The sequence below is a fragment of the Protopterus annectens genome, chromosome 6.part0 (assembly GCF_019279795.1).
Source record: "Protopterus annectens isolate FY-2018-M chromosome 6.part0, PAN1.0, whole genome shotgun sequence".
Classification (NCBI taxonomy): Eukaryota; Metazoa; Chordata; order Ceratodontiformes; family Protopteridae; genus Protopterus; species Protopterus annectens.
The window spans coordinates 73,994,041-74,066,129 of record NC_056737.1 but is presented as its reverse complement, the minus strand read 5'-3'; positions in this window follow the sequence as shown (position 1 = coordinate 74,066,129).

Sequence of the window (72,089 nt, the reverse complement as noted above, 5' to 3'; positions counted from 1 at the left end):
CTGAAGTTTCTTCTATTTTTTCCAGCCTTTTGTTAGGCCAAACTTCCTCTCTTTAGCCCAAAAACTCACACTCCTAACGGAGCATCTTTCAAAATCTTCTGGATATTTGGCACTGAAATTGAATTAGTCTACCATACCAAACTACTAAAAGTCATAATAGATGATAATCTTAAATTTGGCCTTTACATCCAAAGCAATATCAAGAAAACCCCAAAAAACTAGGCATGCTTTACAGAAACAATAATTTTCTGAGCACACCCATAAAAATTATTGTAGTCTAAATTTACCTTCTGCTCTCCCTACTCTATGAAGCACCAATTCTAACCGATTTATAATCCTCCATAAAAAAACAAACTTGAAAGCTGCTACCACAAAATTGGCAAGTTTGCGACTAATTCATAGGATCATAGGAAGTTACAAGGCTAATGGTTCTTACAAATCTAGCCAAGTTCTACCCTTATTTCTACGATCAGCACCTATTGCCCCTGGCCAAGAGTGACACAGGTGTGATCCCCGGGGTGAATTTATGGTTACCCATCCAATCGTCCAGATTGTGTTTGAAGAGGGCCAATGAGATGCTGTGTTTGGCATTAAGTGGGAATCTGTTCTAAAGGTGTGGTAACCTCTGGGAGACAAATCTGTCCCTCTAGCAGGTTCTATTAATGCCACATACCAGGTTAAGGTCTTTGAAGTGAGTAACCCCTCTACCGTTTGACTTGCAGATATGCAGCATTTCCAATAAAGCAGGGTCAGAAAGTGCCTTATATGCAAGGCAGAGATCGCCTCTGTGTAGTCTGTATGAAACAGAATAAAGTGACAGTGATTTCAGATGATATACATAGGATAGATGCTGAAGACCTTGAATTTTCCTTGTGAGGAACTTTTGTCACCTCTCCAATTGCTGCAGGTGCTTGGAAAGTACATACCAAAAGGGGCGTTGTATTCAATTATTGGCCTGATGAGGGAAGAGTACAGGGAGGTTATAGCTTCTTTTTTTTCTGGAGGCAATGCCCTTATGAGATGAGCAATATAGAATGCTCTTCTTACCACTGTGGAGACATGGTGATCAAAAGTAAGGTGGCTGTCAAGCTGTGGGGCCAGGTGTCTCACTACTGAGTGCATATTTAGGGTGTTGCTATCAATGTGGTAGTTAGTAGGAACACCACTCTTACTGAAAAGGATAATAATACATTTTTTGCATTGAGTTTAAGGCCACGACTTTGGCAGCAATCATTTGTTTGTGTAAGATCCTCTTGTAGGATGTTGACATAATTTGGAGATTCTATGACCGGTCTGGGTTTGCAGTCATCAGCAAAGTTTCTAAGCCACAGACCTTTAGTTTTTGCTTGTACTTCAGAGAAATAGATTCCCAACAGCAGAGGTCCCAGGACTGATCCCTGTGGAACACCACTGGTTACATGTCTGCTGTTGAAAGTGGATTCCCCTGGTTTGACTATATGTGTTCTATCAATGAGACAGTTAGTGACCCATCTAATGATACAAGGGTTGATACCTAGCTGGGTAAGGTTGTCAATGATGCCTGAGTGGGGTATAGTGTCTAAAGCCTTGGCTAAGTCTAGGTAGGCTGTATGTACAGATTTCCCCTCGTCCAGGGCCTTGGTGACTGTCTCGAAGTCCACTAGGTTTAAGAGGCACAATCTCCCTTTGACAAATCCAAACTGAGTAGGGTCAAGTGTTTGGAGATAACCTATATCTTTGTTGATAAGGTTCATGATGATTTGCTCTGTGGCCTTGCAGATAAGGCTAGTCAGGTTAATAGGTCTATAGTCCCCAGCATCAGTGGAAGCACCATCTTTGTGCAAGGGAATAACTGTGGTCATTTTCCATTCATCCAGGATGAAGCCAGTGCTTCGACTATGATTGAAAAGAGTACCCAATGGTGTTGCTAATTCTTGTTGGAGCCCATGTAGAAAGCAGCCGGAGATGTTATCAGATCCCATAGATGCTGTGTTTTTGGCCTTAGAGAGGGCATTTATGACCTGCTCTTTAGAGATACAAGGTAGGGGACAGGTGATAGGGATATCATGAGGTATGTGTGGCGCGGACAGGGAAGTGAAGTTTTCACAGAGCCTGTCGGCCAACAGGTTAGCTATGTCCACAGGCTCAGTATATGTGGTATCATTAACTACCATTTTGGCACAAATATGGGTGATTATGGATGTAACTGAAGAATGCCTTATGGTTGTCTGTAGTTGAGAAAGCTAATTTGGATTCATAGTTTGTTTTGAAGGACTTCACAAGAAGTATTATTTGCTTGTTGTTATTTGCTTGTTTAAGATGAGGAGGGAGTGTGCCCACTTTAGGGCTTGCTCACTTTTACTCTTAGACAGCAATTTCTTCCTGTTATTGTAAAGCCTGTTAATGGCAGTTGTCTACCAGGTAGGTTCGCTCTTCCTTGAGAAGCTTGTTTTGCTCCTATCAGGTATGGCCAAGTTGAGTCTATATCATATGAGTGAATTGTACAAATTGCGAACGCTCATAATATCAAACGTACTGGGCCTCTAACTTCCTATTCCCCCCATCCCCCCGCTAAATATATATTCCAACTCCGAGATCGCACTACAGTGAGGGAAAGGGCAAATATCCCATTCTTCACTGTACTGCAATCTCAGAAAAAACACTTTGACAACCGGTATGTTAGATATTATGAGCGTTTGCAATTTGTACAATTTGCTCATATGATATAGACCTGGCCAAGTCAATGCAGTGATACAGATGTTTATATAAAGCATTGGTGTAGAACTTGCCATAGTTGCCAGTTCCATATGAGGGGGGAGGTGCTGTGAAGCTATTTATACCATCCCATAAGAGGTTATAATCTGCTTTGGAGAAGTTTTTTAGTTTAGTTGCTGCTGGGGGGGGGGGTCAGATGTGATAGTTACTTCGAATGAGACTGATTTGTGGTCAGACCTCACCAGGGAAGACCTCACAGTGGGGGTGCTACAATGGTCCCCCATACTGGTAAGCACCAGATCCAGGGTGGGGGTGTCAACCAGCTGTTCCAAGGCATAAGTCAAGGAACCTTTGGGCAAGTGATTTTGAACACAAGTAATTTACCCAGTCAATGGATGGGTAGTTAAAGTCGCCCAAACCCATGGTGTTCGGATGTATCTTGATGGACTCAAGTAGATCCAAATAGGCAGACTGGGTGTCCTGATTCATGGATGGGGTCCTGTAACTGGCAATGACTTGAAGAGGTGTCCTACCAACAGTTAATTGCACATGAAGTATCTCTAAGGAATCATACTTTTTAATCAATCTGGAGGTGTTTTTTATCTTTAATGAATACTGATACACTGTCTGCTTTATTTTTTACACCTTCAGCTTGTGGTCTGAATGTGTGGAAAGAGGTATAACCCGGTATGGCTGGGGTGCTCTCCACAGTCTTAAACCAGGTCTCCGTGACTGCACAAATGTCTGCATCTTCCAAGGTGAGGACTGTTTCCACTGAGTGCAGTTTCAGTTAAGACTCCTAGCGTTTAGCAGCATAACCTTGGGGTTGTTTTTAGATAGAGTTTTTACATCAGGAATTTTGTCCTTGAGACACTGCCTAAACAAGGCACTATGGGGTGGAAAGAGCCTTAGCCAGTAGCTGAAATCCTAGGGGTGACAGATGAAGACTATCTCTGGCAAAACATCAAGGTCTGTCGATTGTGTCATCCCAGTCTGACAGATACTGGAGCTCCTTAGAATGACACCAGAAATTAAGCCAATTATTGAAATCAATCATTTTATGTTTGTAATGAGGTATCATCATAGGTGAAGGTAAAATGGTGCTTAAGGTTGGGGACATACCTGCCTGAGACACATAATCCAAGACCTCAGTCATGTCTCTTTTCATATAGTCCAGAGAGGTATATCTTATGTTGTTCACACCAACATGGACTATGATGAAATCATAACAGTACCTATTGTTGAGAGACTTGAGTGCATGTGTGATATGGTGGATCCTAGCACCTGACAGACAAATGACCACAGCCTAGTGAGAGAGATGTCTGTGTGTCTCACGATGGAATCACCTATGACTAATATCTTTAATTTTGTGTTTTGCCTTAAGGGCTTGACAGGTGAGACACTGGTGTGTGAGCTATTATGTATATTGTGTTCTGCAGAGGAAGTATGTGTAGTGTGCTTGTGTTTGTGTTTGGGAGGTCTCTGGTGTTTAGGTATGTTTCTGGTGAGGACTTCCACATATGTACAGTGGATATAAAAAGTGTACACATCCCTGTTAAAATGCCAGGTTTTTGTGATATAAAAAAATGAGACCACAATAAATCATTTCAAAACTTTTTCCACCTTTAATATGACCTATAACCTGTACAATTCAATTGAAAAACAAATCTGTAAGGGGAAAAATATAAAAAATAATAAATGTACAATAATTTGATTGCATAAGTGTGCACACCCTTAAACTAATACTTTGCTGAAACACCTTTTGCTTCCACTGTAGGTATGTGTGATGTGTGTTTGGGTGGAGTAGAAGGTGAGGTGTGCATGCTGACAACCCACTCATTGTCATATGTACTGACTGGTGTGTGAGAGAGTGTAGATTCAAGGTTCTTAATATAGTTGCATCTCTGACATGTTGAGTTTGTGTGGATTAGGAGTAGAGGGTTGTTGGTGAACATGAGGCAGTTGCTACACTGCCTCAGGATGCCCATGTCGACCAAGCTGGCTGGAGAAACTGTGTGAAATTGTCCATCCATAGTTTTAGGTAAATTTATATGGTCGGGAAAAGAGGTCACACTTAGGAATGGCTAATGGGTGGGAGATGTGTTGGTACCTCTAAGGCTAGGCTTAGTGTTCCACCTGACAGTAGAGCAGGGCCATGAAAATCTTCTGGAGGATCACAAGCAAAGTGCTAAGGAAAAATTTGACAAGCAAAACATTTGTATCTTTAACCACCAATAGTAACATGATGGCACTCAATAAACAAATTACTATCTTCAGGGAACCCCTCTTTACCAAGCTCCTTCCCTAACAAACCTTCTAGTGAAACTGCAACTCTGCTTGACAGCTTTATAATCTAAACAATAGAAAACCTTACTAAACTAGAAACTTTCGATATTAAGACTCCACCTCCTACCTCAAATATTCCCTCATTTTCCTTAGCACCCATAGCAACTTGCTTCATCAGATCACTTCTTAAACTCAAACCCTGTTCCCCATCAGCTGACAAACTCCCTCCATTATTTCTCAAATATGTAGCCAGATCCGTAGCATACCCTGTATCTATACTTATCAATAGATCCATCCAAGAAAATACGGTACCAGATATCTGGAAAAAATTCCTTATAAAAAACAAGTAATCTCTATGGCATCCCCGAAATCTCAAAACAACCCATTAAAGTGTAGTGGGTCCAAAAACAAGACAGTGTAAGAAACTTCTCTGTGTGAAAGATTTTCAGTCCATATATTTCTAGTTAATCACTGTATATTAATCAGATCAGACAATAGTAGTAGAAGTAGCGAACTTAAACCCGTCTTAAGTCAAAACAAAACAAAAAATATAATAGAAAATATATAATTGTACAGCATTACTAAGTATTCGAAAGTATTCCAAGCAAGGCAGGCAGTCTGTTTCCAGTCGAAAATCCTTTATTAAGTACACAGACAAGTGATCCAAGTAAAACAAAAATAGAGTAATAATTTCCTCACAAGCTTTCTAAATATATATATATACTTTTTATCAGGCATGAGAGTGGTTTATTGTGCTGTGAAACAAAGTGTTATTGGTACACATGTTAAATTCACATCCGTTCCTCCATCAGTGTGACATTCGAGCTGGTCCTGCCCTACTTATTAGCTGACATAATAATATATAACCCTTATGTACTTTAAATAAAATTTATAATGATGTGGTACCTCTTATTTAACCAGATTATTAAGTCTGTGATTTTATCCAAGACAATATATTACATGACTGGAAATATATCAACCTTAGTTCATTTGGCAATCAAAATATATATATAAATATATACATATACATTTTGCATGTAAAAATCAATTTCTATTTTCATAACCTATTGTTAACAAAGATCACTTTCGTCCTTCCAGACTTCTTCAGGTCTATGTACAAGAACCCTAAAAACAATCTATAAAAAATCTATAAAAATATATATAATTGTATAATTAGTTAGTATTGTTAGTACACATCATTTTGAATAAAGTGGAAAAAAGAACCAGAAAAAAATAAAAATAAGAAAAAATGTATATATGATGATGGAAGAAAAATATACACTTACATTTCAACTGATTTAAAATGGCATTTAAAACCAATTTGTAGAATAAAATAAAATAAAATACAATTATTCATGTAAACAATGTGGCAACTTTCTAAGTTCCAGTGCACTTTTATTGAACAGTAGTAGTTTAGTCCAGGCTTCCTAAAAGAGTTCATCTTTAATTGCCACATGAGTTCATGTTTCTCGAGAATATTCGGGATGTCTCCTTCAAGATCACCCATGTCTATGCGATCCAGTATCTGGAACTTAAAACCTGTGTGTCTTTTATGAAGAGAAAGGTGTTTGGCTAGTGCATTATTTTTACATCTAGAGCGAATTTCTGACAGATGACATGAAATCCTATGCTTGAGTTTATTTATAGTCTTGCCCACATATAATGCATCACATTCATTACACTGTGCCCTGTAAATTACTTTTGTAGTGTTACAGTCACCCCCTGCACTGGTTTTAATGATCTTCTTTAAATAAGGGCAATAAAAACTATCACCTTGCTGTATAAATATGCAAAATGTACAATTAGTTTCACATCTTTTAGTGCTTTTCTCATATGGTCTAGGTTTAAATTCAACAAAACTTCTAATGTTCCTGGCCTTCCTATAAACAAATGATGGGGCTTCACCTAAGATGTTAATCAGAAAAGGGTTTCCTGTGACAATGTCCCAGTTTTCTTCAATACTATTTTTGTTACTGTGATAATCCAAAGTGTATGTCAGGCTGCAGCTATTTTTGCATTTGTTATTCTCTGTGGAGTTACTTAACATTTTTCTACTGGGGAGGTTGAGTGAAGGTGCTTCAGTCCTTTTCAGTTCTATAATGGGTTCAGGATGTTTTTTAACATCTGACTTTCATAGCCTTTCACTAGAAAACCTCCCCAGTAGAAAAATGTGCCAATCCTGGCTGAACTTACTCACTTTACTTCACTCACCCTCTTCAACCTAAATAACACTTTACAGCCCTCTCCAGTCTCCTACTCCACTCCATTCTTTTGTTTGTCCAACTGACTTACATTATCCACTTCATCTCTGCAGACCTTTCTTCTACCTCTTTCTCTTTCCTCCCTACTCACCTAAGCTATACTCTTCATATAATCTCCTTCTCTCCATCCTTCTTTCTCCTTTCCTTCTATAACCAAATTGTGAATGCCCTCTCATACTAAGACATATTTCAGTTCTTTCTTATTGTGTCTAATCATATAATCTGTTATAGCTCTTTAAAATATCTAATTATAATTGTATCAAGTCTCATTTATCACACACTACTCTGTGTAACAAGTAATATAACTATTGGGTTTTTCCTCACATGTTTTCTCCAACTCATGTTGTTATTTTTCATTGCACTTTACTACGAAACATATGTTCGATGTTTTATTCTCATTACATGATTTGTAGTGAAGCATAACATTTTGTGATTTAAAATATCTGTACTTAAGTTTTGAAAGATTGTGATTGTGGAGCTTTTCTCCCCAGGTCTCTGCTGAAAATGGGCACTTTCTGGCCCAGTCGGACTTTCCCAGTAAACAAATGTCAAATAAATAACTAACTAAATAAATACAATAGCTGGATTGGAATGGATTTTTATTATGGGGAATAATATGTAAATTCTGTCCAAATTTCTACTACTGAATTCATATATTTCAAATGAAATCTTTTAATAAATTTCTTCAGAAATGTGCCCTCTTTTTATCTTTCCCTTCTAGGTCCCCTTGATATATCCTTATTATTGTAACTCAAGTTCCATTTCCCACCTATAAGTAATATTCCCCACTGAAAGCCGATTATTTCTCCCAAAATTTTCATTGTTTCACTTACAGTTACTTTTTAGGGTCCTAAATCTTAGTTGCATAAAATGGGGAATATGTTTTACAGTCCATCCACAAGTTTAAGTTAATAAAATTCCAATCTTTTCAGCCACTTTTCTGCAAAGCCATATTTCACAAATTATGATTGATGCTTTACAGTTTCCCATTTGTTCGCTGATTTCATTGTTGCTGGTTTTCTTCCTGATCATCTCAATATCCCATCACCAGATTCTGATTCAAGTTCAAGCTAATCCTAATTCTTCTAGTCAGCTCCTGTGCTTTTTTTCTGTCTCTCAAGCATTATTATCAAAAGAATTAGAAGCATTCTTCTCTTGCTGGCTTGTTTTTTGTTGGATAAACAGATTTATTTCCTCTTTAGCCTGTTCTGCATCCAAAAATGTCTTTGATCTTCTTAACAGTGTGAATCTCACATCTGTCCCTCGATATTCCGTGATTGTTGGGATAAATTTGATTCTGTTCTGCCTGATGTAGAGTGAATAATCATTTTCCATAAACATTCTTCTGTTTCCAGTTTTTAATACTTTTTTTTCTGCTACAGTTTTGTCAGGATCAACTCTTTCTGCTGGTAGGTTTGCATTTTTATTAATATAGATCTTGGCTGCTTTCTCATGGCCAGGTTTGGAGATACACTTGATGTGCTCTTTTAATTAACAAATTCTGCAGTGGAACACCAGTCAAGTTGTTTATTTGTGCTGTCAGAAAATTAATGCAGTCTGTTCCATCCAGTTTCTCTGGAACAATAGAAAATCTCAGGTTTTCCTTGTGTCCTCTGTCTTCTAACTGTAGTATTTTTGAAACATCTTTTCTTGAGAAACCTCATATCTAGCCAATCTTTTCTTCATCTCAGCCACTGATTTTTTTGCTGTTTTATCAGTTTATCTGAAGAGTTTCTTCTATTTTTTCCAGTATTTTGTTATTTCAGTTGATATAATCCTATAATGTTTCATTTATTTTATTCACATTTGAGTACATTTGATTTATTTTTTCTTTAAATTACTGGAAGCCATCGCTTGTACGAAAGCTGAAGCTTAAACTGCTTTTTGCTGAACAGCTGCAGGATTCTTCCCAGACAATTTTTTCTCTTCAACCTTTCTGGTTGATTTTCTTTCAGGGTCTCTAAATTTCTTCTTTGCTGGCATTCAGCCAGTATATTTTCTAGACAGTAACTGAATTTTACTCAAACTGACAACTTCACTGGCTCACTTTTCTGTTTTCACCCTGATGGAGCTAAAATTAAGTTGTTGATCAGTGTGTAGCCATTTTGGAAGTTACAATATATGGATTTTTCTCACTCACTTAGGTCCAAACTGAGATTTGCAGACCATCTTCAATAGCTTTGGGCAAACTATATGGTTTGATAAATATGGGATGAGAAGAAGATACAGAAGGCATATGAGCCTGTTATTATGGAAGATTTTAGGGTTTTTCTGTTCACTTGTGTGCACGGAAGAAGACCTAATGGTGTTGTCATCTCGATTGCTTAAGGGGAAGCTGCTTGGACTAGATGATTTACTTTTGGGACTATATTTATGAAGGGGAGGGGCAGATGTCATCTATTTTTTTTTTTGGACGATTTAAGTAAAGTGTTAAGGACTTTGGTGATAACCCCACTTGTAAAGAAGCTGTTATTTCTGTAATTTATAAATAGGTTCATAGGTAGGTACTAGGTTATCTGCCCGAGGGCATTTATAAGCCTAACCAGAGTGTGTTGGCTTTCACCGCCCCATTGATTAATTAACTGATCCTCTGTCAAGCAGAGCCAATGAAGTGATCCCAGGGGTGTATTTTCTGTTACCCATCCACTCATCAAGGTTTCTCTTGAAGAGTGTTAGTGAGGGGCTCTGCCTAATGTAGTTTGGAATTTTGATCCAAAGCATGGGGAATCTCTGTGACAGGAATCTATCCCCTCCAGCATGTTCTATTTATTGTTGTGGTGAAGTTTAGTGCACTAGAGCGCGTGGCTTGCAGTGACTTGGATTTCTTTAGGTGGAGCATGTCCATCAATTCTGAGTTGGACATGGCTTTGTAAGTCAGGCAGAGATCACCTCTGAGTAAGCGATATGCCACTAAGTACAGCTGGAGTTTTTTCAGTTGGGCTGCATAGGACATATGTTTGAGGCCAGTAGTCCTCTTAGTGAGGTACTTTTGTGGTCTCTCCAGCTGCTGAAAGTGTCTTGTGAGGTACATCCCAAATAGGGTATTGTACTCTACGATGGGTCTGATGAGTGACGAGTAAAAGGGCACTATAACCTCTTTATTTCTAGATGCGAACCCTTTAGTAATTAGATGGGCTACATAGAAGGATTTCCTAACTACTTTGGCAATATGATTGTCAAAGGAGAGATTACTATCTACCTGGGTCCCCAGATCTCTTATTACCTCTTCTGTATTAAGGGGTCTGCCACCTATGTGGTAATTCATGGGTGTTTTTTTTCCAAATGGGATGGCTATGCATTTTTTGGCATTTAGCTTGAGGCCATGACTTTGACACCAGGTGTCCGTCTCAGTAAGGCCCTTTTGGAGGATGTCCGTGTCAGCTGGAGAGTCAATTATGGCTCCCTGTTTGCAGTCATCGGTGAACTTGGTTAGCCATAGTCCTCCTATGTTTGCCTGTACTTCTGAAAAGTATATGCCGAACAGTAGGGGTCCCAGGACCGAGCCTTGCGGGACACCACTTGTGACTGATTTAGAGTCGGACCTGGAGCCCGCCATTCTTACCATGTGAGTTCTGTCTGTAAGCCAGTTGGCAACCCATCTCATGACGTAGGGGTTTATGTTCAGGCTGGTGAGTTTTTCTGTAATACCCGAGTGGGGAATGGTGTCGAAAGACTTGGTGAGGTCAAGGTAGGCTATGTGAACAACCTCTCCCTTGTCTATGGCCTTGGTGACTGCGTCGAAGAAGTTAACCAGGTTTAGTAGGCATGATCTGCTCTTAACAAAGCCAAAATGGGTCGGGTCTCGGGTCAAGTGTTTGGAGGTTCCCAATGTCTTTGTTAATGAGTTCCATGATGATGCGCTCCATAGACTTGCATACCAGGCTAGTCAGGCTTATGGGGTGATAGTTACCAGGGTCAGATGTGGCCCCTCCTTTGTGGAGTGGAATAACCGTTGCTGTGCGCCATTCTATGGGCACGTAGCCTGTGGAGAGGCTGAGGTTGAACAGCGTGTTTAGGTGGGGGGTTAGTTCATTCTGTAGTTTGTGTAAGATGCAGCCTGGGACACCATCTGGCCCCATTGATGCTGTGTTTTTGGCTTTTGAAAGGGCTATTTTTACCTGTGCGTCTGTGATTTCTGGGACACTACACTTTCCTGGTATTGTTGTGGGCCCTTTTGGGGGTGAGAGGGGGATGACGTTTGCACTGAATCTATCTGCCAGGATATTGGCAATATTACTAGGTTCAGTATATTTTGTGCTATTTTGCACTAGTTCAGTGCATATCTGCGAATTGCCACTTAGATTCTTAACATAGCTAAAGAAGGCTTTGTGGTTATCATTTGAATCCTTGGCTATTTTTCCTTTCGAAGTTAGCCTTGGATGATTTTATGATTGAACTTAGTTTCTTACAGATACTGATCAGGGATGTCTTTCCTTCTTGGGATTTGCTTTTTTCTGAACTAGTTTCCTCCTTCTATTGTATAGCCTGTTTATGGCAGGGGTCCACCAGACTGGTTTCCTTCTCTTAGAGAAGTGAGTCTTGGTTTTGCTAGGGATGGCACAATCCATGCATCCTTGTAGGTGCTCATAGAGTGCATTTGTAAAGATTTCTGCATCTTGGGCAGCATTATCCTTTAGCATGGGGGCTATGAAACTTACCGCCTCTGTCTTAAGTAAGGTGAAGTTTGCTTTAGAAAAGTTTTTTTACTGTGGTTTCCTTAGTTGGGGGTGGTGGTGGGGTGTAGACATCTAGAGTGATTAGTTTATGATCTGATCTAACCAGTGACCGGTTGACCTCCGGTGTGGATGACCAGGTCCAATATGTTTTCACCTTTGGTAGGGGAGTTTACCAGCTGATCCAAGGCTTTTGAGTTAATGAATTCCAGGAAGCGCTGTGCCTTGGAGTTTGTACTCGAGTAGTTTCCCAGTTAATGGTAGGGTAATTGAAATCGCCCAATATCAGGGTGTTTGGTAGGACCTTCATGTTTTCCAGTGTCTCCAGAAAGGTGGAGTGGTGGTCCTGGGTCATGGAGGGTGATCTGTAGCAGACCACAATTTGCATTGCAGATTTGCCTGATTTTAGTTGCACATGGATGATCTCAGAGGTATCATGCTGCGCCACTAACCTGGAGGTGTAGGTATCCTTGATGAATATGGATACACCCCCTCCTTTTGTGTTTCGGTCCATGTTCTGTGGCCGAAATGTGTGGTACGAGTTGTAGCCTGGTAGTGCTGGGATGCTCTCTGGAGCATTGAACCAGGTTTTAGTTACTGCACAGATGTCATTCTCCATAATGAGGAGTGCTTCGAGCGCGTGCATTTTGAGATTTAAACTCCTGGTGTTGAGTAGCATAACCCTCAGTTTTTTGTTAATTGTGCTGTTTACGGAGGTGGGTTTGACTTTTGAGCCTTGCCTAAAAAAAGGCACTATGGGGGCAGCAAAAGCCTTGGCCAGTATTGGAAAGCCTAGGGGTGACAGGTGCACGCCATCTCTTGCGAAGCAACGCGGCTTGTCGAGCATGTCGTCCCAGGCTGACAGACACTGGATCCCCTTTGAATAACACCAGAAGCTTAGCCAATTGTTGAAATTGATCATTTTTTTTCTTTATACTGAGGTATGATTCTTGGTGAGGGCAGGATGCTACTCAGGGTCAGGGTCATACCAGCCTGGGCTACATGATCAGAGAGCTCTTCCATGTCTCTTTTCATGTAATCCAGGGAGGTATGTCTCAGGTCATTCACACCAACATGAACAATGACAGAGTCATATTTGTACTTGTTCTGGAGTGACCTGAGTGCTTGTGTTATGTGGCGGATTCTGGCTCCCGATAGGCAGCTAACAGTAACCTTCTGCTTGTCCAGCCTAGTGAGTGGGACATCAGTGTGCCTGACTATAGAGTCACCTATTACTAGTGTGTTAGGTATGTTATTTCGCCTTAAGGGCTGTGATTGTGTGGCACACTGATTTTGTGTTTTATGTGTTGTCTGGTTTGTGACGGGAGGTGCAGGTTGTTTGGGTGTCTGCTTTGGAGGTCTCTGATTCTTTTGCAGGTTTTTATTTAGAGCCTCCGAGTATGAGTTTGTGTATTTATGTGTATTTTTTGCCAATGCTGGTTTAGTAGGTCTTTGTGTGGCTGGAGTTGTGGTGCAAATGTTAACCTAACCCACTTGACTGTCTGTCCCAGTCTTGGGTGGAGACAGCTTAGCCTCCAGTTTGGCTGTATAATTGCATCTCTCACATATGTTAGTGTTTTGTGGTAGGAGAGGGTTGTCTCTGTACATGAGGCATTTGTAACATTGCCTCAGGATACCCAGATTCACCAGCTGGACAGGAGAGTACACCTGAAATTGCCCTTTGGTCATGCCTGAATAGTAGGGTGAGCTGCTTAGTCGCTTGGTTGGTGAGGGGTGAATAAAGAGCCTTGCCCGGCTGGGCAATCAAGTGCCGGGGTATATTAGTGCTTGCTATTAGGTCTGAGCAAGTGCTGGGCTGAAGGATGCTTTTTGTAAATATAAATATTTTATATTTATATAAAATATAAATATATATATAAAAATATATAAATATTATATATAAATATATATATATATAAATATATATATATATAAATATATACATATAAATATATATAAATATATAAATATATTTATTTATATTTATATAAATATTTATAAAAAAGACAAATAATCATTTACTCAACTTCATACACACCAATTTCTGTGTTAATTCAACATTGTAACATTTTTATGCCTTTCTTGTGCCCTGGCTGGCCTCAATGTTTCTAGATTGACTCATTCTAATGAGTGCTGCTTCACTCCTGCTAGATGAACATTTCATATTTTTTCATACAAGAGACAGACACCTCTGCATCTCCTTTATCAGTAGGAAGCCTTAATGCTGAGAAGACATTTTGATAGGCTAGACTGAGAATACTTTTTCAGGGTGCTGAAGGAATTTTATTTTTATTTAAAAAGTTTATACTGAGTCACCTGCCTGAATTAAAGTAAATGCTGCTTTATCAGCTCCTTTTCATTTGTTTACAGGGACAGGACAAGGTTGTCTACTCTCCCACTGTTCTCTTCACCCTTTATTAGAGTGCCTTGCAGTGGCCCTAATGCGTGTACAAATCAAGCAGTTCTGTTGGGCAGACCATGAATTAAAACTGTCTCTTTATGCATACATTGCTGGCCTATCTTAATGATCTGGACAAGTAAATCCCAGATCTGTTGAGCAATCTGAAAAAATTTCAGGCTACAAAGTTAGAATTTTGAAAATGCAGGCAGCTGCAATTAATTTAAGCCCTTTTACTTACTCTCTGTCACAGGTATCCTCTGTTATAGGGCTATGATTCAGTTAAGTATTTTTGGGTTAATATTGCGACCTCTACTGTGAATCTAACCAAGATTTTATATGCACAAGTTTTAGAAAGTTGTAAATAAAATGATGGAGAAATGCACACTTTTTTTATTTGGACTTAGACCAGAGTGTTTCTGCAATACAAATGCTTTGTTACAGTTGTCTGTGTGTACTTTCCAGGCAATTTCACTGTTTTCTGGGGCACTTTTGTGACTAGTAAAAATATCCCATCATTGTTTCTTTGGGGTGGAGGACAAACCCAAGGGTTTTATACCAGTTAATAATGCCAAAAGACTGTGTGTATGTGTGTTGGTGTGTTGTGAGGGGCACTTGAGGGGACTTGTCAGACATTTATTTCTTAGTGGAGAACAAGTCAATTGAAGCTTTTCTGTATATGGTACATTTATGTCCTAGACCCCTTCAGGGAAGGTTCTGGGTAGAGTTGAATAGGAGTAGATGGGTCAGTCTACTTGTTTTTATTTATTTATTTATTTTGTAGAAGGGTAATAAACCTCTTACTCTAAAGTTTGAAATGATTACAAAGGCCTTTGCATGGAATTAGATCGGATACTGTATATCAGGATCATTTGCTGGAGGGAGCCACATTTATGTCCTGGGTTTGCTTTCAGGATTCATATGCTTTGGTAGGAAGAGATTGCCTGATTTATATCCGATTTCATGAATTTATTTGAAGATGAATAGGAAGGTACTAAAGGTAAATGAACTCCCAAATTACTTGGCTTTATTTGAGATTTAAGGGAGCAAGACTTGAGTATCAGAATATTAGTGATTCCATTTTATGGGTCAATAGCAGTGGCTCAGGAGATAACTAAAAGAGGGCTAGATGACAACAGGGGTAGGCTGCTTGGAAACGTAGCAGTCATCTCTAGTAGGACCTGATATATACCTGTACACACTGTTCAGTAATTTGCAGCGTGTGGTCAAAAATATTTTGCTCAAGTATTCTTGTATTCCTTTGCAGTATAAAAATCAAGTTACAGTAGGCCTCTGATGGAGATGGTAAGGGGGGGGGTGTGAATATACATGGTTAGATATTTTCTAGGTCTGTATGTTGTAGGATTTGTATAACATGCAAATGCAGAACATGAAAAGTTTGAAAGACTTCCTTAAGAGGGAGTATACATGCAAATGCTTAAAAGATGGCTAGCTAATTGACTGTGTTAAGAGAATAATCACTGCAAATTCCTACTTCCATATACAAATGCTTACTATTGATTTACAGTATATTGATTCTACCAAATGTCATATGTGCTCTTATCTAGTGTATTTACACAGATTTTTGTACATAGGCTATATTAATCTTGAACCCACGTTTCCACTCGCTCTTAGCCTGTTAATGCCTCATTTCCTCTGTATTATTGTAGAGTTCTTCATTTGTCTTTTATATTCAATGCCTCTGTGTTATGTAAACCTGTAAACATTCATTTTTTAACCTTTTGTATTATCATAATTATTCTGTTAGCCTAATAGCCTGGTGCTGTCTGAAAAGGGTTTTGTTACAGTTAGTCAACCTGGTTAACCACCAAGTTAAGTAATAACATAACATTTCTGTTTGGTTACTTATGCCAGTAATTGTCTTTTTAGGTAAACCTGAAACTGATGGAGGGTGAGGCACAAAACATGGTGTTCATAGGTTCATACTAGGCTATCTGCCCAAGGGCATTTATAAGCCTAGCCCATAGTTATGTGGCTTTCGCCACCCCTTTAGTTTGAATAAAACTATGCCTATTATTTTTCTGTGCCTCTGTCAAGCAGTGACACTGAAGTAATCCCTGGGGTATATCTGCGATCTCCCATCCATTGGTCAAGATTCCTCTTGAACAAGGCCAGCGAGGTGCTCTGTCTCACATGTACCGGGATTTTGTTCCACAGTATAGGGAGTCTCTGGGTGATGAATCTGTCCCTCCAGCACGTTCTATTAATAACCGTGTCAAGGTTTAAGTCTCCGCCCTTGTGGTTCTGAGGGATCTAGATTTTTGAGGTGAAGCATATTCATCAAATCTGGGTTTGACATGGCCTTATATGTCAGGCACAGGTCACCTCTGAGCAAGCAGTATGAGACTGAATAGAGCTGGAGTTCTTTCAGTCGGGCAGCATAAGACATATTTTTGAGACCCTTTATCCTTTTGGTGAGGAACTTTTGGGGCCTTTCCAGCTGCTGCAGGTGTCGGGTCAGATACATTCCGAATGGGGCATTGTACTCAATCATAGGTCTAATGAGTGATGAGTACAGGGGGACGATGACCTCCCTTGATCTAGATGTGAATCCCTTCATGATCAGGTGGGCAATGTAGAAGGTTTTCCTAACTACTTTAGCAACATGAGTGTCAAACGAAAGGCTACTGTCAACCTGGGTCCCCAGATCCCTGATGACTTCTTCTGTGCTCAGTGGATTGCCACCTATATGGTAGCTAGGGGTAACCTTGTTTTCCCTAAGGGTATGACTATGCATTTCTTGGCGTTTAACTTTAGGCCATGGCTCTGGCACCAGTTATCCGTTTCTGTGAGGCCCTTCTGATGGATATCTGTGTCAGATGTGTTTTCGACTATGGCGCCCAGTTTGCAGTCATCTGCAAACTTTGTCAGCCATAACCCTCCTGTGTTTGCTTGTACTTCAGAAAAGTAGATGCCGAACAAGAGTGGACCCAGGACTGACCCCTGTGGGATACCACTTGTGACAGGCTTTGAGTCTGACATGGCTCCAGCAACTCTGACCCTGTGGGTTCTGTCACTTAGCCAGTTTGCAACCCATCTTGTGATGTATGGGTTTACATTCAAGCTGATGAGTTTTTCGATGATACCTGAGTGGGGTATTGTGTCAAGGCCTTTGCCAGGTCGAGGTAGGCTGTATGGACTGCCTTTCCTCATCAATGGCCTTGGTGACTGTCTCAAAAGTCAACCAAGTTTAAAAGGCATGATCTGCCTTTGACAAAGCCAAACTGGGTTGGATCCAAAGTCTGCAAGTTCCCTATGCTTTATTTATGAGTTCCATTATGATCCTCTCCATGGCTTTGCAGATAAGGCTTGTCAAGCTAATGGGACGGTAATTTCCAGGGTCGGTGGAGGCACCGCCCTTGTGAAGTGGGACCACAGTCGCCATGCGCCACTCCTTGGGTACGTATCCTGAGGTGAGGCTAAGATTAAACAGCTGTCCTAACTGCGGGTTTAATTCCTCATTGAGTTCGTGGAGCACACAGCCGGGACACCATCCGTCCCATGGATGCTGTGTTTTTGCCTTGGAGGGGCCAGTGCCCACGTGGGCGTGGGAGATGTTTGGGGGGGCTACAACCCTCTGGTATAGATATCTCTCCTTTTGGGGGGCGAGAAGTTTGCACTGAACCTGTCAGCCAGTATGTTGGCAATGTGTGTAGGTTCAGTAATCTTCACATCATTTTGAACTAATTCTGAGCATATCTGGGAGTTTCCTCCTAGGTTTCTGACATAGCTAAAGAAGGCCTTATGATTGTCTTTTGAGTCCTTGGCGATTTTTCTCTCAAAATTTGCCTTGGATGATTTTATGAGAGCTCTTAGTTTTTTACTTATAATGATCAAAGGTGTCTTACCTTTCAAGGATTTTGCTCTATCTTGTAGTAACTTCCTCCTTTTGTTGTAGAGCTTGTTTATGGCTGGGGTCCACCAGACTGGACGCTTGCCTTTGGTACAAAGAGTCTTAGTTTTGTTTGGGATTGCCTGATCCATGCAGTCCTGTAGGTGCTGGTAGAAGGCATTTGTAAGTGATTCAGTGGTTTGAGTAATGTTTACCACTGGCTCAGGGGCCTTAAAGGAGACCACACTAGTTTTAGAAGTGTGAAGTCGGCTTTTGAGAAGTTTTCACTGTGGTCTTTTTATTTCAGGTGGGGCGGATGAGGACCTCCAGCGAGATTAGTTTATGATCTGATCTCACCAGTGAGGGGTATAGTTCGGTGTTGAACATTGTGATCCCATGTTCGTGATGATGAGATCAAGTATGTTTTCTCCTCTTGTGGGGATGGTGACTAGTTGTTCCATGGCATTTGAGTTTATGAACTCCAGGAACCTTTGGGCTAGAGTGTTTGGGCTTGAGTAGTGTTCCCAATCTATATTAGGGTAGTTGAAGTCACCTAGTATGATGGTGTTTGGAGATACATTTATCCCCTCCAATGTTTTCAGGAAGGCCATGTGAGGTTCCTGAGTTTGAGAGGGTGGCCTGTAACATGCTACAAATTGCAGAGCAGTCTTGCCTATGGTTAATTGCACCTGGATGGTCTCCGATGCATCGTGCGTTGCCTCCAATGTTTTCAGGAAGGCCATGTGAGGTTCCTGAGTTTGAGAGGGTGGCCTGTAACATGCTACAAATTGCAGAGCAGTCTTGCCTATGGTTAATTGCACCTGGATGGTCTCCGATGCATCGTGCGTTGCCACCAACCTTGAGGTGTGGGTGTCCTTTATGAATATGGACACCCCCCCTCCTTTCTTGCCGTTGTCCGGATTTTGGGGCCGGAACGCATGATATGAGGTGAAACCTGATAGTGCTGGGGTGCTCTCAGGAGCCTTGAACCAGGTTGCTGTCACAGCACAGACATCGATGTTCTCCATACTGAGAAGGGCCTCGAGTGCGTGCATCTTGAGATTGAGACTTCTGGCATTGAGCAGCATTACCCTTAGTTTTTTCCTTTTTGTGTTCTAGGGTGGTAGGTTTAGAATTTGAGCCTTGCCTAAAAAGGCACTATGGGGTGGCAAGAGCCTTTGCCAATATCCGGAAGCCTAGGGTGACAGGTGCAAGCCGTCCCTTGAAGCAGCGTGGCTTGTCCAGCATGTCATCCCAGGCAGACAGACATTGATCCCCTTTGAATGACACCAGAATTTAAGCCAATCATTAAAGCTGATCATCTTACCACTGTATTGTGGCATCATTCTAGGTGAAGGTAGGATACTGCTCAAGGTCAGGGTCATACCTGCCTGGGCTACATAATCAGAGAGCTCCTCAATGTCTCTTTTCATGTAGTCCAAGGAGGTACGTCTCAGGTCGTTGACACCAGCGTGGACAATGACTGAGTCGTACTTGTACCTGCTGTTGAGAGACCTGAGTGCTTGCGCTATGTGGCGGATTCTAGCGCCCGACAGGCAGCTTACTGTGACCTTCTCCTTACTCAGTCTGGTGAGCGGGGCGTCAGTGTGTCTGACTATGGAGTCACCTATGACAAGTATGTTTGGTGTTGTATTTGGCCTTAAGGGCAGTGACTGCTTTGCACACTGATTTTGTTGTTTATGTGTTGTTTGTGTGGTGTATTGAGTTTGCAGTTGCTTGGGTGTCTGCTTTGGAGGCCTCTGCTGTTTAGGTAAATTTTTACTCATAGCCTCCGAGTATGTCTTAGTGTGTTTATGTGTTTGATTCAGTGGTGTGGTTGAGTTATGTGAGACTGGTATTGTGGTGTGTGTAGTTGCCTTCTCCTCCTGCCTGGTCTTGCCAGTCCTGAGTTGAGAGCTCAGCCTCCAGTCTGGCTAAATAGCTGCATCTCTCACAAGTGTTAGTGTTACGTGGGAGGAGGAGAGGGTTGTCCGTGTACATGAGGCAATTGTAACATTGTCTCAGAATTCCCAGATTCACCAACTGGGCAGGAGAGGACGCCAGCATCTGACCCTTCGACATGCTAGAAAGAATTATGAGTTGGTATGAGACAGAAAAGTAGTGGGCTTAGCAGTGAGGTGGGCACTCCTGGGGTATTTTGCTAGTGAGAGATTTGTATAATATAGGAGTGCTTGACCTGCAAAGAGAATGCTTATAAGACAAGGGATATGCTTATAAGACAAGTGCTGAGCTTTTTGAGAAGAAAAAGCTATTTGGAACAAGTGCTGCACTTTTTAGTGAAGGTGTAAACTGTTTAGGTTCCTAACAGAGCAGTTCTAAGGGAAAAATTGAAGAACAGACTTTCTGGAGCCAGAAAGAGTTTAACCTTGTTTATCTCGCGCTGCCCGATGCTGCTCTAGTGGCAACTCCACGCTATCAAGGCTAAAGCACGTTAAAGCGTGCTTGATAGCAGGGCTGGAAAGAAGCAGGAATAGACCCAAAACGGACAATAAAACTACAGTTTCAAGTCAGTAACCACCTCTACGGGGGCAGGGAAGCTGCTCAATGTTATTCACTGCCACAGATCAACACAGAGACCTCCTTCAGCCCAAGCAAAATGGCCTCACAGAAACTTTCAAACAGTTCAGGAACAGCAAGCCTGTAACTGAACTTTTTAACTCTCAGAAAAGTGGGAAAAAGCAAGATTTTTTTTTTTGTTTTGTTTTTACAGAGATAGCAGAGGTTCACAAGTAATATCAAGTTATAACAGTGCAGTAAATGACCCCACACAAGAGTGCTAGGTCAAGGACAGAAAATATGCAAGTTTTAAGAAAAAACGATTTAAAATTAAGTGCAAACAGGAAATTCAGCAAACAGCTTTTGGTTGTGCTCTAAATACAGCTACTAATACAGAAATCAAGTTTAACAAGCCAGAAAATGCTCAAGCAAGGCAGCTATGCAGAAAAACTTAGCAAATAAACAGAGAAAAAATCCTTAAAATCTCAAAAGTGGCTCCCTTCTTCTCTCAGCGTTTTTTCCTCTTGGAGGGTGCTTCACCAACAGCCAACAAGCCTGAAAAGATGCCCAAACCACGAGGCAACTAGGTTTTAAGAGAGGAAGATGAAGGAGTTTTGGAAATGACCCCTAGTGGCCAATAAAACTACAGTTTCAAGTCAGTAACCACCTCTACGGGGGCAGGGAAGCTGCTCAATGTTATTCACTGCCACTGATCAACACAGAGACCCTCCTTCAGCCCAAGCAAAAATGGCCTCACAGAAACTTTCAAACAGTTCAGGAACAGCAAGCCTGTAACTGAACTTTTTTAACTCTCAGAAAAGTGGGAAAAAGCAAGATTTTTTTTGTTTTTGTTTTTTACAGAGATAGCAGAGGTTCACAAGTAATATCAAGTTATAACAGTGCAGTAAATGACCCCGCACAAGAGTGCTAGGTCAAGGACAGAAACTAAAAAGTTATCACCTGGAAATGGAAATCAGAGGAACTTCCCTAAATTTCAGAGCTGCATAAGTGTTTGCCAACATAGAATCAATTAAAGTGGCCGAAATTAACAGACAGAGCTATGTTACTAAATGGTATGTACTTAAAGGTAGAGAATAAGGGGGGGGGTGATACAGAAAGCATACAAAAAGGGGGAGGGTGATGACCTGAAAATGGACATGTAGTACACTAAGCATGGTAAATGTTACTGGGTTAATTGGGTAACCTTAGAACTGGGCAATCATTCTTTGTACTTTGGATTGGTTTGAGTTAACTTTATTGTCTCCCTCATATTCTTAGGTGCCATTGCATATGTACACATCCAGAAAATATTTATTAGACAACAAATTACTTATATGGAACCATTGAAACAGGATGTTGGTTTATTATTTAATGTACATGTTTAATTTTCTTGGCTTAAAAACTTTTTTGTTGTTGAAATTTCTAAGAAAGGATGCATTAGAAAAAGAAAAACAAAACTAATGAATACTTTAATTCAGTGGTGCCTGGTCACTTCAAAGCAAGGCAAGGGGCTGCAGGAAGGTAACTGAATGGGTGAGACTAACTGGAATAAGGTTGAGCAATATTACAGCAGGTCAGTGACCATTACCTGCGATCAACCAACAGATGAGGTTATTCACTATCATCCAACTTTGGCTAAAGTGTTTTTGAATATGGCATTTTAAAACATTCGCCACATAACATTGCTGAGTGTCTTCCAAAAGCGAGCAACATAAACAACATTATTTTGGAGAGGGGGCAAGCAAGAACCACCAAATTGCATATTATACTTACCACTAAGATCATCCACATTGGAAATGGCAAACACCTGATCTTTAAAATACCAGCTTTCAAAGTAAGCCAGTTTGGTGTTGTGTAGTTTGATATTTTAGAATATGATCATCTTTTCTCATGAAAAACGGCTAAATTAAGAGTCGCTCAAAGACGTGCCATTCCAGATAGTGCTGGGGTGCTCTCAGGAGCCTTGAACCAGGTTTCTGTCACAGCACAGACATCGATGTTCTCCATACTGAGAAGGGCCTCGGTCACGTGCATCTTGAGATTGAGACTTCTGGCATTGAGCAGCATTACCCATAGTTTTTCCTTTTTGTGTTCTAGGGTGGTAGGTTTAGAATTTGAGCCTTGCCTAAAAAGGCACTATGGGGTGGCAAGAGCCTTGCCAATATCCGGAAGCCTAGGGGTGACAGGTGCAAGCCGTCCCTTGACAGCGTGGCTTGTCCAGCATGTCATCCCAGCCAGACAGACATTGGATCCCCTTTGAATGACACCAGAATTTAAGCCAATTATTAAAGCTGATCATCTTACCACTGTATTGTGGCATCATTCTAGGTGAAGGTAGGATACTGCTCAAGGTCAGGGTCATACCTGCCTGGGCTACATAATCAGAGAGCTCCTCAATGTCTCTTTTCATGTAGTCCAAGGAGTGCGTCTCAGGTCGTTGACACCAGCGTGGACAATGACTGAGTCGTACTTGTACCTGCTGTTGAGAGACCTGAGTGCTTGCGTTATGTGGCGGATTCTAGCGCCCGACAGGCAGCTTACTGTGACCTTCTCCTTACTCAGTCTGGTGAGCGGGACGTCAGTGTGTCTGACTATGGAGTCACCTATGACAAGTATGTTTGGTGTTGTATTTGGCCTTAAGGGCAGTGACTGCTTGCACACTGATTTTGTTGTTTATGTGTTGTTTGTGTGGTGTATTGAGTTTGCAGTTGCTTGGGTGTCTGCTTTGGAGGCCTCTGCTGTTTAGGTAAATTTTTACTCATAGCCTCCGAGTATGTCTTAGTGTGTTTATGTGTTTGATTCAGTGGTGTGGTTGAGTTATGTGAGACTGGTATTGTGGTGTGTGTAGTTGCCTTCTCCTCCTGCCTGGTCTTGCCAGTCCTGAGTTGAGAGCTCAGCCTCCAGTCTGGCTAAATAGCTGCATCTCTCACAAGTTTTACTGTTACGGGAGGAGGAGAGGGTTGTCCGTGTACATGAGGCAATTGTAACATTGTCTCAAATTCCCAGATTCACCAACTGGGCAGGAGAGGACGCCAGCATCTGACCCTTGACATGCTAGAAAAGAATTATGAGTTGGTATGAGACAGAAAAGTAGTGGGCTTAGCAGGAAGTGGGCACTCCTGGGGATTTTGCTAGTGAGAGATTTGTATAATATAGGAGTGCTTGACCTGCAAAGAGAATGCTTATAAGACAAGGGATATGCTTATAAGACAAGTGCTGAGCTTTTGAGAAGAAAAAGCTATTTGGAACAAGTGCTGCACTTTTTAGTGAAGGTGTAAACTGTTTAGGTTCCTAACAGAGCAGTTCTAAGGAAAAATTGAAGAACAGACTTTCTGGAGCCAGAAAGAGTTTAACCTTGTTTAACCGGCTGCCCGATGCTGCTCTAGTGGCAACTCCACGCTATTCGCGCTAAAGCTGGTTAAAGCGTGCTTGATAGCAGGGGCTGGAAAGAAGCAGGAATACACCCAAAGCGGACAATAAAACTACAGTTTCAAGTCAGTAACCACCTCTCCGGGGGGCAGGGAAGCTGCTCAATGTTATTCACTGCCACTGATGAACACAGAGACCTCCTTCAGCCCAAGCAAAAATGGCCTCACAGAAACTTTCAAACAGTTCAGGAACAGCAAGCCTGTAACTGAACTTTTTTAACTCTCAGAAAAGTGGGTAAAAAGCAAGATTTTTTTTTTGTTTTTGTTTTTTACAGAGATAGCAGAGGTTCACAAGTAATATCAAGTTATAACAGTGCAGTAAATGACCCCACACAAGAGTGCTAGGTCAAGGACAGAAAATATGCAAGTTTTAAGAAAAAACGATTTAAAATTAAGTGCAAACAGGAAATTCAGCAAACAGCTTTTGGTTGTGCTCTAAATACAGCTACTAATACAGAAATCAAGTTTAACAAGCCAGAAAATGCTCAAGCAAGGCAGCTATGCAGAAAAACTTAGCAAATAAACAGAGAAAAAATACTTAAAATCTCAAAAGTGGCTCCCTTCTTCTCTCAGCGGTTTTTCCTCTTGGAGGGTGCTTCACCAACAGCCAACAAGCCTGAAAAGATGCCCAAACCACGAGGCAACTAGGTTTTAAGAGAGGAAGATGAAGGAGTGACCCCTAGTGGCCAATAAAACTACAGTTTCAAGTCAGTAACCACCTCTACGGGGCAGGGAAGCTGCTCAATGTTATTCACTGCCACTGATCAACACAGAGACCTCCTTCAGCCCAAGCAAAAATGGCCTCACAGAAACTTTCAAACAGTTCAGGAACAGCAAGCCTGTAACTGAACTTTTTTAACTCTCAGAAAAGTGGGAAAAAAGCAAGATTTTTTTTTTTTTGTTTTACAGAGATAGCAGAGGTTCACAAGTAATATCAAGTTATAACAGTGCAGTAAATGACCCCGCACAAGAGTGCTAGGTCAAGGACAGAAACTAAAAAGTTATCACCTGGAAATGGAAATCAGAGGAACTTCCCTAAATTTCAGAGCTGCATAAGTGTTTGCCAACATAGAATCAATTAAAGTTGCTGAAATTAACAGACAGAGCTATGTTACTAAATGGTATGTACTTAAAGGTAGAGAATAAGGGGGGGGGTGATACAGAAAGTATACAAAAAGGGGGAGGGTGATGACCTGAAAATGGACATGTAGTACACTAAGCATGGTAAATGTTACTGGGTTAATTGTGTAACCTTAGCACTGGGCAATCATTCTTTGTACTTTGGATTGGTTTGAGTTAACTTTATTGTCTCCCTCTTATTCTTAGGTGCCATTGCATATGTACACATCCAGAAAATATTTATTAGACAACAAATTACTTATATGGAACCACTGAAACAGGATGTTGGTTTATTATTTAATGTACATGTTTAATTTTCTTGGCTTAAAAACTTTTTTGTTGTTGAAATTTCTAAGAAAGGATGCATTAGAAAAAGAAAGAAACAAAACTAATGAATACTTTAATTCAGTGGTGCCTGGTCACTTCAAAGCAAGGCAAGGGGCTGCAGGAAGGTAACTGAATGGGTGAGACTAGCTGGAATAAGGTTGAGCAATATTACAGCAGGTCAGTGACCATTACCTGCGATCAACCAACAGATGAGGTTATTCACTATCATCCACTGAATGTCATAGTATTTACCCACTCATTACAGTCACTTTACTGACTTTATACAACTTAGATGTATGACTGCAATCAAGAAAGCCAGTCTCCCCTGCACCTTCTCAGTACCCAGAGCCTTTCCTCTGTTTTCCCCTCATCCTGGCCCCTCACCATCCAGACAGATGACTTCTTTCTTGTTTTTCTCACACTATCTACTATGCCCCCTACACACACACACACACACACACACACACACACACACACACACACACACACACACACACACACACACACACACACACACACACACACAAATGTGCATGCATGACACACAGACACACAAACACACAGACAGATCATCTCCAGCTCCCAGCTTAGATACTATGTGTAATAGAAAATAAAATCCTGATTTATTTTCTCCAATTTTTGGCTCCTTTAGAGCTGACTGTCAGCTACTCCCTGTGCCTTTTATTTACTGGGATTACTGAACCTTCCCAACCTTCCAAAGACTTACTTTGACCATGTTTGGGACTGCTGATGAGATTGTGCCATCTTGAGGACATGTTGTACTGCCGCTAAGGAAATGTACAATATTTCAATTTTTCTTCCCATATTCCCTGTGCAAGTGAAACAACACCCTGTTGGAGGGATGTGCAGTGAGTGTCAATGTTTCACTGCCCCTCAGTTTTGCAATGGCATGACATCAGAGGGACTGCTTCTCCCACCTACAGTTATCTGGTTTATACGTTCATAGATTCATATTAGCCTGTCGATCCAGTGGGCCATTTATAGCCTAGCCAACAATCCCACTCATTTACAAAGCCATGAATTAATACCAGACCCTGACCTAGGTTTGATCTCTTTTCATAAGGGCTAGAGGGACCATACCAGCCCATCCAGTCATCCAGGTTTCACTTAAAAAAGGTAATGGAGATACACTGCTTAACCTCTAAAGGAAGTCCATTCCATAAAAGAGTAATTTTTTTGTGAAAGATATTTATCCCACCAACATGTCCTAGTTATGTCTCTGTGGTAGTTTAGGTTTCCTGAGCTAGTGGTTAGGGTGGTATCAGTTTGTGGATAGGTAGGAGGTTACATATGACTAGATCCCTCAAGGCTCTGTATGCAAGGCAGAGATCTCCTCTCAACCATTGTCTGGAAATGAAGAAGATTAAGCGCACTTTAATTCGGTCATGGTAACTCAAGGATGAAATGCTCTTGATTATTTTGGTAAGGAAATGCTGCTGTCTCTAGGGCTGAGTCATATGCCCAGCCAAGGATATACCAAAGTGGGCATTATATATTATTATTCATCTGATAAGAGAGAAGTAGTGGGAGACAATGGCTTTTTTGGACCTGGAAGATATGTTTCTGATCATTAGTCTGGTTTTATAAAAGGATTTCCTAATAATAGTGGTCATATAGTGGTCAGAGGATAGTTCATTGTCAATAAAGGTGCCCAATCCCTAATGATCAACACATTTTTGGGTATTATGGCCTATGTGATATGAGTGCCCAGGTTTGCCAAAGGACACGATACTGCATTGTTTGGCATGTAGCTTGAGGCCATAGTCCAAGCACCACCTTTTAGCATGAGTTAGGCTGTCCTGGAAAGTACATAGGTTATCTGACAGCTGCAAGTTTGCAGTCATTGGCAAACTTTATCACCCACATGCCGTTGGTGTCCATGTTAATGTCAGAAAAGTCAATAGCAATGAGCGGTGGTCTCTGGACCGATCTCTGTGGGACAATGCTGGTAATTACTAATTTACTTGAGGGTGTGCCTGCAGCACTAACACACTAGGTTCAGTTAGTGAGCCAGTTTGTTATCCAGCAATTAACATAGGGGTTTACATTTAGTTAGATTAGCTTACCAATGCTGCCCAAGTTTGGAACAATATCAAAGGTTTTGGCCAAATCCAGTTATGCAGTGCAAACTAATTTACCTGAGTCAAATGCCTTAGTGACTTATTAAAAAAAAGAAAAAAAGAAAGAAAGAAAAATAAAAAAACGGAAGATTCAAGAGGCTGGATCTCCCTTTAATAAACCCAATTCTATTTGATTCCCAGTTTTGAAGACTGTTTGTCCTTGTTTTGAGGTCCATAATAAACCTATTGCTATACAGAGAAGGCTATTGAGGCTGATAGGTCTACAGTTGCCTGGGTCAGTCATGGGGTCCCCCTTTATAGATTGGGATGGCTATAGTAGTTCACACCTCCAGAACATATGCAGTGGAGAAGCTGAGGTTTAAATGATGTAATAAGGAGTCAATCAGGCAGTGTTTGGTACTAACAAGAAGACAGCTTGGCACATTGTCAGAGCCTGTGTGTGTGTGTGTGTGTGTGTGTGTGTGTGTGTGTGTGTGTGTGTGTGTGTGTGTGTGTGTGTGTGTGTGTGTGTGTGTGTGTGTGTGTGTGTGTGTGTGTGTGTGTGTGTGTGTGTGTGTTTAGAAATATTCTTTTTGCATAAGTGTTGCATGAACATCCAGATGGTTCAGAAAAACAGATGAATTAATTTGTAAATACTCTTATGTTAAGCATCAAGTCTGATAACCCTTAAATGAGCAAAATGCAATCCTGTGCATTATAAACAGAGTGTTAGAGAGCTTGGCATATCAATCTAAAATGTCTGCATCCATTGTAAACAATTCTAATAAGCAAGACTGTACACTTTTTGAATGACAGTTAATTCGGGAGATCTTATTCAGCCACAAAGTGGTCTTTATTCACTTATAAGACATCATTACATTATGCAGGTTAGGAGGGAAATAAATCCTGCTATTGTCAAATTACTCTGTAGAAATAGGAAGTATAGAGCTTAATCAAATTATTGTTAGAATTTTAACAAATGTAACCTTCATATAGACAAAGCTAAGAATACAGCATCCATGGGTCCAGATGACATCCCAGGCTATGTACTACATGAACTACAAAATGAACTGGCACTTCACCTAAGTGTCATGTTTAATCATAGCCTCACCTCAGGCTTCGTGCCCACTGAGTGGCACACAGCTACAGTTGTCCCGCTCCACAAGGGAGGATCCGCCTTGGATCTTGGGAACTACCATCCCATCAGTCTGACAAGCCTGATCTGCAAGGGCATGGAATGCATTATCATGAAACTTATAAACAAAGACATTGGCAACTGTCAAAAACTGGACCCCACACAGTTTGGGTTTGTGAAGGGCTGATCTTGTCTCCTGAATCTGATTGACTTCTTCGAATCAGTCTCCAGAGCTGTGGACGAGGTTAAGGTGGTCCACTCAGCCTATCTGGACCTCGCCAAGGCCTTCGACACCATCCCCCACTCTGGATTCATAGATAAACTTACTAAGCTGGGCATAAATCCCTACGTCACTCGATGGGTTGCCAACTGGCTTACTGACAGAATCCAGACTGTAAAAGTAGCCGACTCAAAATCCACCTCTAGACAAGTGACAAGTGGAGTACCTCAGGGTTCAGTCCTGGGACCACTCTTGTTTGGCATCTACTTCTCTGAAGTACAGGCCAACACTAAGGGACTCTGGCTAACAAAGTTTGCAGATGACTGCAAACTGGGAGCCATTATTGAATCCCCAAATGATGTGGATATTCTACAAAAAGGCCTTACAGAAACAGATGCCTGGTGCCAGAGCCATGGGCTCAAGCTTAATGCCAAGAAATGTATAGTTATCCCCTTTGGAAAAAAACATGTACCCATGAATTACCACATAGGTGGCAGAACGCTAAACATGTAAAGTGTGATGAGAGACTTAGGGACATAGGTGGACAGTGGTCTCTCTTTCGATAACCACATCGCCATAACAGTCAGGAAATCCTTCTATGTGGCACACCTCATCACTAAGGGCTTTTCATCTAGAAAAAATGAGGTCATTGTCCCACTGTACTCATCCCTCATTAGACCCATTATAGAGTATAATGCCCCGCTTGGTATGTACCTCACAAGACATCTGCAACAGCTGGAAAGACAACAGAAATACCTCACTAAAAGAATCACAGGCCTAAAGCATATCGTCTACTCAGAGGCAATCTCTGCTTAACATACAAGGCCATGTCAAACCCTGAGCTGTTGGACATGCTCCACTTAAAGAAATCCCAGTCCCTCAGAGCCACACACTCCAGGGATCTAAACCTTGTCATCACAATGAACAAAACATGCTGGAGGGATAGGTTCCTGACCCAGAGACTCCCCATACTCTGGAATAGACTGCCCATACATGTCAAGCAGAGCGCCTCATTGGCCCTCTTCAAAATGAACCTTGATGATTGGATGGGAGATAGGAAATTCACTCCAGGGATCATGTTAGTCGCCCTGCTAGACAGGGGCCCAGAGAAGTAAATATTGTGGGAAGAAATATCCAGGGAATTGTTATGGCTAGGCTTGCATAGGCCCTAGGGCCGATAGCCTAGTACCAACCTATGAACCTATGAACACACACACATACATATCATTCTGTCCTGAGAAATGGCTGCCAGCCTGGGAATAATTAAGCCATTTATCTTTACAGTTTACATGCATTGTAACAGTCAGCTCACTTAAGAAATAATCTTTAAAACATGCAAAAGTCTTATGCATATAAAATTGAATGTGCAGAGATTGCTGATGATGCTCCAAAACTGGAAAAAAGACATCCTTTGTGATATTAAGGTGCAAGTTTTGTTTTATACCCCTTAGAGCTGTTATGTTCTCGTCTCGTGTTAGCACATGCACATTGATCACCAGCCAGAGCATTTTTTTTTTAATTTCTGCCAATAAACCTCTGCATTAATGGCAATCAGTTTAATTTTATTAGCAGTCCCAGTGTTATCTATACAAGTGTCAAACTACAGTGGAATGCTCTTTGATGGTGCTGCATTTAGCAGTCCTTGCTGGAATAATGAATATATTCTCTGCTTGACCTATGTAAAGGTTGTGTTTGACAGATTCACTTGTTTACTATGAGCTGTCATTTTGTGTTTCCTAGCTGGAATAATTGAGAAATATTTGTCAATGGATATCATCGCTGTCTGTTGCAAGACCTGAAGGAGCTGTGCTGACTGCAAATTGCCTAGATGTGTTTTCTATAAGTAATAATTGCCCTCTAGTGCACAAAACTGCAGTTGCACTCTCTGTATTCATTTAATCATACTCATCTGTTTATAACCCATTCTGCTTTAAATATTTGAAATTAAAGCTTGTAGGTTTTGTTTTTATTAATTGTACTCAGTTCTTTCTTTACCAATGATGTTAATTTATGGCCAGGAGAAGTTAGTTGTGTAGCGCTGGATAATTTTTTTTTAATGCACTTTCAGTCAGGCTGCTACATTCTGCACAGGTAACAAGCTGAAAATTAAAGCTTTTGGCACTAATATATATTCCTTCAGTGCAGTGAATTGTCTGTCAACAATGCTGTTGAATTTCCATTGCTTCTGTATAAAAAGCTCTTTAAGCATGCACATACATTAATTCTTTATCTGAATAGACTTGCATGACTCAGAAACTGAACAGCTAATACATTTGCTTGCATCAGTCATTTACAAAACCTTACTCTGTCATTATTTCCTCCTCATTTTCTTGCAACCTTTTATTGCCAAGATGTTTCTATCTGGCTTCACATTATAGGATCATAGGTGTTTACTAGGCTAATGACCACAAGGGCCATTTTCTGATACCCTTGATAAGTGTAAGCATGAGCCTGGGAGATGAACCATTTACAGGTTACCTGTTTCCATTAGAGACATAGGTGCCAAACCAGGGATGAATTTCTGGTTTTCCATCCAATTATCCAAGTTGCTCTTGAATTGAGTTAGGGAGGAACTCTGCTTCACATGGATGGGGAGCCTGTTCCACCATCCTGTTCCAGAGACAAGGTTAGTCTCTGGGATATATAACTATCTCTCCAGCAGGTCCTATTTATATCACAGGCAAGGTTTAAGTCTTTAGAATGGATAATTCTGGTACTGTTTGTTTTGTGGATATGCAGGAGGTCCATCAGAGTGGAGTCTGATAATGTCCAGTATGCCAGGCATAGATCTCCCGTCAAAAGCCTGTAGGAGACAGAATATAGGGATAGGGCCTTGAGGTGGTCTGCATAGGACATATTACTTACGTATTCTTTTAGTGAAGAACCTCTGTGGATGTTCCAGTTGTTGGATATGCCTGGTTGGTACATACCAAAGGGAGCATTGTACTCAATGACAGGTCTGAAAAATGTCAAATACAGTGGAACAATGACTTCCTTGGATGTAGATGCCATACCTTTGTTTATGAGTTGCACATCATAGAATGATTTCCTCACCACTGTAGACACGTGATGATCAAAGGCTAGATTACTATCTATGTGTATCCCTAAGTCCCTGACTACTGGGTCAACTCTAAGGGATGTGTTGTCAATATGATAGTTACCAGGGATGGATGATTTTCCAAAGACATTGGTAACCTCCAAACTCTGGATCCCACCCAGTTTGGGTTTGTGAAAGGCAGATCATGCCTCCTGAACCTGATCGACTTCTTTGAGGCAGTCACCAAACAAAACCGTGGATGAGGGTAAGGTGGTTCACACAGCCTATCTTGACCTTGCCAAGGCTTTCGACACCATTACCCATTCTGGAATTATAGCTAAACTCACTAAACTAGGTATAAATCCCTACATCACAAGATGGTTTGCCAACTGGCTCACTGACAGAACCCACACTGTAAAAGTTCCAGACCCCAAATCTGACCTCAAAGCAGTAACAAGTGGAGTCCCTCAGGGATCAGTCCTTGGACTGCTCCTTTTTGGCATTTACTTCTCAGAAGTCAAGGCCAATGTCAGTGGTCTCTAGCTGACTAAATCTGCAGATGATTGCAAATTATGAGCTGTCATTGAATTTCACACTGACACAAATATTCTCCAGGAGGGGCTGACCCAGACAAACAACTGGTGTCAGAGTTGTGGACTAAAACTAAATGCCATGAAATACATAATAGTATCATAGGTTCATAGGTAGGTACGAGGCTATTGGCCCAAGGGCCTACGTAAGCCTAGCTAGCAAGGTACCATAGCTTACGCCACCCAAGAAAGTTATTTTTTTGTGCCACTGTCCAGCAGAGACACAGAAGTGATCCCCGGGGTGTATTTCCTATTTCCCATTCACTCCTCAAGATTTTTCTTGAAGAGTGCTAATGAAGAACTTTGCTTGACATAGATGGGTAGCTTGTTCCAGAGTATAAGAAGTTTCTGGGACAGGAAGTTAAAACTAACAAACATTATGCTTCACATATATTGCTATATATCATATAACCAAAGCAACATTACATAAATTATTCAATTCCTGTCCTTTTTTTAAACAAGAAACATTACTTATTAAACCATCACTTATGACAAAAGGAATCATACATTTATATAAATGAAAACAAACCACACCGACACAATCCTAATTGCAAGCATTTTACTTCACAAACCATACTGACATACTCCCAATTGCAAACATTATACATCACTTATAATCTACCCAATCATTTTCAGTCGAACGTTACATAGCTGATTTTAAGTCCTGCCTTCTTTTAAACCTCATTCCTACCCTGTATGTATTGTTCCCACAATTTCCATTTTTTCCTATGTAGTTTGCTCCTACCTTCTTTCTAAAGATCTCAATTCCACATTCATAACTCTTGCAGACAGTTATAAATCAAAGTTGAAAAGTATGATGATGAAGTTTGAGAAAAAAAGGAAAGAGAACAGAATTTTGGGTGCAGGTCCTTAACAACAACCATACATAATATTATTTAAAGTATTAGAAAGTATTCTAACTACTAAGCCTAAACTGGAATGGAGAGTGAAGATTTTAACAACAGGAATGACTGAAATTAAAGGCATAGAAAATAGGCAAGAAGGGCTGGAATTTGCTGGAGGAAATTAGCAAAAGAGCCAAGGTACTGGCAGCAAATGACTCTCTTGTTGCACTTTTATAGCCTAATCTTGTGTATTCCTTAAAGGCTAACCACTACCCTGACCTATTTCTTAAGAAATCTTCATGCCTTGAGGGTCCCTACATAAGAAATATGTACTCTGTTATTCGTACTTCATATATATTCTCACTGTGTAACCTATGCATGTCTTTTCCACCCTTTGCAATACCTAATTTCTCATACAAATAGTCAGTAGTAATATCATGCTTAAAGCTATTTAACCTCACTAAAGCCAGTATTTCCCTTCCTAACGCCTATTTCAGTCTTCGACCTCCAAGCTACAGTTATTCTCCCTCAGCCGTATCAGTTCTGCATTAACTAATCATAACGTGACTGTTTTTGTTAGTTTTCTTGGAGTCGTACATAAACAGCATGCATCCTGTCTCATATACCTGTTGCAATTCTAATGACTGTAATTGCAAGTCTCGTGGTGTAGTGACTGTAAATTTGGAGAATGTATACTATATTAAAGTTTGCATTTTCTCAAAGTGTTTCCCCTAATGTTACATACAGCAGCATCATTGTTTTAGTTTGTAGAGATGTGGGGGGCACAGAGACCCTCATGCTGGCTGGTGCTGGAGGATGCAAAAATCCTGTTATGGCAAATTATAGAAGTGAATGCTTTGAGCAAGGAATCATGTAGAGTCACTGTTTATTTATTTTGCTGTTGAGGAGATGCTTTAGTTGCATGCCCTTGTAGCACATAGATTCATAGGTAGGTACTAGGCTATCGGCCCTAGGGACTATACAAGCCTAGCCAAAAAGGTACCCTGGCTTTCACCACCCAAGAAAATTATTTACCTGTGCCCCTGTTGAGCAGAGCCACAGAGGTGATCCCCGGGGTGAATTTCCTATTTCCCATCCAGTCATCAAGATTTTTCTTGAAGAGAGCTAATGAGGAGCTTTGCTTGTTATATATAGATAGTCTGTTCCAGAGTATGGGAAGTCTCTGGGACAGGAATCTATGCCTCCAGCATGTCCTGTTTATTGTGGTGAGAAGGTTTAGGTCCCTAGAGCTTGTAGCTTGGACGGATTGGGACTTCTTTAGGTGGAGCATGTCCAGCAGCTCAGGATTTGACATAGCTTTGTATATTAGGCAGAGATCGCCTCTGAGTAGGCGATATGCGATGGAGTAAAGCTGGAGATATTTGAGACGATCTGCGTAGGGCATCTGTTTGAGGCCAGTAATCCTCTTTATGAGGTATTTCTGTGGCCTTTCCAGTTGTTGTAGATGTCTTGTGAGGTACATACCAAAAGGAGCGTTGTACTCTATAATGGGTCTGATGAGTGACGAGTAGAGGGGAACAATGACTTATTTTTTCCTGGATGAGAAGCCTTTTGTGAGGAGGTGAGCCACATAGAAGGATTTCCTGACTACTGTGGCAATGTGTTTATCAAAGGAGAGGCTACTGTCCACCTTTGTCCCAAGAGTTTTTACCAAAGGGGATGACAATGCACTTTTTGGTATTGAGCTTGCGGCCATGGCGCTGACACCAGGCATCTGACTCCGTGAGGCCCTTCTGTAGGACGTCCACATCATTTGGGGACTCAGTTATGGTTCCCAGTTTGCAGTCATCTGTGAACTTCATTAGTCAAAGGCCATCTGTGCTAGCCTGTACTTCAGAAAAGTAGATGCCAAACAGGAGAGGACCCAGGACTGATCCCCAAGGTACTCCACTTGTCACTGGTCTGAAGTCGGATTTTGAGTCTGCTACTTTCACAGTGGGGGTTCTGTCAGTGAGCCAGTTGGCAACCCATCTTGTGACATAGGGAGTTATACCTAGTTTCATGAGTTTATTTATAATTCCAGAGTGGGGGATGGTGTCCAAAGCCTTGGCGAGATCTAGATAGGCTGTGTGAACCACCTTACCCTCGTCTACGGCTTTGGTGACTGCTTCAAAGAAGTCTATCAGGTTTAGGAGACATGATCTGCCTTTTACAAACCTGAACTGGGTGGGGTCCAGAGTTTGGAGGTTACCAATGTCTTTGTTTATAAGTTCCATGATGATATGTTCCATGGTCTTGCAGACTATGCTCATTAGGCTAATGGGGCGGTAGTTCCTGGGGTCCGTGGTGGCTCCTCCTTTGTGGATTGGGATAACAGTCGCCGTACACCATTCAGTGGGCACAAAGCCTGAGGTGAGGCTGTGATTGAACATGGTGCTTAGGTAGGGTGCCAGTTCATTCTGTAGTTCATGTAGAATGCAGCCTGGGATGTTGTCAGGACCCATAGATGCTGTGTTCTTGGCTTTGGAGAGTGAGGTTTTTACCTGTGCAGCCGTGATTTCAGGAACTTTGCATTCTTCTGGTATAGAGATGGGGTCTTTAGGGGGGGGGGTAGGGTAAAGTTAGCATTGAACCCATCTGCCAGGATTTTGGCAATATCAGTTGGTTCTGTATATTTAGTGTCATTGTGCTGTAACTCAGAGCAGATTTGAGTGTTGCCATTGAGATTCTTGACATAGCTATACAATGCTTTATGGTTGTCTTTAGAATCAGCACTGATTTTGTTTTCATAACTAGCTTTGGAGGATTTTATGAGGGATCTCACCTTCTTACTGAGGCTGACCAGGGAGTTCTTCCAGTCATTGGATTTTACTCTTTTTTGCAACAGTTTCTTTCTTCTGTTGTAGAGTTTGTTTATGGCAGGGGACCACCAGATTGGCTTCCTTTTTTTGGAGAATAGCATATTGGTTCTGTTAGGGATAGCACTCCATGCACTCGTGTAGGTGCTTATAAAGTGCCTTTGTGTAGGACTCAGCAGTCATACCTCTATTGTCTGGCTGCATGGGTGTTGTGAGGTTTGCCACTTCTGTCTTAAGAAGCATGAAGTTGGCTTTGGAGAAATTTTTTACTGTGGTTTCCCTAATGAGGGGTGGGGGCGGGATGTGAATGTCTAGGCTGATTAGCTTGTGGTCGTATCTGACCAAAGAGGAGATGACCTCTGGTGTGGTATACTGGTCACCCATGTTGGTAATGACCAGGTCCAGGATATTGCTGCCCCTGGTGGGGGTGTGGATAAGTTGATCCAAGGCGTTTGAATTTATGAATTCCTAGAAGCGTTGAGCAAAAGAGTTAGTGCATGAGTAGTTTTCCCAGTTGATGGTGGGGTAGTTGAAATCTCCCATTATCAGGGTTTTGGGTTGTACCCTAATAGTTTCCAGTGTTTCAAGAAATGTGGAGAGGGACTCCTGGAGCATGGTGGGGGGTCTGTAGCAAGTTACAGTTTGGATTGTGGTCTTGCCCAGAGTTAGTATCACTTGGATAATCTCTGATGCGTTATGCTGAACAACTAGCCTGGAGGTGTGGGTATCTTTGATGAATATGGACACATCTCAACCTTTAGTGTTTCGGTCCAGGTTAGGTGGCCGAAAAATGTGGTATGAATTATAGCTCAGTAATTCAGGGGTACTCTCTGGAGCCTTGAACCAGGTCTCAATTACTGCACAGATGTTGATGTTCTCCATTTTTCGGAGTGCCTTGAGTGAGTGCATTTTGAGGATTAGACTTCTAGCATTGAGTAGCATTACCCTCAGAGTTTGCTTGCCTGCACCTGTTATGGTGGTGGATTTGTCTTTTGAACCTTGCCTAAAGAAGGCACTATAGGGGTGGCAAGAGCCTTAGCCAGTATCCGGAATCTGAAGGGTGACAGGTGCAGGCCATCTCTGGCAAAGCATTGTGGTCTGTCGATCATGTCATCCCAGGTAGACAGATACTGGATCCCCTTAGAATGACACCGGAAACTTAGCCAATTGTTGAAGTCAATCATTTTGTCCTTGTACTGTGGTATCATTCTGGGTGATGGCAGGATGCTACTCAGGGCTAGGGACATACCTGCCTGGGCTACAAGATCGGAGCTCCTACATGTCTCTTTTTATGTAGTCAAAGGAGGTATGTCTCAGGTCATTCACACCAACATGGACAATGACAGAGTCATATTTGTACTTGTTGTGGAGTCTTGAGTGCATGCGTTATGTTGCAGACCCTGGCACCCGACAGGCAGCCGACTGTAACTTTCTCCATGTTTAGCCTGGTAAGTGGGACATCAGTGTGCCTGACTATAGAGTCTCCTATGACTAAAGTGTTTGGTACGTTGTTTTGCCTTAGGGGCTGTTTTTGGGTGGCACACTGGTGTTGTGAGCTATGTGTCATTTGGTGGTAATTGGTGTATGTTTGCATATCAGCTTCAGAGGACCTCGTTTCTTGGGTAGGTTAATATAAGTGCCTCTGCATATGTGGGTTTCGTGTTACTATGTGTGTGGGTGTTGATGGTGTGGGTTCTGTTGGGTTATGTGTTGCTTGAAGTGTAATGCAGATGTTTACCTTCTCCTCTTGACTGTCTAGCACAGTCTTGGCTGGAGAGAGCTTTGCTTCCAGTTTAAATATGTAATTGTATCTCTCGCAAGTTGTAGTGGTAGGAGGAGAGGGTTGTCTGTGTACATGAGGCAATTGCTAGATTGCCCCAGTATGCCCAGATTCACTAGGTAGACAGGAGAAATCACCGGAAGCTGACCCTTGGACATGCCTGGTTTGGTCCTTTTTTAGTACAAGAGCTGTTTTTCCTTACTTTGGCAAGGTACTTGCAGGTTATGTTCTTTAGTGCTTATGATTAAATTTTAGTGCTTGTATTAGTTTACAGCTTATTTTGTGCTTTCTAGCTGTACTAGAACAAGTGCTAGTCACAGGGATTCACATTTTAGTGCTATTACTGAAAAAACAGCAAGCTCTAAGGGAAAATTTGAAGAGCAGACTTTCTGGCACCGGGAATAGATTAACCCTAGCAGAGCGGCACTGCACGGTGCGCAAACCCGGGCAAACACGGGTTTTAAAGCAGGAAGTTGAAAGGGATAGAAGCAGCCCAAAACGACCAATAGTACAACAAACTAGAGCTGGAAGCCACTCCCCTAGTGATAGATAGGTTGTTCAGAGCTTACCACTGCCACTGATAGGCTGCAAGACTACCCTCAATCCCTGCAAGGTCTGGTCCACTCCCAACAAAAATACAGTCCAGAAATCAGCAAATCTGGGATCTGGACTATACTGGTTTAAGGAAAGGTGGGAAACGAGGAGGCAGATAGGATTTTTGTAGAAGATAGTTTTTTTTTTTTTTTTTTGTTTAAGTATGGAAGTAACAAAAGCACAAATAAAATACACCTAACAAAGCTCTAAAAGGCTAGCGCACACGCGTGTGTAGCCTGTAACAGTAAATTACAATTTGAAACAAATGATCTGGCAAAGTGCTATGACCTAAAGTATTAGTCTAGTCAAGTCAAGTCAATTGCAGTTTTTCAAAAGTTGAATTGTGAAACCCATCAATTAAAAACAATAAAAACAATGCACATTTTTTTTGCAGTGGCCAAAGTCTACTTGCACCCCATTGAGTGGGCTGTGCCCCCCACACCCCTCTATATTATATATATATTCTAATTCCACAGCTGCATGACAGCAGAGAAAAGGGCAAAAACTCTTCAAAAGCCCATTGCTGGTTCAGATTATTCAACACATTGTGGTAAAACTCATAACAACCTTACATTTTTTAAATAAAAAATACGACAGAATAGCCATCAAGGAAGTGTTTGTAAACCCTGTGGGAGACTAGACTAATTCTTTAGGTCATGTACATTTGATAGGGAGACCACCATCCCTCACTTGTAGACCACATACTAAAACACTCCTCACCTCTTCTGTTATGCTATTTAGGATTCTTATTCTGCTTTCTGCCCTCACCATAATCGAGTTCCAAAATATTCTTCTGTATCCAATGTTCATCTAACTTATCCTCACATTTTATCATCTCTCTCTTCTTTGAGACTCAGAACCTTAAGTCCTGTTAACAAAACATTATATTTTCATAGTTTTTTTAGTCATTCTGAAATCACATATCACCTTATTATTGTTTTAATACTTAGTTGTTAAAGCCCCCAAACGTTGCTTGTCATCATTTTAAATACTTATTTTTTCCCTTTTAAGTACCATTTGTCCTAAAGACTTTAACTTTTATTCAGTTGTGTAGAATATCTTATTACCTGGTAGACTCATCTCTTTCTTCTTTGTATGACAGCTCTAAAAGATTTATTTCTCTCACACTTTTCTCCTAAAATTTTCATTTCATAAAATCTGTTGCACCTTTGCCATGCTTTTCTTTCCTTAGCATCCCATGCACACCCTCCTCTTGCTGCTTTCCATCCTGTTTTTCTCTCATTACTTCCCATGAAGTCCTTCCTTCTGCTGCTTTCCCTTCTGTTATACCTGTTCCATGCTTTTCTTTCCTTAGCATCCCATGCGGACCTTTCTCCTGCTTAACTTGATTGCGTATAATTTAAAATAACTTTATCACATGTTTAGCTCTCTGCACAGAGTTTGCTTGCAGCAGCTCCTTTGTACCACAGCGTTCACATCTTCTTCTTTCAATATGCTGCTTTATTAAATGCCTTTGGACCTCACAGACATAGAAGCATTTAGGCTGCCCAGCATAATAAAGAATACACTTATTATTTTTTAATAAAAATAACATTTGGTACATGTATTTATTTTTTAACATTTGCTTTCAGTTCTACATGTCTCGTGACATCTAGAGGCTTTTTAATACCATCATAGGACTTACCTGATTTCCCTTTCATATCCTCTTCTTGAACAGTGTCTGCTACATAAATATTCTTTTTACTGATGATGAAGTTATGTATACTAAAGACTATTTGTATTTTTCTCTTTCATAAATACTTTCAATACTGTAACCAGCCTGAAGGTTCAAAAATAGTGTCTGTTAAAGACTCTATGTGAATCAGCAATCTTACATTAAAAATCAAATCATTAGCCTCAAAAGTTGTAACAGTTTTCAAAAATATACATATTAGAAGGATGGTTCCTTTTCCCAAAAATTATATTTTTGGTAAATGTTTTCTTTGAGTCATTTCGGAGTGCATATGTTCCTCTAGTACTTCTGCTGAATGTGTTCTTTGCACAGAACTGTTATCTATGACTTCAATATACTTCTCAATAGAGGTGAGGAATCCAAGTTATAAACAGCCAACTCAATCAACAACAGAAATAAATCCAAATAGGCATTGTAAAATCCAAGCTTCTTTAATGACAAGAAAATGTGAGTGCTTTTGCAGTGAAATACTGCTTCTTCAGACAACGTACACCAAGTCACACTGAATATTTGAATACAAGACAATTGCACTATCAACCTATCAAAAAAACAACCATAATTAGCACATTAAAAACAATTTAAAAACAATTAAAACCTTAAAGGAAACAATTTCTGTATCCATTACTCTTCAGGATGCAGTTTTAATTTGTTCCATTTTTTTCATTGACAGAATCCTTTTATCTATCTATCTATCTATCTATCTATCTATCTATCTATCTATCTATCTATCTATCTATCTATCTATCCTTTGTTGATCAGATTAGTCCCACTAGGCTAGTAGTCTGTTTTCATGAGAGACCTGAGGTGGTACTATTTACACTTGTTGTTGTTGTTGTGTCTTTCGGCTTTTCCCGGTTAGGGGTCGCCACAGTGGAATTCCGGTCCGCTAATGATTGGCAGTAGATTTTTATGTGCCAAGTTGCCAGCCCTGACGCACAACCTTCAATGAAGGTACGCCCATTCACGCATGCATGTCTTCACACAGAAGACGCTCTAGCTGAGAATCGAATGGGACAATGTCTTGCTGTGAAATTTAGCCAGGGCATTGGACAACTTCCCATACCTTTTAGATAGGTGCTGTGGGATCTTTTTTTACATCCACCTGAGCTACCACCAACTCAAGCAGATGGGGCCTCGGTTCAACATGTCTTGCTTAGGATGGCACACTCAGAAGTGCAGCACCTCCTTATACTGCATTACAGTGTCAGCAATCGATCTACCTGGTGTGGGATTAGAACACACAGACTTCTGCACCAAAGGTGAGTGTGCTACCTGTTGTGTCAGTGTCACTGTTTTTTCTAGCACTTGCTCTCCAACACCGTTCTCTAGCTCACTCTACAGTTTGTCTCCTTGCCTGTCATATGGCTCTCATAGCCAAAGTTTATAAAAAAAACATTGCTCACTAATCCAGATACAGTCAGGCACTGCACTGCCACCATACTAGTCCTATTCTGCACTCTGTCAGCCACTCAGTGTTCTCTCTTGCACATCAAGTCAGATTCCATCATTATCAACAATGGAACACAACAGCACCCTTCACCGCAAATAGGGGGATTTCCCTGGTGTCCTGACTCACTTTCCACAAGCTTTATAAATATAATCTTGGATATCTCATCTGAAAATAGACAGCAGACCTAGTAGGACTAACCAAGTCATTAAAAGTAAATAAATCACATAAAATATTTCACTTACCAATAGTTATTGCATTGTGTAGTACATTTGTACTACAAAACACAAGTGCATGCTTTTTGTTACATTTATTGCACACATTGTTTGTTTGAGTTGATGTTTATAGAATGTAAAGATATACACATACAAACAAAATGCCTTAAATACAAGGAAACGGGACACTATTCTATAAACCTTCTAAGCTTAATTTTGTGTTAAATTTCTAATCTACTTATACACACGTACGTATGTATATATATATATATATATATACACACACACACACACACACACACACACACACACACACACACACAGCTTCATTTTTGTTAGCTTTCTAATCTGCATGTATGTGCATAACAATAATGCTAAAGTGAACAGTAGCAATGTCTTATGTCTTTTAAATTAGACACGACAGTTGCTGACTGCAAGTTTATACGTGATATTCTATAAACCGATTTTTCTTTGTCTGATATCTTTGTGTCTGCTTATCGTTTTATTTTTGTATTTTAATGTATTTCTGTATTTTTGTATGTAATATAAGTACAACTTGTTTTTTTTTTACTTTGTGGCTTTATTGATCCTTTCCCTAAAAATTGTAAGATGCTTAGATGTGACTTACATTTCTATACTGAACTTATTCCCAGTGGTACCTTTTTCTCTGATCCCTGGGCCATGGCTAATATTCCTGCAAATACATTATCTTCTAACTTCAGTTCACCTTCCCTCTGTTTTCTACCCTCCAACTCCCCTCACATATCCTCTCTTGAGACCAATTTGGACCAAGTCCTTTTGGCACTTTCTAAACTTAAAAACACTACTTCTGTGGGTCCTGACAATATCGATGGATGTCTGAGAAGCATAACCAACAAAACCCCTCCATCAGCTCTTCTACCTGAGTCACTCCACTGGTCATGGTCCTCAGTTGTGGAGAAGGGCAGGTTATTGTGCCTCTGCATACAGGTGGACCCCTCTACCCACCACGGAAATGGCAGGCCTATAAGTCTCACTGGTATTATTTGTAAGACAATGGAATGTATTATAGCCAAACTAATAAACAGTGATTTAAGGGATCTTATACCCCTGGATACACACCAGTTGTTCTGCTTTATAAAAGACAGATCATACCTGCTCAAATGAGTTGTTACTTGAAAGTGTCACTGATGTCATAGATAAAGGGCATACCTTCTACACTGTTAATCTGGTCCTTGCCAAGGCCTTTGATACCCTTCTACACATTGGGATTATCGGCTAACTCTCCCAACATAACATTATCCCATACATAGTTTCTACTCATCACTCATCAGACCCATCATAGAGTACAATGCCCCATTTGGGATGTACCTTACAAGACACCTACAACAGCTGGAAAGACTACAGAAGTACCTCACCAAGAAGATTACTGGCCTCAAACAGATGCCCTATGCAGCCTGACTGAAGAAACTCCAGCTGTATTCGGTTGCATACCGCTTACTCAGAGGTGATCTCTGCCTGACATACAAGGCCATGTCCAACCCAGAATTGATGGACATGCTCCACCTAAAAAAAAATAAAAATCCCTGAGAGCCACACACTCTAGGGATCTAAACCTCACCACAATGATAACTAGGACATGCTGGATGGATAGATTCCTGTCCCAGATACTCCCCCATGCTTTGGAACAGGATTCCAATCTACATTAGGCAGAGTCCCTCACTAACACTCTTCAAGAGAAACCTTGATGAGTGGATGGGAAACAGAAAATGTACCCCGGAGATCACTGCAATGGCTCTGCTGGACAGAGGCACAGGGAACCAATGGTTCTGCCGGACAGAGGCACAGGGAACAAGGGAGCCCGCAGGATTTTTTGCAGGGGGGGGTGCAAACCCAGAGCCCCACCCACATAGCTCTCCCCGCCCCCTGCCAACACAGCCCTGCCCAAGTCCACCCACCCCAAGCCCTGCCCACACAGCCATTCCAGTGTCCCATTACTTGGCTATTTCTCCCCATTTGCCGTAGACACTGTTCAAATCTCTGTGTGCATACTGTTTTATGCTTTAGTTCTACAATGATTTCAGGCAGTCGGATTTCATTTACAACTTTTATCATTTACAACTTTTATTTCAAACATTATAGCCCAAACACTGAGACATTTACTAAACCTAAACAAAGCAATAGTCTTACAATGAAAACAGACTTGGCATTAAAGCTTCTCTACTTTTGAAACTCACATTCAATGAAACAGCATTTAAACCCACATTCAAAGAAAATGCATCTGGCCAGTGGCAGGTTATTTACCTTTGAACTGTTTTCAAGCAATAGGCTCCTTGCATACTGTTAGGGCCATGCAAAAGTTATTTGATTTACCTGATTGTATTAATTATAATATATAATATATAATTGAATTATAACCCTTGTATTATACAGCAACACTTGTTTGAGTGTCTCTGCCGAAGTAAAAGTAATCTGAATAATTCCACATTAAAGATATCTGAAACTAATGAAGATGTTGTTGCAAGAAAACAACTGTATATTTCAGTGTTTCATCTACAAATACAGTGCCTGCTGCCATCAAAGAATAAATTGCCTATGTTAAATTAAAAAAATGGTAAGCTGGTATATTGCAATAGAAAATGGATGGCAAGCTGAAAAACAGGTTCATAGTTATTAGGCATCTCATCCAAAGGAGGACATCCTCAGGACTGCAGCATACAAATGTACATGCTGTAGGAATAGAACCTCAAGCCTCTACATTAAGATACAAGTATTCTACTTGTGGTGCTACTAACATAGCTTTAAAACTTTATACCACAATAGAGATACCATTTGCTAAACAAAACAGTTGCACATTGTAAATAGACTTGGCATGAGCAGCAGTAAACTTCGCTTCCCTTAAAACTCACAGTTCCTTGAAAATGCACTTGAAAATAAATTCCACCTGCTAACTCTAACTTGGGCATTTCACTTTCTCTCTCTCTCTCTCACAAACATACCACACCCCTCAAGGCCTCAACCTTAGTGCAAGAAATCTGGACAAAGCCTAAAATAAATAGGGACAGATTATAAATATGGCTCTCATAAACTTAGAAAATTGCAAGAGTAACAGGATTTGTGTTAGTATGCATTTTTCTAAATGATATGACGTCTAAAACTGAAATGTCTCTCATTATTTATAGGTTCATAGATAGATTCATAGATTAGTACTAAGCTAACTGCCCTTGCGAGCCATTTTAAGCCTAGCCAATTATATCCCCTGAGACTCCAAACCCTGCACCTTGTGTTTGTAAGGCAAACACCTTAACCATTAGGCCACCGTCCCAACCCCGAACAACTTCAATCCTTTTTAGGAGGAATATGGGGCAAAAATCTGGACATTCTGCAAAAACCTGGACAGCTGAGGGGTATGCTACCTCCCTCTTATACACACACACACACACACACACACACACACACACACACACACACACACACACACACACACACACCAAATAATTCTGGTCAGACTTGAATTAGTTCTGGGAAGGTTGCACTGAACGGCACCGTGCTTGATCTGAACTGGGTGAAATCCTGGTAGCCAGTGATAATAACTGTGATCTGCAGCTCAGCAATGTGGAGCATTAAAGCATTTTTAGCAGAGCATTGTTTCATCACTACCTATTGTGTTTGCACATAAGCTGTAGTTATTTCAAACATTTGCCTTTTTTGATTACTACAGAATACATTTACCCACCAGAGCTATTGTGTTTTGACTTCAGTGTGGAGCTTACCTAGTTGTTACAGGGCTTGGCTTTTAAGTAAGGTAGCAATGCTTATTTACCATGTACCATTAAAGCCACCCAACTACAAGTGTACTAACACACAAACACTGCTATAAGACACTGGTCTCCAATAAAATGTAATGAGCTTCTGAAAATACTGTAATCCTGTCCTTTTATTACAAATACTGTCATATGCATTTCAATACCCAAGGCTTATACATTATCTAGCTATGTAAATATTCTCTGCATGGCAACAACGAAAAGGCTTTCAATGCTGGCAATTCTTTAACAATATGCTTACTAAAGCTTACTTGCATCTTACAATCTCCAACAAGCTTACCTGATGTTCATTAAACCATTGCTACTTAAACAGAGCAACAGGGCACTGTGACAGCATGCAGTTCCTGAATAATAAGAAGCATAAATCAACAGTATAAAAATCTGATAGAAAACCAGAACATTCTGCAAAATCAAGGACAGATGAAAAGCCATGGTCGTATTTGTGATCTACCTTGGATGGGGGAATACTCTGCACACTTACACAGCATAACTGCTCCTTGCCTTCCTTGGATACATCCAGTGTCACTACAATGGGGGGTGGGGTGCAATATGTATGTCATAATTTGAAATGTCTCTGGCTGACAGTGATGGCTCTGACACTCATACCTCTCAACTTCAGAGCAAGAAATCTGGACAAAGCCATACATAGAACTAGAAGTGGGACACAGGCCCAAAAATAAGGCCAATTTTTAAATATTGCTCTTATTATCTTAGATAATAGAACAGTAGTAGATCTTGCATTAGTACGAATTTTCTGAAGGGTATAAAATCTGAAACTCAAATGTCTGCCATTATTTTCTAACTTCAATCTTTAATGACTTGCCACTAATTTGCCAGAAAACCACAAGTTTATGAAAAACGGACCAAAATGTGATGCAAAAATACCTGTCAAAAAGGGACACCTTTTTAATATTAACATTGTTAACTTGAGCAGCTAACAAAATAAGAGCATCTACATGAATTTCTGAAATAAAAGTAATCTATAACTCTGATCATTACAGTTATATATAATTGTAAACCCTCCACATTTTCTTCCAAAATTGCCATTTTGGAGGAGGGATTATTAGGGGAGAGCAACATTTTGAGCCAAAATTGGGGACAATTGAGAGGTTTGGATATTCCTAATCTACAAAGTGATTTGCACATACCTTTCAACCTCTTAATGCAGGAAATCTGGACAAGGCCAAATATGTTGGGGGAACATACAAACACTACTGAAAATTGCTCTTGTATAAACTTAAGACAGTCTTGCATTAGCATGCATTTTTCTGAAGGTTATGACGTCTGAAACTCAATGTCTGTCATTTAGTGACTTCATTCCTAAATGATTTGCTAGAAAACCACAAATTTTATGAGGAACAAACCAAAAATAAGAAGCAAATATCTATTCATTCTGCAAAGATATGGACAACTGAGAGGTATAGTTCAACCGGGGCTGTCTGAGTTTGCTACCCCCCCCACAAATTCATGGTCAAATGGAGCCTCCCCCCTGCAGCCATTCCACTGTCCCATTCCTTGGTTATTTTGCCCCATTTACCATAAACACTGTAATGTGCATACTGCTTTACTTCTGCGATGATTTAGGATTTCATTTGAAAGTTTTATTTTGCATTTTACAGCACAAACCCTAATACATATCTGTTAAACAAAGCAATGCAGTCTCACAATGAAAATAGACTAACATTAAAACTTCTCTGCCCTTGAAACTCACATGCATTGAAACAGCATTGAAACCCACATTCAAAGAAAATACATTTTGCCAGTGGCAGATAAATATTAACTCTGGGCTGTCTTCAAAATCATAGGCCCCTCGAACATAACATACACATGCTCTTTGATACACCTTCCTGACTGTATTACATTATATTCTTTGTACAATACAGTACAGTTGTTAGAGGGCATTTTAAATTTATTGTTTTGAACATTTTTACAGTAAACAATGAAACAAAATGCATACACCAATGACAAAACTGCCCAATTCAGAACATTTCCATCATAAAAAGTCTACTCAACCTTCTATAGTCCACCAGTATCAGTAAAATATATACACAATGTCTGAAGTAGTAAAATCCACATTAAAGAAATTTGTAACTAATAAAGAGGTTGCTGCTAGCAAACAACTTTATATGTCATTGTTTAATCTACAAATAAAGTGCCTGTTACCCTTGAAGAATAAATTGCCTTTGTTGCATGCAATAAAAAAATGATAAGCTAGTAATACCGCAATAGGGAATAGATAGCAAACTGATAACAGGTTCATAGTTACTAGGTATCTTTGCCAAAAGGACTGCAGCATCCACCCCCTTTACAACACAGTACAGTATCAGCAATGCATCTACCTACTGTGGGAGTAGAACCCACAGCCTTCAGCATCAAAAGCAAGTACACTATTTGTTGTGCTATTAACAATGCAAGCAGACTAAACATAAGCAGCACTAAACTTTTGCTCCCCTGCAGCTCTCAGCTCCTTGTAAAATCTACTCGACACTCAGCTGTATCTCTGAACTTTGCAGCACAAGAAATCTGGAAAAAGCCAAAATTTATTGGGGGGACGATGACAAAAGGCCAAAAACCAGGGATACATTTAAAACATTGCTTGTATAATGTTGGAAAGTTGCTAGAATAAGATGCTGCATTACCACCATACATTTCACTGCCACGTCTTGAACCCAGGGGACCCTGTGCAAAACAGTCAGAGCAACATGCCACTATGCCAAATCAGCTGTTTTGTGAAAGAGGAAGACTGAAACTTAAATGGCTACCATTTAGTGAATTCAGTTCTTACCATAGCACAGCTGTCAACCTCTTAGCACAAAATACCTGAACAAAGCCAATAATGGGTGAATACAACCCCCAAACATTCAGTGAATTCAGTTCTCACCATAGCTCTCAACCTCTTAGCAAAAAACACTCGGACAAAGCCAGTAATGGGGGAATATAGCCCCCAAACATATTCAGTGAATTCAGTTCTTACCATAGCTCTCAACCTTAGCACAAAACCTGGATGAAGCCAATAAATACCTGAACAAAGCCAATACTGGGTGAATACAGCCCCCAAACATATTCAGTGAATTCAGTTCATACCATAGCTCTCAACCTTAGCACAAAACCTGGATGAAGCCAATAATGGGGGGAATACAGTCCCAAAGACAGGGATACATTTCAAATATCCATCTTGTACACTTAGAAAATTGCTAGAATAAAAGCTTTTGTTACCATGCACTTTCTGAAGAATATGAAGTCTGATATTGAAATGAGTGTCCATTTTTTTTTAACATTTGCTAACCAGGAAAGTCTGACTCGGGGGGAAAAAAAGCTAATTTTCAGCAGAGGCCCAGGGAGAAACACTCCAGACAGCCAAGAATCAAACCAGAGAACATGTAGCTGTCAGGCAACAAGGACACAAATACAGAAACCACAGATTTTATGAGGAACAGAAAAAGTATGAGGGAAAAACCTGCAACATTTTTACAAATGGTGGTGGGTAGGGAATTCAGGCTCTTGTCACTTGGGCCCAAGGTACAGGGTTCAAGCCTTATTCTCTACCCACCACCATGTAACACCTGGGGCATTTCACACACACACACACACACACACACACACACACACACACACACACACACACACACACACACACACACACACACACAAACCATCTGTTTCCTCCTGCTTGCGAATCACACACACACCTTCTGTCTGTTTCCTCCTGCTTGCGAATCACACACACAGTCCCATCTTCTGTCTGTTTCCTCCTGCTTGTGAATCTTTCTGTTTCAGTTCCCGCTTGCGAAACTGTCCGTGTGAGTTCCCGCTTGCAAACTTGTAAATGAGAGTGATGATGTCAGCACGCCTGTGACTGGACTTCTTAAAGAAGAACGCACTAAAAAAAAAAACCTTTTTTTTAAATTATAGCATTAACTAGTCAGCCGATTCCAGGGGGGTGCAAGTGCACCCCCTTGCACCTGCCTGCGGGCGCCCTTGACAGGGAACTAATCTAAGTGGGTGGTGAAAGCCAACATATTCTGGCTAGGCTAATAGATGCCCTTGGGCAGATAGCCTAGTATGAACCTATGAACCTATAGTTCATTGGATTGACAGTAAACTGTCTGAGACAACCCAATATAAATAAAGTTGGGGTATTTTCTGTACGTTACCAGGAGTGTCCCACAGGGCTCTGTCCTAGATCCTCTTCTCTTTGGTGTGTGTGACAAGAAAGATGATATCAAAGGACTATGGTTGACCAACTTTGCTAATTATTGCAAACTGGGGTGGTTATCAAATCCTATTCTAACACTCAAATTCTGCAGCAAGTGCTAGAGCAAACAAATGCTTAGTGTAGTAATCCTGAGCTTACTCTCAACATCAAGAAATGTCGCCATAATTTAATTCATAAATATAGCATGACTAGTGCTTACCATATAAATAACATTTCACTTAAATGTTGTCAGGTACTTGGGTACGTATGCCAATAATAATCTGTCCTTAGACCACCACATCTTTGTGGTGGTTAAAAATAATCCTTCTACTTTGCACAGCTTATCCTTCATGGTATCTCATCACGGTCCAAAGAATTTAAAGTCTTACTTTATTCATAGGTTGGTATGTAAGTACTAGCATAGCTGCCCTTGCAATCTGTTTTAACCTTAGGCAATTTCCCTTTTTGTGCTTGACATAACTTATCCCATTTGGTTATAGATTGATCTTACCCTGCCATGGTCGATAATTATATATTACCCCAATGAGAAAAACTGGGATCATACTGTAGATAACTGCAGGGGATCCATGGATGGGGTGAAACATTTAGGAGTTGCATTTGTCCATTCATACAGGGGCAGTCTTGGGGTACATTTTCTGTTTCCCATCCATAGATCTAGGTTGTACTTGACTATGGAGAAGGATGAACTTTGTTTTAAATGGATGGGGAGTCTGATCCAGGGCAGTGGTATCATCTGCAAGATATACCTGGCCTTCCAAACCATTCTGTTGATGTTTCATTACAGGTTTAGGTCCCTAGGTGGAGTATTTCTGATGCCATTTGACTTACTGATGGGCAGTAAAATCCATCATGAATGGGTCAGAAGATGCCTTCTGTGCCACACACAGGTTACCTCTTAGCAGTCTGTATGAGAGTGACAGGGCTTTGAGTCGGTTCTTGTCAGACATGTTCAGTCATTCTATCTTTTTTAGTAAAGCATCTTTGCAGGTGTTCCAGTTGTTGTATGTGTCTGGACAGATACATGCCAAAGGGGACATTATGTTCAATGACTGGCCTAATGATAGCTGAGTAAAGGGAGACAATGTCACCCCTGCATTTAGACATAATCCCTTTGTTTTATAAGCTGTGCAATATATAAAGACTTTATTACAACAACTGACACATGTTGGTCAAAAGTTAGGTCACTGTCCACATAAGTTCTCAAATCTCAAACAACTGGGTCATTATTTTGGTGCATATTGTCAATGTGGTAGTTCCCTGGGGTAGAAAACTTTCTAAAGGATACAGTATTGCATGCTTTGGCATTTAGTTTCAGTCCATGATCTTTCACCAGTTATTTATTTGGGACAAACCTTCCTGCTGGATGACCAAATCATTTGGGGTTTCAATGACTGCTCCTAGCTTGCAGTCATCTGCAAACCTAGTCAGCCAGAGCCTTTGGTATTGGCTTTTACTTCAGAAAATTAGGTGCCAAACAGAAGAGTTCCCAGCACAGAGCCCTCTGGACTCCACTGGTGACTGGTCTCATTCTTGAGGTAACCTACCCTATTTTGAATATCTGCATCCTATTTGTGAGCCAGACAGATGACATAAGAGTTTATTCACAGTTTATTTAGCTTTTCTACTATACCTGAGTGGGGAATTGTGTCAAAAGCTTTGGCCAGATCGAGGTATGTGGTGTAGACTATTTCCATTGCTTTGGTGACCTTTTCCAAAAATCCAGAAGGCTGAGTAAGCATAACCTGCCCTTGATGAATCCAAAAATGAGACAAGTCTAGTGTTTGGAAGTTCCCTGTGTCCTGACTGATTACTTCCATGATAAATCTTTCCATGGCTTTGTATATGAGGCTGGTCATATTTATGGGTCTGCAATTGCCTGGGTGTTGAAGGGCCTCCCTTATGCAGGGGAATGACAGTAGCTGTTCTCCATTCTCTTGGCACAAAATCTGTGTGGAGGCTGAGAATGAGCAGTGTTGTTAGGGGTGTGGCTAAATCATGCTTCATGCTGTTTAAGATGCATTCAGGGATATTGTCAGGATCTATCAATGCAGTATTTTTAGCTTTTTATAGCACTTTAAGGACTTGGTCTTGTCTGATAGCTGGAGGTGAGCCAGTTTTAGGTGTATCTTGAGGGGCAGATGGAGGGGAGAGAGGGATAAAGTTAGAGCTAAATTTATTGTCTATAGGCTCATTATATATTCAGTCTCAGTATGGGTAACATGATCATTCACAATCAGGTCAGAGTATTGCTGCATTGTGCTTTTGAGATTGCAAACATAACTAAAAAAATGCCTTAGGACTTGGGTTGGGTAGCTGTTTCAGCCTCAAACTTGGCTTTGGTGGATTTTGTTAAGCTCCTTAGTTTGTTTATTTCAGTGACAAAGGCTCTGTCAATTTGGGAATTACTCCTCTTAATTTTTTTGTCAAAATTCTTTTCATTTTATTATAAAACTTGTTGGCATTATGGTTCCATCGTATGGGTTAGTTTCTGGGTTTTGCCCTGCAACTGGTTCCTACATGGTACAGCTGCATGTATACAGCTGTTTACATACTGGCATAGTGTGGTGGTGTACATTTTTGCATATTCAGTGGAGTGAACTAGGTTTGGTGGGGATTTGAAGCTTGCCACTGTATCACTTATAAGTAGGTAGTTTGTCTAAAGAAATGTCTAAAGGTACCTTGGGTGGAAGGAATCTCTGGCTTCAGTTTAATTTTGAAGGAGACTGCCTTATTGTTGGACCTAATAAGTGATGGAAATGCCATAAGTGATGGTGCAAGATGCTCCCATATTACAAAAGATAAGATCAGAGTTGTTATTCTCCCTAGTGGGTACTCTGACTAATTGTTCCAGGGCATTTGTATTGACAAAGTCAAGGAATCTCTGTGCTTGTGCACTGCTGGTGGTGTAGGTTTATCAGTATCATCACATTGCTTTACAAGCCTTGATGTGAGTCTGTTCTAGATGAAGATTGAGATACTACCACCTTTTTTCCCTCTTGTGCAGCAGTTGGTCTAAAATTGTGGAATGCATTATAGCCCTGCAAAGCCATAGTGCTTTCCCCTATTTTAAACCATGTCTCAGTGACTACACAGACATCAATCTTCTTCAAGGTGAGAAGGACTTATAGTGAGTGGAGTTTCTTTAGAAATTCTAAAATTCTACATTTGTAGATTCCATTACAGAGGCAAGGATCCGTACACATATGATTTACTCCAGAATTTCTGCTTTTGCAAATCTATTACAGAGGCAAAGAACCATCCAAGCATGGCTTAGTCTGGAATTTCTACTTTTGTAAATTCTGATACAGAATCAAGGAACCACAAAGCATACTTTACTATAGATTTTTGTAAATTCTATTACAGAGCCAAGAAACTGTACAAGTATGCTTTAATCCAGAATTTCTATCTCTGTAAACTCTGTTACAGAATCAAGGAACCATACAAGCATGGGTTACTCTTTCTACATTTGTAAATTCTGCTGCAATGCCAAGAAATTGTATAGTCATGGTTTATTATATAATTTCTCACTTCTGTCCTGTGACCTATGAATCTTGGATATTCTTGTTCCTGGACATCACCTCTGTTCACATTTTCCCAACTAATTCTTACCAACCTGGTTCCAGTTTAACTCTTAACATGGGTCATTACTTAGCTTCATAAACACAGAGATTTATGGCTACTTGTGATATAGTGGCCATGTAACCAAGGGATGACATGGGCCATCATACTTACAGGCTCCTAGGTCATTATACATATTGGTAGACCATGTTATGCAGTGTGCCATAGGAGGTCTGTGAATGTATTCTGAAGACTCGGTCTCACCCATATAATGTTACCATTGGGAACTTGCTAGACTTCCTTCTTCCAGGAAATACTTATACACAACTGCATCCCTTTACCTACCCTAAGGAAAAGGCAACTAGCCACTCCCCATTTTATCTTTCCTCTTCTGTGTTATCCTTCCAGCATCTTGGCTTCATTACTGAATTCAAGTCACAATCTGAGGAGTTGGTAGTCTTGCCTCTGCATCAGCTGGGCACCTTTCCCAGAAACATCCTTATATAAGTGTAAATAAATGGAAACCAAATGGCAAAAAGGTCACCCATGCAAACCATTGAGTAAAAACTGGAAGAAAAACCAGCTAAGCTAGAGTTTTCACTGTGTGATACCTTAAACCTCCTGTAATGGAGGCCCATGGGATATATGCAAATAACCCCTTAAAGGATATCAAATGTTTCAGCTACAGAGCTTCTAATCTTAATGGAAACATTCAGGCCAATAAAGCAAAACCCCACAAGCTGTGGACATGCATGTTTTTGCCTTTTATTGAACTCATCAGCAGATCATAAGTGGATTATTTGGCTGTATTTTAGAAACAAATGGTCTTTAAACCCAACTGATGCTCATAAACAATAAGGTGCCTGCATGATATCCCAACTATCATCCAAATCAGAGGTCAACCAGAGAAACCATTCAGTAAAATCTGCAAGTAAAACTCAGCCAAGCTAGAGTTTTCAATATGTGATACCCTAAGACACCCATAATGGTGGTCCATGGGATACATACACTTGATATCCTTAAGGGGTCATTTCTATCAGCTATACAGCTTTTGAATGCCCATGACATTTTACTTGTTAAGTCCTTATCTTTCTCTTACTAGTTATTTGCTCCCAATGTCTTGGTTCCTTTGCCAGTTTTTCTCGAGTAAGTTCCAGCCCCACTTGTCTATTCCCTGTACCCGTAATTGCAGTCATTCCTATTGGCAAAATTTCCTTTTTTCATTCTCATGTTCATTTAATTCTTAGAATATTTTCCTCTACTTTATGAATATAATACTCTGTATGGCTGTTGTTATTTTCCTTAACGATCTGCATCCAAAATCACACTATCTCCTTATTTCTTGAATTTCCTCCCATTTTTTCATCATTCCTTTCCACTTTGAGTTTTTGCTTTCTGTTTGTGTTATGAATATTAGCCTTAACTGTGTACCTCTAAAATATCCCTTCAGATCAGGTAATCTTAAACCACCTTGCTCTGTTGGAAAGATCAACCTGTCTCACTTTGACCCTTATCAGCTTCCCCTCCCAGATAAATTACTTCATCTCTTTATTAATTATTGTCCACAACTTCTCTTCTGGTTGATAAAAATATGCATGACATATATAAAAATACTAAAAGGACCAAACATCTTCACTGTTTGTATCTTGCTATCCATATCCATAAACAAGAGATTCCAGTTTCTCAGTTTTTGTATCATCTTTTGTTTAGTCTCTTCCCACATATCCTTAGTTGCTATAACAGAATCATTTTAATCCATACTCCTAAGTACTTTATTTTATTGTCACCATAAATATGGATATTGTCGGACCAAGTCATGTGTGGGTGCATAGTTTACAGCTTTACCATTTGTATTATCTTCATTAATTTCATATCTCAAAAAGACTTGAAACTGTATTATGATGTTCCAAGACACTGAGATGTCCTTTTCTGGTCTTATCAGGTAAAACATATTGTCTGCAAATAAATCAAACCTTTCCTTGATTACCAAACCAACTGTATCCTTGAATTTATGAGCCCCTTATTTTTTTGCCAATGGTTCTAAATGTAAATCAAATAACAAAGGGGAAAGAGGAAACCCCTGCTTGGTTCCTCTGTTCAGACACAGTTTATCAGGGAGGAAACCTCCCACTTTAATTTTTGTCTCAGATCCCTTATATATCCTTCTAATTAACCTTATTATTGTATCAGGGAATGCAAGTGCTTATTAGCCCTACTCATAAATTTCCATTTACTCTTATGAATGCTTTCTCTGCAGCAAGACCTACCAACAACAGTAGTATTTTCTTATACTCTGCTTCTCTGTGGGTCGTCATTGTTTTGTTAGTGTTGTCAAATGTTTGTCTTCTCTCCATAAAACTACATTGATCTATATCAATATCTGTCAACTTTGGAAAAATCTTTGCCTTTCTTTAAACTATTATAGACATAAACACTTTATAATCATGGTGTGAAATAAAACCGGTCTATATGAAGCTTGGTTTGATGGGTTTTACTGTCTCTAGGTATTACAGCCAGCACAGCTTTCTTCCAGGATCTTAGTACGTCCCCTCTTTTTAAAATACTGATAAAAAAACCTTCCAGATTTTTATAATTTTCTTTCCTTCTGGCTTCCAAGCTTCCACAGGAATACCATCTATTCCTGGAGGCTTTCTTGCAGATTGATTGTATGTCACCATTTTTATTTCATCTCCTCCTATCTTAATTGTTAATTGTCGAGCCTCCTCTACATCTAACCTTGGCATACTTAATTAAGTCTTTGTGCTCTTTCTTGATTTTTATATTTCTGTGTTTGATACAAATTTTCATAAAATTTCTGAAATATCACCAGAACCTGTACAGGATGTCTGGTGATTTTTCTTGTCATAGGCTCCCTATTTTTGGCAACAACCTTTTCAACCTTCTATTGCTTAAGTCACTGTGCTAAAATTTTTGTGCTTTCAAGTTATTATCAAAAAGTTGCTTAGCAGTATTTCTAAACTCATGTATATTATCTAGATACTCCCTTATTTTCTCTTTAGCACTCTGCAGTTGTGCCTCCCCTTGTTCTGTGAGATTCCCCTTATTCTGCAACCTTTGTCAGTCCCTCTAAATAATTACGGTTATTTCTTAACCATATCTGTTTTTTTTATTTCTACCATATTTTTAAATTGCACTTTTATTTTATCCCACTCACTAACTATAACTTCTGAAGAAATTCCTGTCTTCCCTAATAACTCTCGAATAATTTCCACTACCCATTCCTTAAGTTTCTCTCTTTTTTAACAGGTATGTGGGGAAATGCTGGTGTATAATTTTTACTTCATTACCCTGCATTTTTATCTTGGTTGTTTTTGGCACATGTTCTGAAATAGTTATTGGATGTGTCTTGAAGCTTTCAATTAAATGCACATGTTCCTGTGAAATATAATTTTTGTCTAGTCTACCCCAGTTATCGTACCCTGGGAATAATATGTAAATTCTTTCAGAGTTCCTACTGCAGAATTCACATTTTCTATACCAAATATTTTCATAATTTCTTCAGAAATCTACCTTCTTTTCTTATATTTTCATTTTCTAGGCCCCCCAATACATCCTCACTGTTGCAAATCAAGTTCCAGTCTCCACCTATAATTAGTGTTCCCTGCTGAAAGCTAATTATTTCTCCCAACTTTTCTTAAGTTCCATAACAGCAGTTTTAGGTGAAATATCAATACATGCCAGCATAATCCTCCTCTGTTGCTAGAAGTCCCCGATTACCACAAATCTTCAATTATTATCTTTTTTCCTCATATTGGACCTCCTGTAGCAATTAATATAATTGTTCCCGTTTTCACTGTCCCTGATAATTTGCTGAACATCCATCTTGAAATTCTTTCTTTATCAAATTCACATATTTATTTCTTTCCAAATGTATCTCCTGTAGCATTGCTATTTGCATTCTGCATTTCTTAATACAATTCAATATTCTTACCTTTTTATCTACACCTGTGAGGCCATTCACATTCCAAAATAATAGGGATAGTCTAGCCAGTATGATAGGTTATTATTCTCACCTATTATATATGGCAGCTTTTCTAAATGTCTGTTCCCAGCTTTTGTGTTACATGACCCCACTAATGTTTAGCAGGTTGATCTTTTCTGCAGTTGCTTCTTGCCATCTCCATTTGACCCTATGTCACATTTTACAAGACTTTTTGTTTTAATGAAACCCTAAAAAAAAACAGAACATCCCATAACATATTAACATAAAGCAAACACACAAAACGATGTACATTTTCAAATAATGAAGTTTAACCCTCCTGATATGAGTAATTTTCCCAAGTTGACAGCCGTACCCACAGGCATTACCTAACCTAAAATTAAAGTTATCCATGTTACAGCCTGTGCTCCTACTTACACCAAATTGCTAATTTTCTAGTATTATCTTTATTCCCCTCCTAGATGTGAAAGCAGCTTGTATGCTTTCAGAAAGCATTAACTTTTAGCCTTAAAAAGTGCTTTGGCTTTTATTGCCTGCCCCTGTAGTCAGCTTGTCTCCATGTAAACATGAGAAAAAAATGCATAGCTGCCCTCAGCTGCAGACTTCACAACTTACAGTGAACATTTATGTGCTAAAGGGAAAACTTTTCATTACATTCAGTGTTCTCTTATTTACTTGTTTACCCACAAAATTGTTATTAGAATAAGTCAAGGGCCTTAATTCAGATATTCACCTATGCAACAGTAAGAGAAAATATATAATATCTTATCTATATTATAATCTTTACACTTTTATACCCCATCCCCACCTCAACAACCCAAGATTACAGCATATTAACTTAACATGCTTTTTGTCTGGCCTTTCTTCTCCTTTTACATTCTTATGCCTACATTTCTTAAAACTAAAATAGCAGGAAAAAAGACACATTTACTTTAGTATCTTTGTTACATACAACAGTAACTGAAAATACTTTACTGTTAACATGCAATTTATACCATGAGAAGTTTTATACAAATGCTAAGAAAAAAAAGTTTTACTTAAGTTACTTTTATCTTTCCCCTTAGTGTCCTTCCAATTGTTAATGACATGAAGTTTAACAATGTTAATAAAAGTCCAATCTCTCCACCTTTTCTTCTAAAGCCATATTTCACAAATATGATTGAGGCTTTATAATCTCACATTTATTCAACATTTATTCACTAATTTCAGTGTTGCTGGTCTTCTTCCTGTTCATCTCCATCTCCCAACTCCAGACTCTAGTTCATCTCCAATGTACTCCTAATTCTTCTAGTTAACTCCTGTGCTTTTTTTCTGTCTCTAAAGCATTTTTATTTGGAACACTGGAAAAAGGTTTCACTGACAAACTCTCTATGAGGTTTATTATCAGAAGACTGAAAAGCAGAGTCCCCTTCTGTTTGATGGCTCACTTTTTGTTGGACAAACTTTTGCATTTTCACCTTAGCCTGTTCTGCATCAAAAAATGACTCTGATCCTGCAGGAAAAAAATATTCTGAAGGAAACAGCTGGATACAGCAACCTGAATCTCACACCTACCTCTCAACATTCCCTGATTGCTGGGATAAATTTGCTTATCATCTACCTGAAGTATGGTGAATACTCATTTTCCACAAACACTCTACTTTCTCCAATTTGTAATAGTTTGCCCTTCTGCCACAGTTGTGTCAGGATCAACTCTTTCGGCTGGTATGACTGTATCTTTACTAATACCAAAAGAAAAATCTGTGGTAAACACTCAAAGTCTCATAAAAACCAGTATGCAACCTATACTGGGTCAAAAACAAACCAAGCAGAAACTTCACAGTGTGGAGGGTGTGAAGTTCACTCCTTCAAATATGTTATGCACCTAGTTTACTATTAAAAATTGGACTTTAAAATATGTGCTACAAAATAATAAAAATAGTAGGTAGTCCACAGTTGAGTTAAAATGGAATATCCTTTATTGAAACACTACCTTTCTGCTCCTTTTTTCAGCTTTTCCAGATCCTTCTGTAGACTTTTCCTTCCATCCTCCACTGCTGCACCTAACTGTATGCCTTTAGGAAGCAGGCTGATCCTGTTCTGAATTCCCTCTGATATCGCTGAGATTCACTGCAGACGCATGGGGTGCTCCTCTAGCTACTTGCTTAATTCCTGTCACTGCTTCTCTATTGACAAACCTCTTTATCTAATGTAGGGCTATCCATTTCTGCAGCCTTGGATCTCTACTAAAGCCCAACAATTTTCCTAATAGCTTTATTTGTGGGAAACGATTCAAAGGCCTTGCTGAACTCCAAGTAGATTATGTCTATAATGATATTCCTCTGTCAAGTTTACCTCTAACCAAGTCATAAAATTCAATTAGCCTTGAGAAGCACACTACCCTTACCTAGAATGATGCCACAGTATAAACAAAACATGATTGAGTTCAATAATTGGCTTAGTTTTTGGTGTCATTCATAGGGGATCCAGTTCCTGTCAGCCTAACAAGCCATTGTTGATAACCTCATTGCTTTGCACCTGACACCTCTAAGCGTTTGGCTGCTGGCAAAGGCTTTTGCCACACCATAGTGCTTTTTTTAGGCAAAGTTTTGAAAACAAGCATACTGATGTGAAATTTGCCAGTCATAACAAAATATAGGTCATACTGCTAAACGTTAGGAGTTTAAACCAAAAACTGCACAACCTGGAAGCACTTCTATCACTGGCAAATGTAGATGTCTGTGCAGTCACAGAAACCTGGTTCAAGGCCTCAGAGTGTACCTCAGCCTTGCAAGGCTACAATGCCCTCCAAACCTTCAGACTGCAAAATTAATGCAAGAACCATTACATTAGACATAAATTCACCTCCCATCTAGTTAGACTGGACAACTCCATGGAGTTGCTCCAAGTTCAAGTTATGGTGGTTAAGATCCCCATTCAAGTCATAGCTAATTACGGATCCCTCTCCATGGGTCATGATGCACATGAAGCCTACTTGACCAAACTGGAGACAATCCAAATATTACCAAACACTCTAGTTATGGGGTATTTCAATTATCCCACCATCAACTGGCAAACCTACACTAGCCCGAACCCAATAGGGCAAAAGTTCCTTGACCTTGTTAACTCAAATGCCCTGGAACAAATTGTTCATACCCCAACAAGAAGAACAAACATACTAGATCTGCTCCTCACTAACATGTGAAGTGGATACACTACTACAATTGTCAGACCCTCATTAGTTAAATCTGACCACAAATCAGTCACCTTCGAGCTGACACCAGAACTCACAAAGAGAGAAATCAGTTTAAAAAACTTTACCAAGGCAAACTATACCCTCCTAGGTGAAGGTATAAATGCATTCCAAGCCACACCCCCAGCTGAAAGTGGCAACTACACCAAAGCTTACACTAAACCCCTGTACAGTCACATGCATATGTGTATAAACTTAGCTGTACCAGAAAGAATCAAGGCCAGAGCACCAAGTAAAAACAAGGTGCCATGGTGGACATCCAGCCTCAACAAACTTTACAATAAATGCAAAAAGTTGCTGTCCATGAAAAAAAAGGCGAGACCCCAACAATGGAAAAGAACCCTCCTCAGCTTCAACAGGCAAATAAGACAACTTGTCAAATCTTCTAAGGGCCTGTTTGAGAAAAACTTGGCTAGAACAGACAAGGATAACCATAAGGCCTTTTACAACTATGTACATAGCCTAAAAGGTAGGACCCAAGCATGTGCAGAACTAGTAGCAAATGGTATCACACACACTGACTCCACAGAGATAGCAAACCTGCTAGCAGATAGGTTTGACAGAAAGTTCACTCCATGCCCCCTCCAAATCTATCACAAACTTTGCTCCAAACTTTGCCTCCACCCTAGATATATGAAGAACAGGTCATCAAAGCCTTGTCCAAGGCAAAAAAACACAGCCTCTATGAGACCAGATGGCATCCCAGGCTGTCTTCTAAACAAACTAAAACAACCACAGGCTTTATTTCTGTAGAATGAAGAACAGCAACAGTTATTCCACTCCACAAAGGTGGCCTAGCAACAGACCCAGGGAATTACAGACCCATAAGCCTGACCAGCCTCCTCTGTAAGGCCATGTAACATATCATTATGGACCTCATAAATAAAGACATAGGCGACCTCCAAACTGTAGATCCTACCCAATTTGACTTTGTCAAGGGCAGATCCTGCCTGTTAAATCTTGTGGATTATTTCAAAAATGTGACCAGGGCCATTGATGAGGGAAAATCTGTGTGCACAGCATACCTCAAGTTGGCAAAGGCTTTCAACACAATACCAATAAACTTGTAAACTGAATGTAAACCCTTTAGTTGTAAGATGGATTGCTAACTGTCTCACAAACCAGACACACACACACTTTCAAAGTGGGTGACTCCACATCAACCAGCAGACCTGTTATCAGTGGGGTGCCACAGGGGTCAGTACTGGGCCCCCTACTGTTTGGTACATACTTCTCAGAAGTTCAGGTCAAAACTAAGGGGTTGTGGCTGATCAAGTTTGCAGACAACTGCAAGCTGGGTGCAATTATTGAATCCCCAAATGATGTCAGTATATTCCAGGAGGATCGTAAGCAGACCAACAACTGGTGTCTTAGTTACAGTCTCAAAAAAAAAAAATGTAAAATTTATCATTCCCTCCTTTAACAACAAACAGTGTCCCACACACTATCAAATCAAACAATACACACAGTACCCATGAAGTGGTGGGGGGACCTGGGATCACAAGTTGACTTCAGCCTTAACTTTGACCACCATGTGTTTACTGTAGTAAGGAATGCTTTCTACATAGCACACTTGATTAATAAAGGCATCACCTTGCGAGCAAAGGAGATTATACCCCTCTATACTTGGCACTAATCAGGCCCATAATTGAGTATAACCCCCCATTTGGCATATATGTACAAAGTATCTGCAGCAACTGGAGATACCTCAGAGGTTTCTAACAAAGAAGATCAAGAGACTCCAGCATGCGCTGTACACAGACTGACTAAAGTCCCTGTCACTTTACTCTGTATCATATAGACTTCTTAGGGGAGACTTATACCTGGGATACATAGCAATCTCAGACCCAAAACTAATGAACTTGCTGCATATCCATAAATCAAACGGGACAAGGGCCACTCATTCCAGGGACTTAAATATGGCCTGCAACTTAAATAGGACATGCTGGATTGACACATCTATCTCCCAGTGACTGGTGCATCTTTGGAACAGACTACCTATTCATGTGAAACAGAGCACCTCTATGACACTGTTCAAAAGAAACCTGGACGAGTGGATGGGGCACTGTAAATTCTTACCAGGAATAAGACTCACAACCCTCTTGGACACAGGCAGTCATTGCTAAATGCAATCTTGGGTATTAACTAACATTTCTATGGCATTACATTGGGATGAAACAGCTAGGCTTGAAATGACCTCCAGGTTGATAGCCTAGTAATCTCCTATGATTCTATTAGGTTTGACTAATATCTCCTTTTGACCATGAGTCCTTGTGAGTTGCCAGCATGGAGATTATTGTCCTCTGGAAATGCTATAAGTCTTCCTCTCAGGATTCAATCCATAATTTCCCTGCCTTTGTTATTAAGCTAACAGTCTTATAGTTCCTTAGATTCTTCTGCTGCCCCTCCTGTACAAAGGTACTACAAAGGTCTCCCTTCAGCCCTTTTATGTTTCTGTCAATGTTCTGTTAAAGACTTTGAGTACTATTGAGTACAATACCCCTTTGGTATGTCCCTAACCATGCACATCCAACAACTGGAACATCCACAGAGGTTCCTCACTAAAAGAATACAGAGCATAAGTAGCATGTCCAGTGCAGACCACCTCAAGGCCCTATCCCTGTATTCTGTCTCAAACAGGCTTTTGATGAGGGGAGATCTATGACTGACATACAATGCATTGTCAGACCCCACTGTGATTGACCTCCTGCATATCTGCAAAACAAACAGCACCAGAACTACCTGTTCTAAAGAATTAAACCTTGCCTGTGATATAAATTTCACCTCGCTGGCCTTGTTCAAGAGAAATCTTGACCAATGGATGGGAGATCGCAGATATACCCCAGGGATTACCTCAGTGTCACTGCTCAACAGAGGCACAGCAAAATAATGGGTATAGTTCCCCATACTAAAGGGGTGGCGTAAAGCCTAAAAAACTATGCTAGCTGCTTGTAAATGGGCCTCGGGCAGCCTTAAATAGAACCTGCTGGAAAGACAGGTATGTATACCATTGACTACCCCTTCTCTGGAACAGGCTCCCCATCCACATGAAGCAGAGTTCCTCCCTAACCCAGTTCAAGTGCAACTTGGACAATTGGATGTGGAACAGGAAATTCATCTCTGGTTTGGCACCTATGTCTCTAATGGACAAAGGCAGCCTGTAAATGGCTCATCTCCTTGGCCCCTGCATGTAAATGTTTCATCTCCCAAGCCCCTTCATACACTTATTAAGGGTACCAGAACTTGTCAGAGATTTAAGATGCATGGCTAAGCTTAAAAGGCCCTTGTGATCATTAGCCTAGAAAAAAACTATGAATCTATAAACCTATGAAGACACCTGTTAGGGGGCAGGGGTCTGTCGATATTCTGAACAGATTTATAAGGACTCTGGGAGGAGTCCATGTGGCTATAATGTTTGATCATCTTTAAGAGTAGTCAGGTCCCTCTTTATTTCCTCCCTGTCAGCCCTGGTGTCTATCTTTTGTTCTTCTCATTCTTTCCTGCCTCCATCCTGGCTTGGCACCCCCCCCTTGCTTTCTTTTCTGAAGACTGAAGCAAAGTGTTAATTCAGTATCCTGTGATCATCTTCTCATATTTGTTCAGCCTAGACAGTTCTGTCCTTTCCCTTCCATCTTTTTATGCTCCCAAAACACCATTGGTCCCCTTCTGCTAACTGCCTCTTAATTTTCAGCCTTTGGTTGCCATCTTTGTTGTAATTTTTCTAACCTGTTTATACTGTGCTTGTTCACCTCCCAACCTGTCAATTTTACCTCCTGTAGGCCCTATCTTTTGTTCTACTTCCTGTTCTCACATCCCTCTGTAGCCAAAGTGTCCTTCTTCTCCACTTTTTTTACCTTTTGGCTTCTTCTTCTTCACATCATTGTCCATAGTTCTAAGTACTCCATTCTTGCTGAATTCCTGTAGCTTGTTTACTACCTCAGATTTCTCCTAACTCTTTGTTGACCACCTACACCAGCCAAGGATGCTGTCCTCCTCTAAAATATCACCTCATTGTATTTGTCTTCTTACACCCCCTGACATGCACACAGACACACGCACGCTAACAACACAGTGGCACGATCATTCTTGTCTAACAGTGCCCTAACCTGGACATCCATGACACCTTCTACACTGCTTATGACCATGAACAGAACTTTGTCCTTTCTGGTACAGTATTGCACCAGTTAGCTGTACCTCTCATAGCCCAAGACCTCAATTATCTCCTGATTCCTCTGTACCATGGAGCTCGGAATTTTCCAGTAAGCTCCTGGCAAACTTAGAGCACGGGGAGTGCTGCTGTCTTCCCACTATGCCACCCCTTTTTATCTCTCCAGCAGTCTCCTATCCTCCTTTCTTGTCATTAGTGTATGATATACTGTATCAGTACACCATCTCTCCATCTTTCCTCAAACTTAAGCACAGGGTACTCAACTTAGAATCTGACTCAGACTGTACCTTTATGCTATTCTTGGTTTGATGTTCTTATTCCTTTCTGATAACACATCTTATGTCCTCTTTTTTATATTCTTTGCTACTCTACCACAGGTAATTTAGGTTATTTATTTACTTGAGTTTATTAACTGGATAAGTGAGATGGACTGAAGGCCCCTGTCAGTTACTTCCTTGACCACAAGACAATTATGTGACATATAACAGGAACACATGACACAAACAGTTATAATAACCAAATACAAGCAATTTAGCAGGAATGGAAATGCAGAGCAACAAGCTGACAAAAAGGTCAAGTTCACTGACTAAACAATTATTATTTAGTTAAACTGAACATAGCAAAAATAATACCCAGCTATGATTATGATTAATAGTAAATGCTAAGCTAAGTTATAGTTAGTAGGGTGATCTCTATAGGTGAGTCACACAGCTCTTTCCTTAATGGAAAACAGAGAGACTGTTGTAATAATACTTTCAGATAAATAACATAAAGTGGCAGTGGTGCAGAAATTCTGTTTTTGTCACTTTCTACTTGGTGTATACTGTCCATTAAAGGACATGCTTTGTTTGGAAAACACCATTATTGTAACAAGTTATCTTTAAAAGCTATTAAAGCAGACAAAATGTCAAAAATAATTGAGACAGTTGAAACAGAAGGCAAAACTTTAAGTATGCGCTATATTTAGTCAATACATTTATGTCTATAGTGTTGTGAGTGCCCAGAATCAAAAATGTTACTACAGAATGACCAAAAAAGACACTCTAGAATGTGTGCTGTAATATAACTAAAACCTTTTAGAGAATGGGCAACCTGTAGATCACAAATGTTCTCCAACAGGCTGTTAATCTACAGGTAATGCCCACTGAAAAATGAGTCCACCATTTCACAGTAGCATATCATGCTGCTGTGGAGCTCAGACTGAAAATAACCTAATAGCTGCCATTATTTTATGCTCGCCAAGCAGTGCTTTTGCTGTTTACCGAGTGTAAAATATATATATATAAAAAAAGAAAATTAAAAAAAGTGTAAGTATGTTTATGTCTGTGTGTGTGAGTGTATGTGTGCTTGTGTGCCTGAAAGCAAGGTGTGTGCGTGTGTGTGTGTGTGTGTGTGTGTGTGTGTGAGAGAGAGAGACAGAGAGAGAGTAAAGAGTGAAAGTGATCGAGCACTGGCAGCAGCAGCTGTTAAGAGGCTTTGCGTACCTCTCAACCTCTTTGGTCAAGATATTTGGATAAAGCCTAAAATAAAGGGGAAACAAAGACTCAAAATAGGAACATATTTTAAATATTGCTATTATAAAAATCACAAAGTTGCTTGAATAATAGGATTTGTGTTAGCATTCCTTTTATGAAGTGCAAGTGTTTCTGTGTATGAGAGAGAGATTGAGATTGATTGACCAGTGGTAACAGTAGTAAAGAGGTTTGCATACCTCTCGACCTTTTAGCTCAAAAAATCTGCATAAAACCTGAAAAAAAAGGGGGAACAAAGGCTCAGAAAATAGGAGCAGATTTTAAATGTTGTTCTTGTAAAATTAGAAACTAACTTAAATAACAGGATTTGTGTTAACATGAATTTTCTGAAAGGAATAGTTTGAAAGTCAAATGTATGTCATTATTTAGTGACTTCAATCCCCAATGACTGGGAACAAACCACACATTGTAAGAATAAGGGACCAAAAAATAAAGTAAATATCTATATATATTTTAAAAATGATGTATTTTGGATGTAAAATGCTTCCTCCAACACTATTTGCATATACCACAACAACTTTGAAACATTAGTTGGAAGAACTATTTTACAACAAAAATATATAAAAGCACCACAGGCATTGGGCCTCAGAACACCCCTGGCCCTGGGTGGGTGTTATTTTCACAATAATACACATTCTGTCGGACATTATTGCTTCCGTATCAATGCACACACCAGATAAAAGAGCACACTCAAACCAGTACACTGGCAATCTTAATACTGTGAACAGTTTAGTTATGGTCCATTTTTAGATCATCACTCATACTTGGAGCTAGTGTGTTGATTTTCTGATGAAGTCCTGAAGAGAAATGGATGAAAGTGATTAAACTTTGTGGTTCAAAAAAGTGGTTTATGTTTTAGATAAACTTGATTGTAAAATATACAACATTAAAGAAGATTACATAAAACAAATTGATCTGCTGGGAAGTTTACTTAAACAACAAATCACATCAATTGCCAACATGGAAGAAGCTCTAAATGGTTGTGACAGAGGGTGACTCCTAGACTGAATTTCTATTAAAACAAAATAACTGACTGTTATAGCATTGGGATCTCAAGCAATGTTGGGACACCAGCTTACAGAAATCTTCTCTGAGCAGCTTGTGTGAACAATCTTTTATGTGAATGCCAGTGACATAAAAAGTTGCATGGAAATACAGTGCCTGGCTAAAAGAGCATCAGCCAAGATAAGATAGTGCTTATGAATAATTCCTCTCTTTATCAAGGCATAATTATTAATATAAGCAAATATTTATGTTGAAAATAATTCCTCTAATAATCAAATGTCAGACAACAGATGCAAGTTAGCTATAAGACTTCATAGTGTTTTTTTTTCAGAATTGTTAGGTCAGTTACTTGTTAGTAAAAAATAGAATGGAAAGGTCACAGTAGCCTGAAAGAAGGGTCACACACTAACACGCACTGATATATTGTAACAGCAGGAATGGCTACTCTATTAGAAGTTGTATAAAACATGTATTAATCAGTACTTTTCTATTTCTATCAAACATTCCTAAACTATATGTGTAAAGAATACAAATAATGTAAAATACATGATTTGTAAAATGTACATATATGCCATAAACATCAAAGAATCAGGAAATGTATATTATTCTACTTCATACATTATCTATAGACTGAATGACAGGCAGATGTGCCTTGCATATGCATGCTGCAAAGCTGCAGAGTTTATATGAAGTTTTTATTAAGCTTTTGTACTGTACTACTTTGTAAGTTGCAAACTTTCATTAATTCTGAATTATTCAACAGTAGCAATAATGTAAACTGCAGCTGTAATAATAATAAATACTCCTTAGAAATGTTATGATAAGACAAGTAAGCAGGAAGAGCATATGATGACAAAGCAAGAAATTATTACTCTGTACTTGTTACCAAAAAAGAAAACCTTATTGAGTAGCAATTCTACAGAAATAGTCTGCTTTTAAAATAACTTGTAATAGTTGCATGACCAACTTAGGACACATTGCATGACCAACTTAGGACACAATGTATATCTAAAGAGGCAGGACTACATTTGTCAAGAACTGTATAAAATATCTGTACTCACTAATGTATGTTGTCAGTCAGTTAAATCAGCCAAACTAGCTAGTCAAGGAATAATAAAAACTGTACTGACCCTGGGATGTTTTGCTTTGCTGATCATTTATTATTCTTGTTCTTTTAACTGCCTGTATTTTTTCCTCATAGGTGCAGTGCTTGTAGATATGTTTACAGTTTGGTGCCGAAACCTGAGAGGAAGCAAAGCAGAAAGTGCAGAGGTGGGAAAGTTGAAGTAAAGTTCAAATATTGCAGAAAGGTCTTGGCTTTTAAAAGTTAGTGGGTGAAGGAAGAAGAAGAACCAGAATCCTCAAGGTTGGATCAGTTTTCCTCCGTGGAGTGGAGGAAAAACAAGAATCCTCAAAGTTGGATCAGTTCTCCTCCATGGAGTCTCATCCGCAGGAAAAATAGGTGGAATTAAAAGTTGCACAGCTAAATTTCCCAGAGGGATTTCCACACTGGCAAAACAGGGTGAGACTCTAGTCTTTCTGTTGTTTGTAGAATGCACTAAAGCTTTGTTCTCTTATAGTTACATCTGTAATCTGTAATTTATGAGACATGCAGTTAAAGAATTTGCATGGTTATAAGATTTTTAAATGTGGTAGGGCTAAGGCATCACAGATGTTACTGCAACCAGAAACTATTAGATCTGAGAAACTGAATTTGAAAAGTAACAGTATTACAGATTTAAGCCAGGATTTTCTACCAGAAAAAGTACCTGTAACCAGATCTAGAAAAAGATATTTATTAAGATTTACTAAACCATATCAAGAAAAAAAGTCTCAAAAGAAATTTAAAAGTGTTACTTAGGAAAGGTCTCAAGGAAAATCTGACAGTTTTGTTTCATTCTCTGAAGGAAGAGAGATGTCAGATTCTAAAAATACCTCAGAGAAAGCTAAGGCATTAAGGTTAATTTTATCTCCTAAATTTCCCAGATTTGAAGAAGTTATAAACCAAGCAGATAGTGAAGGTAGTGAGAATTTACAAACAGGAGATCCACAATTTTTATTAGATATTATTCATGAATGGGTCAGTCAGAAACAACAAAAGTTAAGGGAAAAAGAGGTACCTGAAGGATGGAAAAAGAGAAGTCCTATTTATAAACTGCCTTCTTTAATTTATGAATTTACAGAGTGGGGAAAACCAAATCAAAATAAAAGAGATTTTATTAAGAAAACATTTATTCCAGCTCTTTTACAACAGGTTTTCTTGTGCACATTAGAACAACACAAAACTATAGAAGCTTTGTCAAAAAGATGTTCACATTTACAGGAAAGCATAGAAGAATTAGACAGACAGGTAAGAGAGACAGCAGATGAACTGTATGGGGATATCAGCTGCCAGAACCAGACTGGGATAAGTTAACAGAAATATCACTCAAATCCAGTTCCCAATGTAATAGTGCCACAACATCTAGCTATAATTTATCAGTGACTCCTACTGCTCCAATATGGGAACATAATACTGAAATAATGTCAATGTGTCCAGTTACACAGGCATTAGATAGTAGTGGATCTACTTACAGATCATTAACCCCTCAAGAATTACAGGCAGCATTAACATATTTGGGGGGGGATGGGACCCCTATAAAGAACCCTGGACTGAAAGAAGGGAAAAACTTGAGCAAGGACAGATAATATTTGGATGGTCCAGAGAAGACCTATGTTCTCTAACTGTTGCAATGATGCCAGTTGGGAAAAAAGTTATTAAAAAATCTGGGAAGGTAAGGCCAATTGGAATGACATTCAAGAATTTCTACAGGATATGTCACCTCATCCTAGAGTTGACTGGGGAAAAATAAATGAAATAAAGTTAGGAGAGAGAGGAGATTTAGATGAATATAGTCACAGAAAATGGGTTGTTTACAGATTGTATAGTGGGCAAGAACAGCCTGAAATGGATAACCCAGCCTTTCTAGGAACAGTGTTAGAAGGATTACCAATTTGGTTGAAAATGGCTGTCCTAGTAAGGGGTCAACCTTGTACATATGATGATTTATATAAAGCTTTGTTATCACTTTGGGAAATGAGGAAAGAATTAACAGATAAACCAAAAGAAGTTAAAACAGTATATGTTAATGAAAGGGAAGTAAATCAAACCTGTGATAAAACAAAGTACAAGGTAAAATGCCAGAATTGTAAGAAAGAAGGACATTTAGCCAAGTATTCCTGGTCACGAAGTGGGGTTAGAGCTGGATGAGGACCTAGTCATAACAGAAAACAGGAAGAAAAAGAGAAAATAAATAGGAATGGAGTTCCTCAAGCTCTTCTGGAAAGATTGGAAAATCTTGAAAAGACGATGGCAAATCCTTTCTTATCCAGTTAGGAATTTGGGGTCTCTGTGGCCACCCTAAAAATGGCTCTGATGGGAGGCCACTTACTCAAATTTGGGTAGGAGGCCACTTAGATACATATTTAATAGATACAGGGGCCGAGGTTAGTATTATTACAAGAGCATTCCCAGGAATAAAAACTATAAATTTGCAAGGATTGGGAGGAAAAATCTCTCAAGCTCAAGTAAGTCTCCCTGTAGAAACAAAGATAGGGAAAGACACCTTCCAGCATGCAGGGTTATCTGGCCCTCATCTACAAAACATCATTGGAAATGATATCTTAAAACAAAAAGGTTGCATTATAGAATTGTGTAACAGAGAATTGATTAAGGGACCATTAAATGAAGTATTAGTCATCTCTGAAGCATTATGTAAATACAGTGTCAAAGACCCAGGACAGTATGATTTAGTTGAGTTATTAAAAACACCAAAGCAAGAGTTGGCTCAGCTAATTTATTGCTATCAGGACATTTTTGCTAAACATAGGAATGATTGTGGATAAGTCCCTGACTTTATTCTTAAAGTAAGAGGCAGTCCCAAGAAAGATTTAAGATATTACTATTCCAGGTGCCAGAAAGTGTGCTCTTCAAATTTTCCCTTAGAACTAGCTGGTTTCTCAGTAGTAGCACTAAAATCTGAACCCCTGTGACTAGCACTTGCTCTAGAACCTGTTGGAAGGCACTAGGAAGCCTGAAACTAATACAAGCACTCAACTCTCTTTGTCAATAGGGAGAAATTAATCATGGGCACTATACAGCCTATAATTGCAAAATATCTTCCAAAGGTAAGGGAAAACAGCTCTTAAACTTTGCAAAAAAAGCACCTAAACAGGCATGTCCAAGGGCCAGCTTCCAGTGATTTCTCCTGTCCACCTGGTGAATCTGGACATACTGGAGCAATGTGGCAACTGCCTCATGTACACAGACAATCCTCTCCTCCTACCACCTAACACTACAATCTGCGAGAGATACACTTATATAGCCAAACTAGAAGCAAAGCTCTCTCCAGCCAAGATTGTGCTAGACAGCCAAGAGGAGAAGGTTAACACCTGCACTACACCTCAAGCAACTCATAGCCCTTCAAAACCCACACCATCAACACCCACACATAGCAACACTAAACCCACATATGTGGAGGCCCTTAACATTAACCTGCCCAAGCAACAAGGACCTCCGAAGCTGAAACACAAACAAATACCAGTCAGAACCAAAGTGACACA